Below are 72,089 nucleotides of genomic sequence, written 5' to 3' on the forward strand. Positions count from 1 at the left end.
CGTTCTGAGGTTTGTGGCTTCATGTAATTCTTTCATAGTAATGTTACATATAGGTTAGTAGTATTTTGGCTCTTCTAGGTCTCTTATACGATCCTGCAGTTCTATATGGTTAGTTTCAATAAGCGTCTGCAAGCTTGCTATGTATCTCTTGCATCCTTACATTTCTGCATTTGGCTAATGAGAGAAAATAATAAAGGCTTTCAACAATATGTATATGTTCTGTCCTCTATCTACAGAGGTGTGTAAGCATGGTCTTCATGTTTGCATGTGTGTGTTCATGTATCTTTGTACATGGATGTGAGTTTGGTTCATGGCTAATGTTACTATGTCATGGTGTCTCTAATGATGTCAGCATAGTTTGATATTTATCATTAGTCAATCAAGTCCAGCACGACACCTGGAACCATGACCAGTGTTTGCGCACCTGTATGCTTAATGATGTTAGCTGGATAAGGATTGAATGGCTGCCTGAGAGAATATATGTTTGCATATGTATTTGTCACTGGCTCTCCTGGGGGCTGTCCAAACAGTGACTGGCATCTTGCATCTGTGGCTCATGTCAAGAGGGGCACTCCAGAGACACTTTTTTCAGTAAGCTCCCTAAAATATCCCTGAAACTCATCACCAAAAACCTCTGCTGAACTGTGAGCATCAGAAGCTGTACCGGCAGGAGTAATCAGAGCTTGCAGCCTCCTGCGTGTGATGATCTGATGCAGGGTTAAGTTATGGTCGAATCCGTGCTGATTCCTTAAAGCAAATAAAGCCAAAGTCAAGCAGTGCAGCCAGCTCTTTTGAAGTGTTTCACACATCTCTGCAAGGCATTCTTTTAGTAAGCCATTGAGATGCTCCACAAATCTGTTGGCTTGGGTTTGTAAACTGAACACAATGTATGCTTTATGTTCAATAACGAAGTGCTTTCTTTGAAGAGATTGTTGAACAAATATGGCCTATTATCAAACCTGAACACCTCGCAAATAACCCATCATTGGAACACCTTGCAGATGAGGAATTTAGCTGCTGATTTGGCATTGGGGTTGGTACAAGGTCCTACTTCAAGCCAATGGTAGAATGGGCATGCAGCAACAACCAAGTAGCAGAAATTAATGCATCTGGTAAGCATATCTACAAAATCTATGTTCAGGTGTCGATACGGCCCTGAAGGGCAACGTAATGTTGCCTTAATCATTTTTAACATGTGATCCACATTATAACATTGGCAGGTTACACAATTGGTAATGAACTCTGCCACATGTTCTTACACATTTGGAACAAACCAATCTTCTTGGAAATCGGCTGCAATGTACTCTGGATGTGTGTGCTAGGTAGTGCAATTGGTCTTGGGCAATCTTAAGTAGCTCCTGGGGCCTAACAGGCTCCCCCCAAATATTTTGTCTCCATATTAAATCTGCAGGAGATAAAGAAATCCCTTTGTTTGTCCATAGTGCTTGTTCTTTCTGAGAGGCATGTCCCTCTAACTATAATATTTGAGTCACAATCAGGGCATTATAGGGTTCACTGATTTGTACTTGCTGTCGTGGGCTTCATGGATGTGAGAAACTTTTATGTAACGAGTGAACCTTATATGCTGCTTCTTTTGCAGCTGTGTCTGCCACATCATTGCCCTAAGATATTAAGTCTGTGCTTTTTGTATGGGCTGCATACTTCCCAAATGCTAATTGTGAGAAACCTGAAGGTGTCTACCTGGCTAGTCACCGGGGATATGTCATCCAGGTGGCCAGGACGTGGTCAGTGCTATTGGATCCAGTTCCTGGGGGTGGACCAGTGAGAGATGATCACCTGGACAGGGAGTCCTTAGGGAGTGGGAGTGGGGCAGCGATGGGTGAGGCGCACTATCCCCCTTCCAATACCTTTTCCCATCCTACCACATAGGACATTCGAAAACACTGCCCCCCTTTTCTGACACAAATACTTTTGCACATCATGAAAGACAACAGACTAACAACAGAGTCGTTTACCTGACATGTCCCAATACAAGGGCCAGGCAAAGTCAGGTAATTGACCAGAATCACACACACCTGACAGCCTTTTCCTTTCCCCACAGGGATAAATGATGGATCACGAAAGCAGACGCCGAGCAAGGCGGACAGCACAAGGAGACAGCTATCCAGACCCGCCAGTTTAAGAGAAGGAGAAAGGTGGTGAGAACTGAGAGGGTGATAAGGAGGGAAGCGACCTTGGCCTTTCTGTCCCAGATCTGCAAAGCCTTTGTAAGAGGAAACATAAGGCCGCAACCAATAGCCTGAGTGTTTTGCCACAGATATCAATGGTTCCTGGAACATGCCTATGCCGATAAGCTGGAGTGAGTGCAACTCCTGCTACCATGGTACCGGCCTTGACTACAGAGACAAGGAAAGCCAAAGTCGAATGGGAAACTGATATGAGACCGAACTATGTTAATTGAAACCTGCAAATTGGTATATTGAGAAGAGTTCAAAGAAATGTGAATAGTAAAGGGAAAACCAGCAGCAGAGAGGACTGGCAACAACTGGGTGCTGACTCGAGAAACTCTGGTTGCTCCCATGTTGAAGAACTACTGATACCAGAAGGCTGTAGGAGAGCCGCCAAGACAGGTCTAAGTGTTCATACAGAAGGTTTAGCAAAATTCCTGTACCGTCAAAAATCTTTGACCGACAAACTGTTAAGAAGAAAAGGGAAGTGAATCCCACATCAAAAGAGAAAACAGTCAAGAACGTAAAGAGGAGTAAATCCCACTAAAGTGAAAAGAGGCAAGAGTGGGGTCTGCCCCCGGAAGAGGAGGACCCAGGGTTAAAGCCATCATCCAATGTGAATTTGGAAAATAATTTTTTATTTGAAAGCCATAGTGAACCCGGCAGAGAGAGGCTGATATCCAAGAGGAGTCTGAGTTCAGATGAAGGAGACTCGGAGGTGCTTTTAGTTGTTGTTTTTTTTGGAACTATCAGACCCTCGTAAGCAGGAGACTCAGTCACTGAAGGTCTTGATACCCATAAGAATTGGTTGAAGGGTCTGTGCCCAGAAGAGCGGGTTCCAAGGGTGAAGCCATCACCCAACATATATGTGGAACAAAACCTTTTGTTTGTTTGTTGAATACTTAAGGTCCTCAAAGGAAAGAGACTTTAATTGAAAGAGACTTGACCATGGAAGAACCTGATAGCTGATACCAAACTGTCGGCTCGTGCTGGGGAAACCTCGAGTGTGTGCTTGCTGAAGAGCCCCACCTTTTCCCGGGCTCAAAACATAGGGGAGGGAGACCCCTGGCAATCACATCCTGACATATTATTTGCGAACACTTATTTCTTTTGAAAACCCTATCCCACACTCTATATTTAGTCGTAAGGATTTGGCATTCATTTTTTTTAGTATAGGCCATTTATTTTTACAAGACACCAGAAGGACTGCCTTATTTTCATTTAATTGTTGTTATTGTTGTTGTTGTTATTGTTGTTGTTATTTTGCATTTATATAGCGCCTTATATACCATTGGTATGGTCTGAAGGCGCTGGTAGGTTGAACGCCCTCGGGAACCGAAGTTCAGATCAGTAGAGAGAGTAGAGAGAGTCAAAAGGTGCGTGTGAGCACCAGGTATGTGTGCAGCTCGTGCGGTATCTGTGTAATAGCTGCTTTTAGCGGTAGGTGTGATAGTTGAGAGATCAGGAGTATGTGTTCGTTCTGGCGAGATTTATCCAGACCAGATGTGGCTGCGTTAGGCCTGAGGAGAACGACTGGCTGGGGGTGTGTAACCAGCAGTGATTACTTAGAATGATGTGGAGTGAGCGGCGGATGTTGGTATGAGAACAGTTATACCGAATGGTGTCCTAGTATCTCTGTGTTCTAGTTGAGTGGTGATGTAAGGAGAGAATAAGCATGCTGGTGAGATATGATGGGCTGTATGCTCTTTCCGACGTTCTCTGCATTCCAAACCTTACTGTATACCTCACCAAACCTTACTACATGCACTCCAGTCCATTCCATGCACTCATATCCACTCCATGCATCCCAGTCTGCTCCATACACTGCGGTCCGTTCCACGCGTTCATGCATTCTGGATTGCCGCGTGTGTTCGAGTCCCATTCGCTCGCTCTAGTACATTATGCGTACTCCAGTCAAGATGGGTTATATGCTCTTTCGAGCGTTCGCTGTATTCCAAACCATACTATATACGTCACGCAATTCTATGCACTCCAGTCCGTTCCATGCCCTCCTATCCACTCTTGTCTGCCCCACGCGTGTACTCTTGTCTGCTCCAAGCATGCGTTCTTGTCTGCCCCAAGCATGTACTCCTATCTGGTTGAAGCGTGCTCCCATCTTAAAATTAGGTTTAGATTAGGAGTTTTTCCAACCTGCATACAGCTTAATAAGCACTCTTGAAATGTGATCATTTGTGTCTGTCTTTACTGTTGCCACCATGAGTTCCTTACATAATGCCGATGGAAGGGCCAGTGTTTCTATTAACCTGGAAATTAAATGGGCATGTTGCACGGGAGAGACATCTGATTCATTTAAACCCTTCAATCTGGACATTTCTCAGTGCACTGTTCATGTGACATATTCTGAATCTGAATTAATGGTGGCCCAACATCCTTTTGACATTTGTATTGCTGTTTTTAAGCCACACATTCTACTCTTTGTGTTGAAAAGTGTAGTGAAATTCTCATGTTTGAAACAACCTCAAAATCCCCATCCTCGTTTCATACCACTGCCGCCCCAGTGTGTTTATAGCCAGTGTTTTGATCGATTATTGATGACCATCAATGAAAAGTATCTCTCCTTCCTCTAAGGGATCTTCCTTGACATGGATTAGATTGTCTAATACCTCCTGAAATGTACTACAGTCATGTACATAGTGATCTGGCTGCACAGGTTCTGCAAGAAATGTTGATGGAATAACAATGTGACACTTCACTGTTTTAGTGAAGTGATTTCATAGAATGTCTTAATTCCCAGAAACCTTTTTCGGCAGTAAGGGTAGATTTCAATTTTTCTATGACAGCAAACACATGTTCCACATAGACAGGGTAATTCATGGAATTAATGTGCGCTTAAAAGGGGAGCGCAAGAGTGAAAATCACAGCACACGCGTGCGAAAGTCGCGCATGCAGCCGTTTGTCGATTCATGGAATGCGCTGCGTCTGGCTTACCTGAGATGTGTGCTGAATCCGTGTGTGGCGCACACGTCATTGCGACATCCTGAAGGCTGTGCGCAAGACGGCCAGTGAAGGCGCACACAGGGCAGCGCACACATCTAAAAAGGGGGCGGAACACGCAGAATGGGGAACAACACATGAAAATGTGGGTTTTACGGGAGAAGTACCGCTGCTAAATCCTTGCAACGCCCACACGAGTGCTAACAACACGTATTCATGGAATCGAACAGGGGAAACCTGCACGCCACAAAATATGCGCTAATCCGGAAACACGTACGCCAGCCGGAAGCAGGCGTAAGCTGCCCCGCGCAGCATAAAAGTGCACGCGAACAGCAAACAAGCTCATACGCTACAATGAATATACCGTTCCTTGCAGCAGTGGTCATGGGACACCATAGGAGGAGAAGGATGGCCAGGCCCCATATTTATTTACCCAGGACCAGCCTTTTTGGGATGCCTGATGACCAGGTCTATGGCAGGTACAGGTTTCTACCCCAAATCATCCTAGAACTGGTTGCTGAGTGGGAGGATGACCTCACATCACCCACCCCGTGCTCCGAAGCACTGAGCCCCTTGGAAAAGGTGCTCAATGTACTGCATTTCTTGGCTACTGGGTCATTTCATCGGACGACTGACATAGTTGGGCGCATCTCACAGGCCACGCAGTCACGCTGCCTAAAGCAGGTGTTGGCGATCATGACTGCACGCCCCTAAATCCGCAGGAACATATACATGCCCAGAACACCCACAGAAAGGCAGGCTGTGGTCCAGGACTTTTATGGGGTGGCACACTTCCCCAAAGTGCTAGGGGGATGTCACGACCTTAGCCCCAAGCCAAGGAACTCGGGCTCCCTGGCCCACGCCACAGTATTTTAACAAGGCCTGAAGGGCCCAATGCTGCCCTCTCGGGTGCCTGGAGTCAATCTTTGCGCCGTTGGCATCAGACTCACATGGCAGGTCTGTATTACAATGGGCAATGGACTAACATGGCTGCCACCACTGGGATCAATGGGGAACTGCAACAAGCAGTTTAGCATCCAGGGCGGGACCCGCCCTGAAGGCACCTGGGATACCTGCTGGGTATTTAAACCACGCCCGACCCAAGGCATGCGCTTTGCGTTTTTCTGCTCTTGCAGCGTCACGTTCACCGGGTCCTGCTCAGCATCTTGGCCTGCACAGGTGAGAGAAGAAAAACGTCCTTACCTACCCAGTCTCCAGCTCCCCCATCCATCCGAAGTCTTCCTGGACCTTTGCTACCTATCTCTAGCAACATCCCTGGGAAGAAGGACGAGAATAAGACATTAAGTAGCTTACTTACCAAATTCTCCTGGAAGTCCACTGCTGCTTGAACATCCTCCACCCGGCGTCAGGTTTCTTCGATCACCATCTTCCAGGATTCCTCCCGTAACCTGCAAGGAACAATAGCACAGGTTAACCAACTTTGAAGGACGCTCTTAGCGCCGCGCCTTGTGCGCCTTGCCCGCCTTGCCTTCTCGAGCTCAGCCTCCTGCATCTGCTCAACTTCTCCATCATCCCTTTGGCATCTGCAAGAAAGAAGGTGAAGGTTAAACGTGGATCTTCAAATACAGACATTCATTCTTAATACGAAAGACTTACCTCAAAAGTGGAGTCGCAGCCGGTCTGGACTCCAGGCACATGCCAGTAAAGTAACTCAGCGGTACGGTGCCCAGCAACGACGCGCCCCTGCCCAGCACGGCAGGACGGAGAGCGCACCTTAATGAAAAAAAAGGTGAGGAAAGTCCCAAGGGGAACCACAAGGGGATTACGGGGAGGTGGGCCTCGAGGGAAAGTGTAGTAGCAGAAACCCACCTCCTGTCTGCTAGAACTGTCCCTTGGCAGCACGAATCCCGGAGAAGGTGCAGTGTTTCCAGAAGCGTCCAGACCTGTCGAACGTCATCCCTGTGGATACAAGGTGAGCGTTACAGTGCCATTGATTGCATCCAGGTGGCTCTACGTCCTCCTAGGGCCACTGAGTACATCTTTCAAAACTGCAAGCACTGGCATTCCATCAACATACAGGTTGTATGTGATGCCAAGGGAATCATCACCTCTCTATATACCAACTATCCAGGGTCCATTCATGATAGTTTTATATTCAAAATGTCACCCCTAAACCGGGACCTGGAAGCTGGGAGGCATGGCGACACATGGCCCATTGGTGAATAAAAATGCCTCTGCACGTGCATGCATGTCAGACACTGACAAATGGCAAAACTCAACTAATGACAACCATTATCACCTCCCCAGGGGACAGTGCCTACCCTCTGAGCACCTACATGATGACGCCAATACGGAACCCCACCACACCACCCCAGGTAAGATACAACACAGACCATATTGCGACCCGGGGCATAGTCGAGCGCACATTCGGAGTGCTGAAGTCACGTTTTCGCTCCCTTGACCGCTCTGGTGGCCAGCTGCTTTATGCGCCCGCAGAAGTGTGCAGGATCATAGTGGCAGCATGTGTCCTACACAACGTTGCAACCCTATGGGGCATGTCGGTGGACATGGTGGTGCCCTTACATCCCCAAGCACATGCACGGCTGCTGCGCATGGAAGGGGAAAGGGCACGTGGTGAGCAGCCCGTATACAGCTTGTGACACATTTTTTCACTTAAAATCCCACCCCTGCGGAGTGTACACAGGCCTGGCACATACCAGCTGACAATTGATGATGACCAAAGGGACAGTCAACTGTCACAACCATACCACCCTGAGATTGTTTTCATGGAAGTGCTACATTGTGTGCATCCCTAGCTACTTAAAAAGACCAAATGTTGTGTCGGTAAAAGGCACATATTCACGCTGCATGAAGGACTACCCCCTTGCAAAACAGCACACCCAAATTTTGGTATGTCACCCAACCCCTCCCAAACCCCATCTCAGCCGCCCATGACACCATGGCATGGCATGTATGGTCAAAGCAACCAAATGGATGCACAAAACATCATACAAGTGTCACAAAGTGCACCGTCACAAAAGCAAACAGGCCAGAGACAATTCCCTCTCACCTATGAATCAGAAACAGCACACATGAACAAATACTTACCAGCGAAAGAAAACATGAATACAGGACCAAACAGTGGCAACGAATGACAGTAACCAATCACAATAGTGCACGTGTTACAACCTGACAAAGGCAGCACATCGACTCCTTCCATCTCCAGTTAGTTGCGGGTAGGTAAATGTGGCACGGTACAGCATACAACATGAACTGCATCTGCAATGGAGACAGGCAAGTTAAGACATGAAGACGCTACATGCAAAGATGCATAATGGTCAATATGGAATACAATATACAAATCAACCAGGCAGTGGAGAAATCATCAGCAATACCCACTAGGGGTGTATACACACTTTGGAGTACAGACTGGCCACACAACTGATGGAAGCCCAATGCCTCTGTGTAAGTTACTGTCACACAGTGACACCCTTGGAAAGGGGAAGCAGGAGTGGCATATGTGTCTGGACCAGAAGCTTCAAACACAGGACAAGCCTGCATGGGCCCAGCTGGAACACACAGTGGATGCCTACAGGTGCCACACAAAGCAACACACTGTAACATGAATGTACAATAGGAAAAAAGTTATCAACAAAAAAGGAAAACAAAAACTAAAAATGAAAATAAAATGAAAAAAATAAAAAAAATTAAAATAAAATTAAAATGAAAAAATAAACTTAAAAATTCAAATGGAAAATTAAGATGAAAAATAAAAAAAATAAACTGAAGATGAAAAAATAAACTTAAAAATTCAAATGAAAAAATCAAATCAAAACTGAAAATGAAAATGAAAAATCAAAATCAAAAATCAAAATGGAAAATACAAATGAAAAATAAAAATAAAAGTTAAAAATAAAAATCCAAAATGGCCATGGGTCGACCGGGGGGGGCCCACACAGGAGGGAGGAGGTACAGGGTACACCCCAGCACCCACATGCGTGGATGTTGAGAAAAAAAAAACAAACTCCGTGGTCTCATGGCCTGCATGGCTATCCGATAGTGGGAGAACTGCCGTCGCTGTCGTCGTCCTCTGGTGCTACATTAGAAGGTGTGCGTGGTATGGGAGGCAGACCACACAAAACCCTGGCATGATCCTCCATGGCAGCAAGCATGCGGATGAAAGGTTTGATTCTGCAGGATGATGGTCCGGAGATCCCCATGCAGCACCTCACGGGTAGCACGGACTTCTGCCTGCAAGGCCTCTCATGCCCAGATCTCCTCACGGGTTGCCTGGAGCTCAGCTGAGATTGTGCTTGTTAGCTGCTCCAGCTGCTGTTCTGACCTTGTACTCTGTGACACCTCAAGTGCACCCAGAGTAGGTCTGAGGAAGCTGCTTTCTACCTTCAGGGCATCCCTATGGGTCTGTGCATCTGCAGATATGGCTGTGTGCAGATTCTCTAGTTCAGCCCGTCGGTCCCTGTTGGTGGCCATCATGTCCTCCCTGTGTGAGCGGCACATGGACTCCATTGCCTGCTGCTGGAGCTCCACCTGCCTTTCTGGGGGGAGAATGGAAGTGGCCACCCTTTCCACGGCCTGAGCCATAATCTCACACGATGCCCCTGTTGTGCTGCAATAGCATAAATGGAGTTATCCCACACAGTATTGCCCAGTGGCGAATGGTGCTGGCACTGCCTGATGCTGCAGGACTGCATTCCTCCTTTGATCTGCTGCCCTGTGAACAGGAGCAAATATTGGGGAGTGTGACCCTGCATCTGTAACCACCATAGGCGGACATTCCAACACTGAATGGGACAGGTGAATTGGACAGAACAGCAACCCTCCCAGAAACACTCACCTGCAATGGGACATTTGTCTCAATGTCAGATTCAGCACCTGACCCATAGAGGTCTTCGGAGGTGTACCCAGAGACACCCGTGGACAGGATTGTCTGTAGGACTAATGGATTTTCGTGCACCACCACCCCACGTCCTCCACTAGTGCCTGGATGGGGCTCTGAATACTCCTGCCCCGTGCCATCTCCTCCTCCACAGCATCTAGTGCCTCATCACCTGCACAAAAAGAAAAGAAAAGTAATGAAGATACGCATGAACAGCCTAGCCGACACATATAGGCATCACAATCTACACATCCAATACATTAATGAGACATGTGACGCATGACACAAACTGTGGCATGCATGCAGTGGCAATAAAATGGAAGGGGACCCTGAAAGCAGACCCTGGGGACTCCAAAATGGAAAGCAACACATGTGCTGCATGGTGCCTGCATCACACATTAGCCTGTGAGTGGCATGGACAATCCACAAACCTGACACATGCCAGCACACAGATGGCACGTAGCATAGCCATGGCAAAACTGAGAAGGACACACAGATTGTAGTAAATCAGTACTGTCCCCCATCCATGTGATATGCACATCATCAAAAAGAACATGCAAAAGAGTGTAACAAAACACACATGTGTCACACGCTGCAACAACGCCAGTGTGTTCAAATACAGTCGTGTGAGGCACAAGGATACAACAATGTTAGGTCAATTGGACATGACACAAGTCAATTGGCATGTTTAACATTGAAACAGGGCTCAGAAGTGATCGGGTGCGGTTCATATCTAGGTGCACAGCAGTCAATCAGCCTGATTGATGAAATCATTTCCATAAAAAGTAAACAAATGTGGGGCTTTGTGGGGGGAAATCCCTGTCTGAAGTATGGTGATTTTGGGGCAACCAATCAGGCAGAATGAAGAGAAAAACGGTATTAAGAATGTTGTGGCATGATGCCAGTTGAAGGGCAAGTGCAGTCATAATGTGCAAAGTGTTTTCAGCGGTCAGTAGGGATACTGTGCAACCCAAACCCAAGGGTGGGGGATGGCTTGGAGGGACCACATGGGTCCCATATCGCAGTCATGACTACACAGCCTGATCTGGCCCTCAATCAGAACACATCACCCAAGCAACATACACATGGTCTGGACACACACGCATGGGCACTCACCGGACATTGTCTCAAGATCTGGTAGGTCTCCCACGCCTTGGATCTGATCCTCTGAGATGAACCCTCCAGCAATTGCCTCATGTTCTGTGAGTTCATCCTCCTCTGGTGGAGACCCACTGCCAGTCACTAGAGTAGAGGCATAATTGGAAACCAGCTTGTTTTTTGCTCGGAGTTTGAGGTTATTCAAACGTTTTGAGCAATAATCAGCTGTGCGCTTCACAAATCCAAGGGAACTAATCTGGTCCGCGATGCACTGCCAGTGGGCCCTATGCTGAGCAGTTGTAGTCTTGCACCCTGCAGTCACCAGCATGTCGCGGCCATGTTTCAACACGTAGCCCACAAGTGCGTCTAGTTCCACATCATTGAAACTCCACTTCCTTGACGTGCCGGAGGGGCGAGCCGTGTCTGGGGTCCCAGCCTGTTCCGCAAGAGCACGCTTCTTCCTCTTGAGAGGTGGTGCGGACCCTGAGTGGCTTAAGCTACTCTGGTCTGTAGGGGCTGAAGCGCAGGTGGATTGGCCACTGGAAGCAGGCAATGGCACGATGACCAAAGGTCTCACTGCAGGCATTGGCTGCTGGGTGCTGTTGCCAGGACCAAGTGGCACAACTGCCTTGGTGTGATGGTCTGGGAGCAACACTGTCCCGGCTGGGTAACTCAGAGCTGGTGCGGATTGAGCTGCAGCGGCCCCTGCAGCCTCCTCACCCTGGCTACTTGGGGCAGCAGATGACATTGCTGCCCCAGATCCATGTGGCCTGGTGACAGCAAGTTTCACCGCCACACGTGGCTTTGACTTCGTTACACGGAAGTCGGCATGTGAGTCATCCCGTGCCAGTTCCGTGACCAATTCGGAATGGGTTAACAGGGTCTGAGCTGGGATGGTGTCAGCTGCATCTCCCCGACCCCCTGAATGGTCCTGGACACACTTCCCTCTTAGGCCACCCTGCCCACGTTGCCCACCACTGCCACCTTGGCCACCCTGGCCACACTGCTCAACCTGGACACATCCCTTACTGCAAACACCTCTTGGAGGTCGGCCACCTTTGCCTCCCTTAGCACTTGGTCACCTCCCAACCATGGCACTGATGTTCTGTGCAAATGGGAGGTGCAGTAAACAATTGTCCTGGGCAATTGGGATGAAGGGGGCAGGGTACTAGATGGAATACGTACCCCTGTGCTCTAGCAAGGCTGTCTGTGACACTTGGGGGAAGATGACGGGCCACGCAACGCTCAGGCACCCCAAAAAAAATGTAACGTGCACGCGAACCCTCGGTAGCACACGTGAGTGCAATTAAAGACCTGCAATACGCTGTGGTACCCAGAAACACAAAAAAAGCATACACGTGGTAAACACAGGCTACAATGACCTCTGAATGGGTACATGACACACAGAGCAACCACAGTGGAAAAATACCTGCATGACTCACCATCTGCCTGTAAAAAGAACGTGAAAAAGACGTGCGTGGGCATGTTGGCAACACCCCTGCCAAAAGAAGAATTGAGCTCTGTCTCAGTAAACAAGGAGTACGCACTCCAACCGTTGTGAAGTAATCGCATGTGAACCGACAAGAAGTACTAGAATCACCTGCTCGCTCTCCACAAAAAGCACATACAAGAAAATGGCATCCTACACAGTCCTTTAATCGCTGCCCACAGAAACACCCATGCGTGCCAAGTCACTTATGCGCTAACGCGCTAAGGGCCTTTCCTCAAATTACATGCAGTCACATGCGGACGTGCTGTTTTTTCACATGCGGATTCACTATGCACCCATGCCAAAGGAAATGCCTGCGCGCATTATGTCACTTAGGTGCTTACGCACCAAGGACCTTTCCTCAAATTACACGCTGACGTGCTGTTTTTTTACGTGCCAAATCACTCTGCATCAAGCTGGCCACGCGACAACACAAGGAAGACCACGCTCCTGCCCAGAAGGCCATTTTCCCGCCCCCCAGAGCCCCAAGCCGCCTCCCACGAGCCATCTGCTGCTGCCTGCTTGCCTGGTGGCCACGTGCCCTGCTATTTGTTGCCTGCTCGTCAGCCATCTGCAGGGGTCCAGTTGCTGCAACCACCCCTGCTGGAACAGAAGACTCCTGACTGCAGTTCCATCGCTCCACAGCCCAACACCAGTACCCAGTTGCCCACCCACACCTGCCTCAGGGGTTGCCATGTCGGGCCAAAATCCAACTGGGACCAGTGCCGCCCCCCGGCAGAGAGGCAGAGGGCTGCCAGCTTCACTGCAGGAGATGTTGGCATCCTGGTGGAGCAAGTCCTGGTGCATTATGATGCCCTCTTCGGACGAACACACGCCGACAAGGATGGACAGAAGAGGATCTGGATGGACATCGTGGTTGCCATCAACGCGGAGGGGGTGGCAACCCGCGACCTACCACATGTCCATAAGCGCTGTGAAGACTTCAAGACCAGGACCCTCAGGAAGGCCCGGCGCCTCTTGGACGCAGCGGATGCAGTGGGGTGAAGGGTCAGCCTTAACACCGACCAGATGAGGGTCCTGGAAATCATTCACCCAGCGCTTCACCTCCAGGTCCTCGAGAGGCAGATGCATCCGGAGTCAAGTGGTAAGTGTCCATGCATACTCATTGGACGGAGTGCATGTTGAGGTGTGCCAGGTGTGTGCAGCTTGGACATATGTCTGAAAAGGTCCATGTATGGATGTGTATGTGCAGGGATGTGACCGTGCTGCATGTGAGTCCAATCATGTGTGATGCACATCAATGGTGTATGTGTTCCAAAGCATGATGCACAACTGCATGTGGAGATGCACACATGTTAGCATTTCTGTGTATGTACTATGCCATGGTTGGGGCGTGACACATGGATGCTGGCTCCACCTTCATGTACGTGTACAGTGTACATGTGCGTGTGTGTGTTTGACATGTGTGCAAATGTGATATGCCATGGATGCATGTGATACAGACATGTAGGAACCCGATTGGCAGATGTTACATAGTTGCCGATGATTGCACTGTGACAGGTGGTGGAGATGTACTGATGCATGTCTGTCTGGTGGCGTGTGTGCATGTGTTCGGCACTCCCCATGTTGCTTGCGACGTCATGCCAACCTTCAGATGTTCATGCTGTTGTGTGTGTATGGATACTGCTGCCTGCTGCACGATTCCTGTTAATTTGTGCATATGTGTGGGTTCAAATGATATGAGTGTTGGGGAGTCTGATGCAATCTGTGAAGTTTGACACTGCCACTCATGTGCAACTGTCATGTGTGTGTCAGACCATTGTACAGTGCCCTGATGCCTGTGTTCTGTCTCTCCCTGTCTGCAGCTTTGACTGATGAAGAGGGCAGAGACGGTGCTGTGGAGCACATCGGCAGGGATCACACCCGCCAGCCAGAGATGCAAGGCCCAGCTCCCTTCCCATTTAGTGATATCTTTCGGGAGTGAGGAGTCTGGTGCCGCGTCCATGGCAGCAATAGGGGCAGCTGAGCCCCCACAGGTGCCTATGGAGGAAGATGGCACGGAGTCATCCAGGTTGGTGGGGGGTTTCGTTGAGGAGGAGGCTGTGGAAGCCCCATGCACGGGCCTGGAAGGGGGGATTCCACTGGTGCTAGTGGTGCAGTCCGGGGGCAGGGACAGGAGGCAGCACAGGCCGCTGTGGAGGTGCCTGTGTCTAATCCTGTCCCCGATCCTGTGACTGCTTCATCCAGCACCAGCAGGGATGCCTCCGTCCAGACCCGTTGTCACGGAGGGTATATGCAAACAACAACTGGCCTTCCTCTCCCTGCGGACATTGCAATCCGTGACCGGATTCAGCCTGTCCTAGCTCAGGTGGCTTTGCGCCAACGTGGTATTCAGGATGACGTGCAGGGTTCTCATCTGGACAATTCACATCATTTCAAATACCTCTTTGGCTGCGTCGACCTACTAGGACAGGTCGTCGGCACTGGGTTCATCAATGTGCTGGATCTTCTTGCGTCACCCTCCTCAACTGAACCCGCTATGCGCCAGTCGTCCTCCGTGCCATCTTCCCACCCAAGTACCACCTGGGCTCCCTGTGGCGCTGCCCCTGAGCCAGTGGCCAGGCTGGTAGAGGACACATCCCTGCCACAGTTGGGAGTCAGAGGTCCAGCAGGGGTGAAAAACCCACCAACTGGACCCCAGCAAAAGGATGACGTGCAGGCATCAACAGGCAGGGCATGTGCACGGCAGCAGCAGGCTCAGGGTAGGAGCGATCATGGCTCAGGGCCATCAACATCCCAGCGGCAGGCATCAGCCGGCGGGCAGGAGGACCAGGATTGGGATGTCTTCCGTGTTGAAGCGGTTGGGCCAGTGAATAGATGCGGAGTGGCAGAGGGCGGAGAGCACACGGCTCACAATGGTCAGGCCGGAGAACTCCATGCACCGGGCATTGACGCAGGCTAATTGGCTCGAGGCAACTTGCAGGGAGTTGGAGGAGGCCATGGCTCCATCCCTGCGAGACCTCAAGGCCAGGGAAGAGGCCCTCCTGCGGGACATTGAAGTGGAGTTCGATGATGCCCTGGCCCGGGAAATAAATGAGTGAGCCGTCAGACTAGCCCGCTGCCTTTGTATATAGTTATTTAGCTTTAGGTTTCATTTGGTTTTTATGATTTGGAGTCCACAGACTTTTCTCCACTTTTTTGTAGATAGTTGTATTTTAGATAGGGTTTTAGGTAGGTTTCCTTTTGTTTTGGGATCATGGACCCTTCAGACTTTCATTGTAAATAGTTCCGGACATGTAAATACTTTCTTTTTTTGTCATCCCATGGAGTAATGGTTTTATATGCTTTTCATTTTTGAATTTATTTCAATGGACTTTGGCAATGGACCACTTTTCATTTTTCATGCCTTGGATTTTCATTTTTTCTTGGATTTTACTTTTTTTCATATTGCATTCATTATTTCTTAATTTGCATGTGTGGTTTTCATTTTCTCATTTTGTTTTATTTTTAATACATTTCATTATTCTACATTATTGGTGTGGTGTACTATGATTTATTTTGCGCATGTCTCCATGAGCATTGGCTCAGTCATGTGTTGCCACTGTGTGGCTCTGTAGGACATTTGTTGATCAGCATGTTGGTTCTTTTCAGACTATCATTGAATGGGTAATTTACTAGGGAGTGGGTGTAGTGGATCGTTGGGTGTTTGCACTGGGGCATGGGGATGTGGGATTTGGGTTGGCATTAGGTCCATGGGTCTGTAGAGTTATGACGTGGTGTTTGGGAGGACACGAGTCAGGGCCTGATGGCAGGTGTTGGGGAGAATTCTCATCGTATGGCTAATTTCCCTTACCTATAGAGTCCCCCAGCAGCTTTGCTGGATTTGAAGGTTTTTTTTTCTCCTGCTAAGAGTGAGATTCTTTTTCCCACTCTTAGGCATTTTTGCTATGTGCGTTCTAGGCTATTTTTGTGTTTAATGTCTATGGGGTTTCTCTCACCTCCATAGGAACCTTCTTTACTCACATGTGTTACACAGCACCCTCTGTGCAGTGACACAGGGGTGTCGTAGCGACCCCCAAACATAGACTCCATACCCTGGGACTGACTACTGTCTCCCAGGGCATGTAAAGTCCCCATTGACTTTACTAGTCAATTTTTGTGAACTAAACCAGTACAACCCATCTTACTATGGAGGTACTGGGAAGGGTTAATAGTTTTTCCCTTATGTTCATTTTCGAGAGGCTACCGTACAGTCCCTCTCTCAAAAATTTCTGGCTGGTGGCAGTGGTTACTACCGTAAATATTCGACCGCAAATATTTCCCTATGGGATTTTCCTATTGTTCGAGGCTACCACATTTCCTGGCAGCCTCTAACATACCGCTGGTGTATTACAATATTAACTTTACTCCGGTAGGTTTTATTTGCCAGAACTTTAATATAACTTCTTTCTCGAGTCTTTCTCTAAACTCCTAACCCAGGTCGGGGATCCTTTGTTCGTCCTTTTGGTGGTCTTCTGCCAAGAAGCCCTCCTTTCGGCGCCACTGAGTCTGGGGTGGGTCCATTGTGGGAGGGGAGTAGGACCCCTGAACAGGGTTGCCTCAGCAACCCATGTCGCACTCTATCCTGATAGGCTGGAGGGTCTCCCGCCAAGATGACCACTCCACTGTGTGAGTGACAGCTAGGCTGTATGAATGGGGATCTTTTTGCATAAAAGCAAGGTCGTGAGGACTGGAAGAGCAAGACGTTGCCACTGGAACTAAGAAGCCGAAGAGGAGAGAAGCAAAAGACATCTGCAACGACTGAACCCCCGGTGAAGCCCTGCTGCAGCGTCTCACCACTTCTCCACACGACGAGAGAAGATATTCATCTGCAAGAGCCTTCTTCCCTTGAGCTGGTGGGGCCAACCAGTTTGCCAATTGCCTTGCCAGACCAGCCTTGGTAGAATCGCCAGTGCCCTGTACTCGGAGACCGGTTAGCCAGGCACCAGTCCACCTGGACCGCGATTTAAAGGAGCGTACCTTTTATTTGTTGGGCAGCACCGCGGCTGGTTTCATCCCTGGGTAGTGCAGTAACTCGAACCTTCCTCCTCGATGAGAGCCTCTCTTCCTCTGCTGGATCCCCCGAACTGCAGGAACTACCAGGAACAACCGCCACCGCAGGAGCCACTTCTTCATTTATAAAGTACATTTTTCACCAGGCCGACCTTTCTGCGTGGTAGTGCTAAAGGTGTTTTAAATCCTTTACCTACCTGTTGGGTTGGCTGCCCCTCTCTCTTAAACATCGTCTTTCAACTTCTGCATCCACCTTTTCAAAATCGTTAACCAAAGACTTGACTGCAGCTACAAGAACATTTTGCTCCTGGGCCCTTGCCCTGTACCACTGACTCTGGCACAGGCCTACTGACTCTGGTTAAATGTGTTAGAACTGCCTTCTCTAGATTGCTTCTCAACTAGAAATGTGTTGGTGCACCTACTTCTTATAACCACCCTTTCCTCCCCACTTTTAAACCTTGTGAAATACCATTTTGCTAAGTTTTCATTTAAGTATTTTTTATACTGATGCACTGCCTTGCTTAAACCGGTTCACACACTTGTGGGAAGTGTTGCTAGGGTGGGTAAGAAGGAAGCTCTGTATAACTTGTGCTTTCCCTCCCTTGTGAGAAATTGCTAGAGTGCCATTTGTGTTTGGTTTGCAATGTGCCATTTTGCTCAGTTTTCACTCTTGCTCAAACTTGTCTACAATTTAACTAGGGAGTTGTGTATACTTTCTTTGACCAAATTTAACTTGCCTTAAGAACTGTGATAGATGTGTTTAATTAGAAGTGTATAAAATAAATATATACATTCTTTTACTCCAAAGCTGTGGTCAGTGTTTCCTTGTTCCATAGCACTGAAGGCCTATTGTGTAAACCCTGAATACTGCTCATCTCCCTCTTGAGATAAGTCTGACTGCTCAGCCACAGCTACCATCTAAATCTTTGTGGTGCAGACTGATACCAAAGGGGATTTATTGCTCTCACCTGTAGTCCTCATCTTGTGTAGTGCTCCCTAAGGGAACCGTACAGGATTCTGCCTAACACTGGTGCTGCGGTGGGATAAAAGTATTGGATTTACATTTTAGAGTTCTGCTAGTACCTTGGTTCAAATAACCACCAGGCTAACTATCACAAAAAGTGTATTTTGAACAAAGTCAAACATATGGAAAGTTACAGCCAGGAGACCCTCCTTACTAATACTGCTGATTATTTAAGGGATCTGTGTAGACAGAAAGGTCTTCCTGTCAAAGGCAAGAAATTAGAAATGATTGATAGACTGTTAGAGAAACAAAGTCTGGACAGTGGTGCTGTAGTGCCCACTACCCCAGCAAATGTAGCAAACATTGAGGATGATAATGTTGAAAATGTTATTGTTGAAATAGATGAGGAAGAGGAGGATAACAATGCCACCCCCTCATGGCCTCTACCTGCTCAAAGGCCTCAACCTGTGGCTACTGGACCTTTAACAGGTCCCACATTAAGTCCTGAATTTATCTCCCTAGAAAAACTGAGACTTGAACTAGAATTCAAAAGAATTCATGCCCAATCTGAACAGACATCAAGAACTAAGGCTCAAAGAAATGGAGCTCAATCCTGAGCGTGAGATGAAGAAATTGTCTTTGGAAAATGCTTCTCTCCCCGAATCCTCTAGATCTTTCAGTCCAAAAAGACCCTGGATTCCTAAAGAGATTGTGGGTATGTATGAACCTAAATTGGATGTATTAGATTGGTTAGCTATGTTTGAATATAATCATGGGCTCCAGCATATCACAGGGAATCAGTTGATCCACTGGTTATTCTCAAGGCTCCCCCCCATTGCATCTGATGTGATAATGGAGTTGGGGGAGGTGGATAGGATGGATTATGAATGTGTGAAGCTAGCTTTGATAGCTAGATTTGGGAAGACTCCTTCCCAGTACCTTAAGAGGATTAGGACCCTCAAAAAGCATAATAGTACCCCTTGGGCTACTTGGGTGAATGAGTGTTTGAAGAACTTAGATGGATGGATTAAGGGTTATAGAGTTAACATTTATGAAGGAATGAGAATTCTTGTAGTGTTGGGGTCTATGTATGATGCCTGCTCTCCTGAGCTCAGACAGCACTTGGCTGATTCAAAAGAACTAGATTCTAAGAAACTGGCTAAGGCTGCTGACTTGTGGGTTGCCAACAGGGCTACTCACAAGGATTCAGGGGTCACTCAGAAAAAGGATGAGGGAAAGCAGCCTAAGAAAGACACCAAAGAGAATTCCAATAATTCCAATTCCAAAGAGGGCCCCAAACAAAAGTCTAAGGGTAAGCCACAAGGGAAACCTAACCAGGCTATCACACCTTCTGGTCCCAGACCAGAAGGAGGTCAGAACAAGCCACCATTCATAAAGACATTTGGGAAATGTTATGTTTGTGGCTCTACTGATCATGTGAAAGGAGATCCCAGATGTAAGGGTAAACCTTCAGGGGTCCACACTGTCTCCTTAGCCTTTGCTCCAGAGGAGGATGTACAGATGGCCAGTGGAAACCTTCAACTACTATTTGAAGACCCTATCAGAGTCTCAGCTAGTGTATATTTAGTCTTTCTAGGGTTGTGGGAACAACAGAATTTAGATGTGTATAATTATATCCCTCCTAATACTAAAGAGAATTATAAAGACAGTGTCCTAGTCAATGATCAGGAGACTCCTGTCATTAGAGACACTGGGGCCAGCATAACTGTGGTGGACAAATCTTTTTTCAAGGTGGAGGATGTTGCTAAGGCACCCAAACGCCTCACCAAGTTAGCTGGAGGGCCTGTGCAGATGCTTCCCCAATTACCAGCTCTCATCCAGTGAAATGAAATGACTGTCAGGATACCTGTGAGTGTACAATCTGAAGTACCAGGAAGGGTGTTGTTGGGCAATGATCTGAAAGAACAGGTGGTAGTGTCAAGTACTCCCAGAACTCCTAGCAAGAGATTACAGGAGCTTACCAGACGTGCAAGGGAGAGGACCTTGAGGGCCTCTCCTGAGGAGATTATAGAAAAAGAAATCACTCCTACTCCACTGGAGTTACTAACTGCTATTTCAAAGCAACCAGAAGCAAAGGGGAAACCCAAGCCTTCAAAGAAGAAATCAAAGAAGAAACCAGCAGAGGGCACTCCAGTGTTGCCAACCAGGAAATCTCCTAGGTTGTCAAAAATCACACCTGTGATTCCTTCTTCAGCTGAGGCTGAGAGTGAGGTACCACCCTGTGTGGTTGAACTAGAGCCTGAGGACACAGAACTAGTAGAACGCCAGGAACTCATTGGAGATCTTGACACTGTGGACCATCCTGAGCTGCAGTCGTTACTGGCAGAAGGTGGCACTAACAGGGCAGACTTCAGTAGGGGACAAAGAGAATGTCCAACTCTGGAAGATCTTCACCACCAGGCAGCTTCTCAGCTTGAAGGGCAAGAGTCTGGGAAGTATAGGTTACACTGGGAAGATGGCATCTTCAATAGTGAACCAACAGAGTCAATCCCTGGGGACTACAAAAGACTTGTAGTGCCTCAAGTAAACAGACTCCAATTCTTGCAACTAGCCCATGAGATACCTTTGGCTGGTCACTTGAGTTTCAAGAAGACAAATGAAAGGCTCTCTCTCTACTTTTATTGACCTAAAATGGGGGCTGAGGTAGATAAGTATTGCAAGAGTTGCCACACTTGCCAAACTTCTGGTAAAAGTGGCTCCAAGAATGTGGCACCTTTAGTGCATCTGCCTGTGGTGGGAGTACCATTTGAGAGGGTAGGAATCGACATTGTTGGTCCCTTTGACCCTCCAACCTCTTCAAGCAACAGGTTTATCCTTGTTGTAGTAGACCATGCTACTAGGTACCCTGAAGCAATTCCTATGAGGACTGTTACAGCTCAGGCTGTGGCTAAGGCCCTCCTTGGTATTTTTACCAGGTTTGGGTTTCCTAAGGAGGTAATATCCAACAGGGGGTCAAATTTTATGTCCCACTACATGAAAGCCATGTGGAAAAACTGCAGAGTTACCTACAAGTTCTCAACAGCATACCACCTTCAACCAAATGGATTGGTAGAAAGGTTTAACAGAACCATGAAGAGCATGATAGGAGCTTCAGAGGATCCCCTTAAGAAAGAGCGGGATCTCCTACTGCCATGCCTTCTCTTTGCATATAGATAAGTCCCTCAGGAGGGAGTGGGTAGAGTCCCTTTGACCTTCTCTATGGCCATCCGGTCAAAGGTCCATTGGCCCTGATCAAGGAAGGGTTGGAGAATGCTCCTTCCCACACACCAGTCAGAGTCACTGACTATGTGATAGGACTCTGGAGGTGAATGTCACACATGATGGCTGAAGCAAGTGATAACTTGAAAGCAGGTCAGGCTCTGGTTAAGCATTGGCATGACCAGAAGGCCAACATGGTTGAGTTCGCTCAAGACCAGCTAGTTCTTGTTATTTTACCAACAAGGCAGAGGGCTTTGCAGGAAAAATGGATGGAACCCTTCAAGATTGTGGGAAAACTTGGAGTGGAGAGGTGAACTATCTGGTGGACTTAGGCAATCCTGAGGAGGCTCCTAGAGTCTTTCACACCAACCATCTAAAGGTTTATGTCTCGAGACCAGAACTGGGAGCTTTGCTTCTAGCTTCAGCTCAAGAGGAGGAGGAGGGTGAAACTCTACCTGACCTTCTCAGAGGCAAACCTTTAGATGAGAAAGTAGAAGGAGTTAATCTCTCTTCTAAATTGACACCTGAGCAACAGGAGGAGTGTAAAGTTGTGTTAAATCAATGTGCCCCTCTGTTTTCTCTAGCACCATGCTTGACCCCTTGGGACCAGCATGATATCAATACTGGTGACTGTGTACCTGTCAAAAGCAGAGGCTACAGGATGTCATAAAATGTCAGAACGCACATCAAAGGAGACGTCAACAAGATGCTTGATCTCGGGGTAATAGAACCCTCTACTAGTCCATGGTCTAGCCCAGTTGTGTTAGTACCAAAGGCAGGATCCAAGGAGTTGAGATTCTGTGTGGACTATAGAGCTCTAAATGCAGTCACTAAGACTGATGCCCATCCTTTGCCAAGGACAGATGATCTTGTGGATAGACTTGGTTCAGCCAAGTTCCTCAGCACATCTGATCTCACGTCAGGCTATTGGCAAATAGCCCTGACTGACCATGCCAAGGAGAAAACTGCATTCTCCACCCCAGCAGGCTTATACCAGTTTAAGGTTATGCCTTTTGGATTAAAGAATGCACCTGCTACATTCCAAAGGATGGTTAATCAGGTTCTGAATGGGATGGAGGACTTCTGCATGGCATACTTGGATGACATTGCAGTGTTCAGCCCTACTTGGAAAGAACATATTGACCAGCTAGGATACGTTTTGCAGGCTCTGGAACAGCCCCATCTAACCATAAAGGCAAGCAAATGTCAAATTGGTCAGGGTAAAGTGGTCTACCTTGGGCATGAGGTAGGAGGTGGTGAAATAATGCCTTGCCTCAGCAAGATTGAAGCTGTGCAAAATTGGACAACCCCTTCTACTCAAACCCAGGTGAGAGCCTTCTAGGCCTCACTGGATATTACAGGAATTTCATTGAGAACTATGGATCTTTAGCTTCTCCACTGAATATAATCTCCTCTCCTAAGTTCCCAAAAAAGATCAAATGGAATGAGGAGTGCAATCAGGCCTTTGTAAGCCTGAAGAAAGCCCTTTGTCAAGCTCCAGTTCTCAGAGCTCCTGACTACCACTAAACCTTCATTGTACAAACAGATGCTTCCAATATAGGTATAGGTGCAGTACTCAGTGAACTGGATGAGAAAGGTAGGGAGCACCCCATTTGCTTCATCAGTAGGAAACTGAAGGAACCTGAAACAAGGTGGGCAACAATTGAAAGAGAATGTTTTGTCATTGTGTGGTCTTTGAAGAAGTTTAGACCATACTTGTATGGATCTACTTTCATCATTCAAACAGACCACCAACCCTTGAGATGGTTGATGCAAATGATAGGGGAAAACCCAAAACTGCTAAAATGGTCAATCTGCCTCCAAAGGTTTGATTTTACCATTGAGCACACGTCAGGATGTCACCACCAAAATGCTGATGGTCTCTCTAGGATGTTTTTCACCGACTATAGAGGTAAGAGACTCATCCAGGAGTGGATTAGATCCTCCTGTCCCTTAGTCTGGGGGGGTGCGAGTGTTAGGGAGGATTCTCATCTTATGGTTAATTTCCCTTACCTATAGAGTCCCCCAGCAGCTTTGCTGGATTTGAAGTTTTTTTTTTTCTCCTGCTAAGAGTGAGACTCTTTTTCCCACTCTTAGGCATTTTTGCTACGTGCGTTCTAGGCTATTTTTGTATTTAATGTCTATGGGGTTTCTCTCGCCTCCGTAGGAACCATCTTTACTCACATGTGTTACACAGCACTCTCCGTGCAGTGACACAGGGGTGTCGTAGCGACCCCCAAAAATAGACTCCATTCCCTGGGACTGACTACTGTCTCCCAGGGCATGTAAAGTCCCCATTGATTTTACTACTCAATTTTTGTGAACTAAACCAGTACAACCCATCTTACTATGGAGGTACTGGGAAGGGTTAATAGTTTTTCCCTTATGTTCATTTTCGAGAGGGTACCGTACAGTCCCTCTCTCAAATGTTTCTGGCTGGTGGCAGTGGTTACTACCGTAAATATTGGACCGTGAATATTTTCCTATAGGATTTTCCCATTGTTGGAGGCTACCACATTTTCTGACAGCCTCTACCATACCGCCGATCTGCATTTTAATATTAACTTTACTCCGGTAGGTTTTATTTGCCAGAACTTTAATATAACTTCTTTCTGGAGTCTTTCTCTAAACTCCTAACCCAGGTCGGGGATCCTTTGTTCGTCCTTTTGGCGGGCTTCTGCCGAGAAGACCTCCGCCACTGAGTCTGGGGTGGGTCCATTGTGTGGGTGGGGGAGTAGGACCCCTGGACAGGGTTGCCTCAGCAACCCATGTCACACTCTATCCTGATAGGCTGGAGGGTCTCCCGCCAAGATGACCACTCCACTGTGTGAGTGACAGCTAGGCTGTATGAATGGGGATCTTTTTGCATAAAAGCAGGGTCCTGAGGACTGGAAGAGCAAGACGTCACCACTGGAACTAAGAAGCCGAAGAGGAGAGAAGCCAAAGACATCTGCAACGACTGAACTCCTGGTGAAGCCCTGCTGCAGCGTCTCACCACTTTTCTCCACACAACGAGAGAAGATCTTTATCTGCAAGAGCCTTCTTCCCTTGAGCTGGTGGGGCCAACCAGTTTGCCAATCGCCTTCCCGGACCTGCCTTAGTCGAATCACCAGTACCCTGTACTCGGAGACCGGATAGCCAGGCACCAGTCCACCCGGACCGCAATTTAAAGGAGCACACCTTTTATTCGTTGGGCAGCACCGCGGCTGGTTTCATCCCTGGGTAGTGCAGTAACTCGAACCTTCCTCCACGACGAGAGCCTCTCTTCCTCTGCTGGATCCCCCAAACTGCAGGAACTACCAGGAACAACCGCCACCGCAGGAGCCACTTCTTCATTTATAAGGTACATTGTTCCGCCAGGCCGCCCTTTCTTTGTGGTAGTACCAAAGGTGTTTAAAATCCTTTACCTACCTGATGGGTTGGCCGCCCCTCTCTCTTAAACATTGTCTTTCAACTTCTGCATCCACCTTTTCAAAATCGTTAACCAAAGACTTGACTGCAGCTACAAGAACATTTTGCTCCTGGGTCCTTTGCCCTGTACCACTGACTCTGGCACAGGCCTACTGACTGCCTTCTCTAGATTGCTTCTCAACTAGAACACTGTTGGTGCACCCACTTCTTATAACCAACTTCTTCTTCATACTTTTAAAACTTGTGAAGTGCCATTTTGCTCAGTTTTCATTTAAGTATTATATAAACTAAAGTGCTCCCTTGCCTAAACTTGTTCACAAACTTATGGGAAGTGTTGTTAGGGTGTGTAAGAAGATATTTCTGTATAACTTGTGTTTTCCCTCCCTTGTGAGAAATTGATAGCGTGCCATTTGTGTTTGGTTTTCACTGTACCGTTTTCACTCTTGTTCAAACTTGTCTACAATTTGATTGTTTGTTTGTTTGTTTTATTCACTTTTTATGCGTGCCAGACCCATGGGTAGCAGGGCGCAACAGTATGAAAATGCAAAGCTTACATGGTTACAACATAGAATGATATGCAGTGTGCAATAAGGTCTCTAAATCACAGATAATTACAAAATATACATTGTGCAAGGTATGGTCAATCGGAGTTACAGAAATATACAGTAAAGTTTGACGCAAATGATTACATTGGGAGATAGGTGACACAGGTTAGCTAAGGTCAGTAGAGGTTAGGAGTTGAATGACATTTTTTCTGAAGCGAAGGAAGGGCAGGTCCACTCTCAGGTCTTGTGGCAGTGAATTCCAAGTTTTTGCAGCCTTTACCGGGAAGCTATTTCCACTGATCGTGGTCAGTCTGAAGTTAGGTATTATCAGACAGTTAGAATAGACAGCTCTGGTCAGTCTGAGAGAGGTTCTTCTGTGGAATTTGTCTATCAAGTATCTGGGGGCGGAGTTATTGAGGGCTTTATGGGTCAGAGATAGCATCTTGAGTTGAATTTTGTTGTCAGTGGTCAGCCATTTGTGATGGAATATGGCGGAAGAGATATGGGTTCTTTTGTTTATGCCTAGTGCTGCTCTCAAGGCATTATTTTGTAATGTTTGTAGTCTTTGAGTTATTGTTATATTGGCTCCGGAATATAGTGCATTACAGTAATCAATTCTGGAGAGTATTAAGGCTCTGGCCAGGATTAAGCAACTGTTATTAGAAAGGAATGGTTTACCAGCTCTTTTCTATTTGCAGGTGTAAACCGTAGAGGAGGAAATGGATTTTACCTGTTTGTAAATTGATAAGGTGGAGTCAAGATAGAATCCAAGAGTTTATACATCCTTGGACACTTGGATGATATTCCCATCTATATTGAAGGATGAAAATTCCTGGCCTAGTTTTTTAATATTGGCTTGGGTGCCCAAGATTATCAACTCAGTCTTATCATTGTTCAGACAGAGGCCATGAGTGGCTATCCATGCCTGGATGATAAGATATACCTTGTTCACCAATTCCGTGTCCTTCACGTGATCCCCAGAAAGCTGGAGGAGGATCAGTGTATCATCTGCTTAGTTAGTGTAGGTGATACCTAGAAGGTCCAGATCATCAAACAGGGGCTTGGTGAAGATGTTATATAGAGTTGTGGAGACACACGAGCCCTGGGGGACACCACACGAGATGGGGGTGGGATCTGCCGCTGCTGAGGGAGAGAAGACTCTCATGGTTCTCTCGCTCAGGAATGACTCGATCCATCTGATAGCCTCTGGGGAGAAGTGGGTGGCGGAGTCCAGGGGACTACAGAGGACTTTATGATCCACTAAATCAAAGGCAGCTGAGAGGTCCAGAAGTAGCAGGAGTATGATATGATAAGGTAGGTTATTTATAACGCGCTTAATACCCAGAGGTTTCTAAGCGCGGACCCGGGGATCGAACCTGTGTTGCTCCGTGTCGTCTTGCTTCCAAGGCGAGCACGTTGCCTCTGAGCTATACTCCCAAGACGAGTACTGTCCTCCCTTTGTCTCTCAGCTCATCAATTTGGGATTTCAAATCAATTAGGGCAGTTTCTGTTCCATGTAAAGGACGGAAGCCCGATTGTCTCTCTCCTAAGAGGTTGTGTAGTTCTAGATGCTTTTGAATTTGGTTATATGCAGCTTTGTCGAGTATCTTGAGAAGAAACGGTACTGTAGTAATGGGGCGGAATTAGTGGGGATGAGGGGGTCTAAAGTCTGCTTTTTAAGGAGGGGGAGCTCCCAGGACTGTTTAAGGTTGGCAGGGATGGTGCCTGAGGCAAAGGAGGCGTTAATCAGTTTAGTGATGAAAGGAGATAATTCTCTGGCAGCGTCTTTTATTAGTTGTGCTGGGCAGATGTCACCTTTGCAGTTGGAAGGTTTGAGTGAAAGGATGATTTTTTCTACTTCCAGGGTGGTCATTTTGGAGAAGTGGAGGGTATAGCTGTGCGCTAATAAATTATTAGTGTGAGGCATTTTAGGCGAATCCTGAATTTTCAATGTTTCTTTTTTTTGCTGAATTTTATTTTGGAGTGTGATAATTTTATTTGCTAGGGCTTGTTGGATATCTGTGCACCAGGATTTGTCCTTGGTACTGGTGTCCTGTGTGGCGATTGGAGACTCAAGTTCTTTTAGAATGGAGGAGAGCTCTTTCATGTTAGAACTGGATTTGGCTATACGATCATCGTACGAGTTGCGTTTTGCCTGGAAAACTTCTTTTTTGTATAGTGCAGAGAGAGAAGATAATTTAGCTTTGTTATCAACTTAAGGGCAGAGCCTCCAAGTGGTTTCGTTTTTTCTTTTCAGGATACGTAGGTCTCTTAGCTGTGGTGTAAACCATTTGTTTAGATGAGCTTTAGGTTTGCTTGATCTAAGTTTGAGAGGTGCCAGTTTATCTAGAGTAGAGAGCATAATGTTATTGAATTCATGCACTAAGGTACTAGGATTTAGATTTTCGTTGAGGGTGGGTAATATAGCTCGGATAACTTTCTCTGCAGTAATGCATTTTTTATTTCTAGTTAAACATGGTGGCGCTAGTAGAGGGGCCATATAGTTGGGTCTGGAGGTGGCTAAGTTAAAGGACACCAATGAGTGGTCAGTCCAGGGTAAGGGCATTATGGAAGAAATAGTGGCTGAGCAGTTACAGTCTGCTATCCAATCTAGCGTACTCCCCTTCAAGTGTGCGGGCTTGTCAACTTTTTGAGTTAGGCCTAGTGCGTGAATCATATTGGCTACCACTGAGGCATTAGTATCTGTAATGTCCTGGAAACCTAGGTTAAAGTCCCCAAGAAGGATTAGTTGAGAACATGGTTTAAGGTTGTTAGTGTGTAAGTTATGGAGATCTTCTTCAAAGGTGCCTAAAGGGCTGGAGGTCTATATAATAGGTGAATACGGAGAGATTGATTATTATTTATCTGGAGTTTGGCAGATAAGGTTTCGCAAGATTGAAACAATTGGGTAGGGACTAGTCTGAGGGAGAGGCTCGTTTTGGAAATTATTGCGATACCACCACCTCTTGCACCTTCTTGGTCTTGTCTGACTATCGTGTAACCGTCGGGGATGGCTAGCATAAGGGAAAGTCCTGCGGCTCTATGTAGCCATGTCTCAGTAATCGCGAGAAAATCAAGATTACCTTCTGTGATTAGGTCGGCTATGTCAAGGGCATGGGCGACGAGCGATCTCACATTAAGGAGTGCTCCTGCGATGGGTGGGTCTTAGGCCCTCATTACGACCCAGGCGGTAAGTAATCGAAATTACCGCCATGGCGTAATGAGCGTTAACGCCATGGTCCGATGGCGATAAGAGCGCCATATTACGACCCATCGCGCACGAGCATTACGCCATGGCGGTAACGTAAACTACGCCATGCCGTAAATAGCCCTTACCGGCCTCTTTAACAGCGCAGGGTGACCTACCGCCACCCATCATTGCGCCGACCGTAGTCAGCGGTCACCGTAATTAGCGGTGACCGCAATTAGGCGGAACCGTAAATAGCGTAATCGCGGCGGAACGGGAAACAGCACAGCGGCCATCTTAAAAAACACAATCCATTGCCATCCTACCCAACCACACCACAACCAACCCTCAAACCCTGTCATTCCCATAACCCACCCATTTCCTCAACCAACCATGCCGAAAGTTGTGAAGAAGGCATGTGACAGGCAGCGGCAGGAGCGCTACAGTCGTGAGGAACTGCAAATGCTTGCAGACACGCTCCAGGAGAAGGCCGATGTTGTCTTCTCCACTGAGATGACCCGGCCAGCCATAGGCCGCAAAAAGGAGGTGTGGGAACTTGTGGCACAACGTGTCAGTGCTGTTGGAACCACCCCACGCACCTCCAAACAGTGCTGCAAGAGGTGGGACGACCTGCGGATCAGGGTCCGGGGCATTATGTCTGCCAACCGTAACCTGGCCCTGGGAACTGGCGGGGGAGCACACTCCCCACTGAAGATGCAGCCATGGGAGGAGACATGTGCCTCTCTGATTGGCATTGAGTGCATCGAAGGTGTCGGCGAGATGGAGAGAGGGGCCCCGACATCTGGAGACACAGGTAGGTGCCTCATATCCAGCCTTGCAAGACACCCTGATACACTTGCACATGACAATCACAATGTGGCAGACGCAACACATCAGCAGATGAGCCACACCCTGCGCACATGCAGCATGTACACTGTACAGTAGGCAGACACACACCTGCATGCAAAACCGAACCTAAAGGGAGGCAACCTGTATGTCACGGGCTACTAACTCCACCATCTATCCATTACACTCTTCACAATGCCTGCTCAATGTCCGCTTAACCATCAATACCAGTCACCCTCCTCTGCTCCACCACAGGCTCGCAATCGGACACTGGCAGGGACGACAGCACCAGCACCCCAGCCAAGAAGGCCAGGAAAGTGGGAGAAGGGAACCATGCATCCACCTCTGCTTGACCCAGGCCGAAACCACGCCAGGCTGAAGAGGCCAGGGCAGCAAAGTCCCCCGAGGAAGGGGTCGTGACAGCGCCTGCAGCCCAACAACACCCACTGTTGCCCACTGAGGGCAATGTGTCAGCAGGGAGCAGTACTGTTGGGGAGACTGCAGCCATCGCTGCCTGCTCCGATAGTGATGTGGAGGATGACACTGGACTTGCCCACAACACGCAACTTCACTCACCACACCTATCCCCAATCAGCCATCATGGAGATGACACCCAGGGCCAATCGCCTGCTAATTCATGGCCAGCAACTCCAAGCCCATTGGGAGTTGGGGAAGATGGGAGTAGTCCCATTGGTCCCCCATTGGCACCCTCCATTGGGCCAGATTTCCATTGGGCCAGATGTCGCTGGAGCAGATTGCCAACAGGCAGGAAGTACTGGGCACACTCCTCACGCAGCATGTTGCAGAATGTGGAAGTGCCAGTGCCAGTGCAGCCATGGAGAGGAGTGCTGATGGCATCAGGTCTGCACCGAACTTGCTGCAGTGCGGCAGATGATGAGCCAGCTCATCCAGAAAATTGTGGACACATGCCGTACTGAGCAGCCCGGTACATCCTCAGCTGCAAGTTCAGCACAAGCCTCTCCCGTCCGCAGGTCATCCAGGACCCTGAGGAGCACAGGCAGGGGGGCCCCAGTTTCCGGGAGAGGGGGCAGTCAATAGTGTGCAAAACTATACACACTTCACCACGGGCACTGTCACATGTTTGCAGGGTGTTCAGGGGGAGGGGGAGGGGGAATTGGGTGTGTTGGAGTGTTCAGTGGGGAGGGGGAGGGGGGAATTGGGTGTGTTGGAGTGTTCAGGGGGGAGGGGGGAATTGGGAGTGTTGGAGTGTTCAGGGGGGAGGGGGAGGGGGGAATTGGGTGTGTTGGAGTGTTCAGGGTGGAGGGGGAGGGGGGAATTGGGTGTGTTGGAGTGTTCAGGGGGGAGGGGTTCTGTTATACCTATTCAGAAGAACAATACACTTTTTCATTTCTCACAAACGAAATGTGTGGACATTGCTCATTGCGTATGTGTGCTTTATTGTTTTACAGTCCACAGTGTTGACATACCAGACACACACAGTGCCCCAAGTGCCATCGATATGTTACACACACGCTGTGTGTGCTAGAAGTATCGGTCAATGACATTCTGACGCAATATATATATGCCCCTCCTGTGCATCGCTGCCTCCCTGAGGTGCTGCCCCATCCCCATCATCATCATCCCCATCATCAGGTGGTTGTGGTTCTGCGTCAGGGGGCAGAGGCACGTTTCGTCTGATGCACATATTGTGTAGCATGACGCATGCCATGACGATCTTTGCAACCTTCTCATGGCGGTACAGGAGTGCCCCGCCAGACCTGCTGAGGCAGCGGAAACGTGCCTTCAGTAGGCCAAAAGCCTGCTCTATCACCACTCGGGTACGTGCATGGGCACGGTTGTAGTCCTCCTCATGCTGGTTCGATGGGTTCCGCACTGGTGTGAGGAGCCACCTCTTCAGGGGATAGCCCGCATCACCTGTAAAATGTGAGTAATGAATGTGTCAGGAACGAGATTGATTTGTGAACATGACGCACAACCATGCCTTGATTCCGACTGTTACTGTGCACCAATTAGAGTTGTGCTAATGGATTTACACTGTGCAACCAGTATGTGTTCATGGCTCTCATGTACTGTTTTGCATGCAAAAACACAATGCAGGGGGGACGAGTGCCTTGTGAATGGCCATCCACTGTGTCTGTTCAGGCCGTCATTCATGTGACCTTGCACGTGTCCTGTGAGCTTGAAGCTCACATGATAGCAACATTGATGCCTGGCTCATTATGACCCCAGTGAGCATTACTGGTGTCAATGGGGACAGTTTGTGGGTCTTGTAGTGGTGCATTGATGTTCCTGTCTGTCATGTGCCTCCTTTGTGCGCAGTTGTGGGGGACAGGCCTTTCAGTAGTTGGTGCATGGTGACGTGCATGTTGGTGGTTTTCTTTAGGGTCAATGCGGTCACAATTTGCACAATGCACTTGCAGATGGTTGTGTCGTTTTTGGGATACACTTTCATTCACATGTTGGGATGATTAGGTCAGGCATAATGTGTACACTACTCTGTTGACGTCAGTGCTGCCACAGGGAATGATCTGGCTACTGCTAGTTGCACCCATGTGACGTATGCATCACCCCCCTGTATCTGCCAGATGAAATATGCATTGGTATGTCATTCAACACCCACTTTGCATTTCCATGCTCATGACATTAGACTCACTGAGTAGGTAGGATCTTGGGCCTGCATGTCGCTCCATGTAGCGTGGTATTGTGGAGTTCCGAAGGACCATTGAATCATGGGTTGATCCGGGGTATCTGGCAGAACAATGTGTGATGATCCTGTTGGAGTCACAGACCATTTGCACGTTGATTGAGTGGAAATGTTTACGGTTGCGGTACGGTACCTCCATGGCATGTGGGACCACCAATTCAACATGGGTGCAGTCAATGGCACCAATGCAACCAGGTATGCCGGCCAGTGCATGGAAACCCACTTTGGTGTTGGCAATCTCCTGGGCAGACCGTGGTAATGAGATGTGGTCATCTGTGTGCTTGAGGAGGGCATCAAGCACTTGCATCAGTGTACGCGAGAATAATGGTTGTGATAGGCCATGCAAGTGCCCCACTGTGTGCTGGTAGGTGCCTGTGGCCAGGAAGTGGAGCACGGACACTACCTTCAGTAGGGGGGGGGGTGGCAGTGGGTGTTTCAATCATGCTGACAATGTCGTTGTGTATCATGTCCACAATGGTGGTGATGGTGTCCCGGTCCAGTCGGTACAGGGTGTGGATCTGCTCAGCGGTGAGGTTGAATGGGCTGGCTCTGAGGCGTGGGATTGGGGGCTGCCTGCGTGGTGGCACTGGCTGTGCTGGTGGGGCTTGCTGGGCCTGCCTTGCCCTCCTTCTCCTCCTGCGTCTCCTCTGTGCAGCCTGTTGTTGTTGTTGTTGTTGTTGTTGTAGTTGCTGTTGTAGCACTCGCATTGATATCAGGTCCTCCAGCCCCAACATTGCTAGTCCTATTGGTATCATTGTGGAGTGTGACTGGGTGTGGGAAGGGGTGGGGTGTGCTCTTTTTGTACTTCCTGAGTCTGTATTGCCTTCACCTGTGCTGTTTCTGTGCACCTGTGGCAGCTGCATTCACTTTACATGGCCCTTTACGGTTGGTTCGCGATGGCGTAATTAGCACCATGGCGGTAAGGTACTTAACGGGCTGGGTGATGGCGTTAGGGGCATGTCCGCTTGTTCGGCATTCGCGTACCTTTCCGCCATGGCGCTAAGTACGGTGTGAATGTTCGCGTGCGCGCGCCCTTGGCGCAGTCAGCGGCAGCGTTAGCTACGATGCCGCTAATGACATCGTAGTTTACGGTCACGGGTCGTAATCGGCCCTAGCGGAAGACGATGGCGGTAATCGTTTACCGCCATCGTTTTTCGCTTTGCGCCAGGGTCGTAATGAGGGCCTTAGTGACATCTGTAGCTTGGCTCTTGGTTTAGGCTTGTTATTGTGAATTGGGCAGGCATTGGAATTGGGTGTAGGGAGTGGCAATGGTAGCCTAGTATGGTTCGGTTTACTAACCTGCTGATAGTTAGTTTTGATGTTGATAGGGGGAAGAGACCTACGGAGAGGTTCATGCAATTTGATTAGTCTGGCACGAAGTCTAGGATTTCTGCTAAGTGTAGCACATGGTAGTGATACAAAGGTAACTGTCTCAGGGGGCCTGTAACTAGGATGTAAATATTGGCCAGGAGTGTTACAGTTGCGGTGTGTCGCAGACACCAAGGGAGGCAGGATGTGAGGTAGGTTAACATCTAACATGATGAGCAAGTATAGGGTGGTCCTCAGTAGGACTGTGTAGATAGCTGGCAGATACATAGTTATGTAAAAGTGGACTATCTAGAATACTATACTGGGCAGTAGGTGGGAACAGTTGGCGACAGGGTTTATCTGAGTTCAGGAACGCAGTGTGTGCTAAAAAGCAGTGTGTGAATAGGTGGAACAATTTAGCAGCAAGGTTCACCTAAATACAAAACACAATGTGTACTAGAAATGCAGGGTATCAGCAAGTATGAAATTTAGCAGCAATGTTCACCTGAATACAAAACACAATGTATACTAGAGATGCAGTGTATCGGTGATAAGGCACAAAAGGATAGATGCATAGGTCAAGTAATAAGTCACAATAAGCTAGATGCATAGGTCAAGTGATAAGGCACAATAGGCTAGATGCATAGGTCAAGTGATAAGGCACAATAAACTAGATGCATAGGTCAAGTGATAAGGCACAATAGGCTAGATGCATAGGCCAAGTGATAAGGCACAATAGACTAGATGCATAGGTCAAGTGATGAGGCACAATAGGCTAGATGCATAGGTCAAGTGATAAGGGACAATAGGCTAGATGCATAGGTCAAGTGATAAGGCATAATAGGCTAGATGCGTAAATCAACAGCAATGACAATTTAGGAGTTGGATCAAGTATGCTGATACAATTTGCCAGTAGGACAATAGGCATAGTAGCATTAGCAGTTAGGATCTAGAGAGAGCATGAGGCAAGGACATGGCAATGTAGCATAGGTGGCAGGCACTCGGGCACTGCGGTATATTGCGCATGCTAAAGTGGTGGCTGACAGATGGGTTATAGGCTGCGAGCAGTGGGTCTCAGGCGGGCAGTTAGATACAATGTGGCTGAGGAGTGAACCGCTTCCTCAATAACTGTGTATTAGAGTTTGAGTGGGCGAACAGGTTTACAAGTTGTGAGGTCAAAGTAGGAGTTCATGGGGATGGATACTCACAGCCGCTATGCGGGAGACCAATCTTTGCTGTCGTGCTGTGATAAATGTCTGGTGATGCTGTAGCGGCGGCATGGGCTTTACACAATGACAGTTGCAGCCACTGTGAGCCCTCTGCACCCTGTGGCGAACAGGGGCAAACAGGGCCTTACTCTCGCGGGCCTTGGTGCGAGAGGGCCGGCTTCTATACACAAATAGGGAGTTGTGTATACTTTTCTTGACCGATTTTAACTTGTTCTTATAACTGTGATTAATGTGTTGAACTGGTAGTGTGTAATAAATATATATATATGTATATATATATTCTTTTTAATACAAAGCTTTGGTCAGTGATTCCTTGTACCGTAGTATTGTTGTCCTATTGTGTAAACCCTGAATACTGCTCATCTCCCTCTTGAGATAAGTCTGACTGCTTAGCCACAGCTACCAACTACATCTTTGTGGTACAGACTGATAGCAAAGGGGATGTATTGCTCATACCTGTAGTCTTAATCTTCTGTAGTGCTCCCTAAGGGAACTGCACAGGATTCTTCCTAACACAGACTATTCCCTGCAGGCAGCCCATCACCCCTGGGCATGCCCCGCAGGCAGCCCATCACCCCAGACCATGCCCCGCAGGCAGCCCATCACCCCTGGCCATGCCCCGCTGGCAGCCCATCACCCCAGACCATGACTCGCAGGGAGCCCATCACCCCTGGGAATGCCCCGCAGGCTGCCCATTACCCCAGACCATGACCCACAGCCAGCCTATGACCCCTGACCATGACCCACAGGCAGCCCATCAGCCCACACCATGCCCCGCAGGCAGCCCATCACCCCTGGGCATGCCCCGCAGGCAGCCCATCACCCCAGACCATGACCCACAGGCAGCCCATCACCCCACACCATGCCCTGCAGGCAGCCCATCACCCCTGGCCATGCCCCGCAGGCAGCCCATCAGCCCAGATCATGACCCACAGGCAGCCCATAACCCAACACCATACTCCGCAGGCAGCCCATCACCCCTGGCCATGCCCCGCTGGCAGCCCAACCCCCCAGACCATGACCCTCAGGCAGCCCATCACCCCTGGGTATGCATCACAGGCAGCCCATTCCACAGACCATGCCCCGCAGGCAGCCCATCACCCCTGGCCATGCCCCACATGTAGCTCATCACCCCTGACCATGACCCACAGGCAGCCCACACCACAGTGGGGACATTTTCCAAGCAATTTGTCTGGCGCAGGCAGAGTGCGCGCATTGAAGGTGGTGCGCGAGTTGATTTCCAAACGTGTTGGCTGCCACGAGCGGGGTACACGTATTCAAGGGGGTGCACTAGCGGGGTACGCATAGTTTTTCACGAGATTACAGTGTAGCAGCCCTGTGAGCTGGTCCAGGGTTGCGCCGTGTTGGAGATTTTAATGGCTTTTCCTTGTGTAAGGGGCGTTCTTGGGGGCGTAACTGGTGCTGCGGGATGTTCGCTACACCACGGCTCCAAATGGCTTGGGAAATCTATGAATACGCGGTGCGCCAGAATGCTGTTCAGCACACGAGGCTGGCGCACGCTGGCACACGCTCCCTCTCTGCGCTGCCCGCATACGCTGCTTCTGCGCTGAATTCTATGAATTACCCCCAGAGTGTCACTGGACAGACCATTGTAATGGTGGATGATTTTTGTATGGCAAATGCTGCTTCTGCAAGTACTTGTTCATATGGAAAATGTCCCTGCATGACTGGGTCCAGAAGACCGCTGTGATAGGCCAAAGACTTATGCCCTTGTGAAGTCTTCTAGGTGAGGCAGCCATCATCACCTGACCATTATAATATGAAAAAAGAAAACATTGTTTGTTATAATCTGGAGTTGCTAAAACAGGTGCATTAATTAGTGCATTCTTTAATTTCCATGAATGAGTCGCTCATTTCAGGTGTCAACGTTCAGGGGCCCTTCACTTTCTGTGCTTCCTTCAACCCCTGTAGGAGGGGCTTGTTGTAACTAGCACAGGCCCAGGAATTTATGCATCTTCTTTGCTATGCTCGTTGGGGTGTGTTTTGCATCGTGCTGCCCTTTCTGGGGTAACTCTTCTCCCTTCTGATATTATCTGCCCTAGATACACTACCTCTTTCTGGCAGTATTGCAGCATCTCTTTGTGAACCTTGTACCCCTTTTCTTCCAATATTGTCACTGAATTTTCTCTACACTGTTTTTTTGTGGTGCTACACACCAGGAGGTAATCCTCAGTAGGAGACTCCTCCTATCACCATGCTTTGTGTTTGCAAGTTTAATCCATTTGTAAAAGGATGTTAAAGATGCTTGGGGATCCGAAATACCCTTGTGGTAATTGAGTCTGTTGGAATCTTTGCCCACAATATGTAAATGCGGTAATGTGCTGGGAATCTGGTTGCAATGGAATGGAAAAGAATGAGTTCTTAAGGTGAACTACTGTGAAGTAAACTGCTTCTGTGTTTATGTTACACAAAATGGTGGATGGATTTGGCACCACCAGGAATTCTGCTTCTATAATGTTGTTTAAAAGGCAAATGGCCTGAACTATCCTCCAAGACACCCTTTTCGCTCTTTTCACTGGGCGTATAGCCATGTAACATGGGGATTCTGGTGTCTGTATGATGCCCTGTCTCCACAAAGCTACAATGGTTTCATAAATTCCCTCATCCGCTTCCTGTGACAGGGGGTACTCTTTGACCCAGTGCTGGTTTCAGCTTAATGCAGACGTCCCTTATTCGATTCAAGAGTCACACATCATTGGGACCTCTGGTACATATTTGTTTAGGAACCATTTCCAAGTACTCTTGTAAGTGTACTGATAGTGATTTTATAAGAAGTACTTTCTGAGGAACCACAATGTGTTCTACAGCTACCTGACATGGTATGCATATCTGAAACACCCTTTCCCCTACCGCATCATCATCTGTTAAATGCAGTTTGTCAGTCAAGTCTCTCAAGCACTGTACTGCGTCAATGCATAAGACAGTGTGCCTGTCATTACCCACATCCCGAAACCCCTCTGGCAAGCCCATGGGCCAGGAGGGGTCTTGGCTCGGGTCTCCAACAAAGATAGGCATCCATTGCCTAGGCCCGTTTGTGGCCACTCCTGGCGCCTTTGGCACCAGGCTCATACTTAATAAAGACTTTTTAGTCTTTAAAGTGTTTAGGGAACTTCTTTATTTCAAGTGTCAGCCAACATGGAGGCATCCACATACCTTGGTTCCTTGGAACCAAGGTATGCGGTATAGTGTTTTGGGTGTGGTAGCCTAGGAACTACTTTACCTGGACTACTTTCTTGAAGCTATTTAAACCACACCCGACTTGTATAACACGCTTCGCGTTACTTTGCAATCCTGCAACGTGATGCTCATCCTGTTCAGCTGTAGCCGCGAACCTCGGAAGAACAGCATCTGTAAGGAGACAAAAGGATATCGTTAGCAGCAGAAGCTTACCTGTGATTTTCATCGTAGCTGCCCACAGCTCCTGCAAACAGCTTCCTAGGATCAGCGCGTCTCCCAGACCGACGGATCTGCAAAAAAGGAAGAAACAAGATATTAGAAACTTTACAACATAACGAACTGTGCCGAAAAGCTTACCTCGCAAGTCGCCCCTCAACCAGCATCGCCTCGGGATTCCACACAGCGGGTGAGCACCACGATCTATGGGAAAGAAAAGACAACAAGTTAGCAAAGGCAAGGCATCATAGAGCTGTGCATAGTCCCTACTTACTGCATCATAGCGCTCTTTACACGCCATCATTTACCGGCGAGACCCAATTCAGCCAATGCATCACACTGGACTTCTGCACACCTGAGGAAGAGAAAGAGACATTTATTAAACCAAGAAAGGCATGAAAGAATAACAACAATATACAACAGCAATAAGACCTACCTGAAAGACTCAAAACGGGCCGGCAGCAGTGAAGTAACTAGATCGCATTCGCCCACAAAGGACAACGAGCCCCTGCCAAGAAGGCAGGACAGAGAGCACACCTGAATTAACAACAAGGTGAGGAGAGGCCCAGGGGGGCTGCGGGCATACAGGGTGGTGGGGGGCTGATTGCTCCAGTTGGCCAGTCTTGAACATTCCCACCTGTATTCCAGGCAGAACTCCCCCGCTGGTCACACCTGGGAACCGTAGAGAAGGATACCAGAGTCCCTACGGCTGGGCGGCGTCCCTGTGGATATGAGGTGAGCGTAACAGTGCCATTCAATTCCATCATCATCTACACAATGCAGAATAACTTTGTCTTTCTTTGTTATTACTGTTTCTATGTATTGTTGCCTTCCCACATATCTCCGCAGAATAGCCACATTCTTGTGCATTGCTGCTGTGGTTAATAACTAAGCCTTTCTGCCTACTTTTAGGAAAGTCAAATCTGGTTTGCGTTGTGGTGACTGTAGTACTGTTAACATGTCTCCTTAGGCACTCTCTAGGGAACCTTTCTACCGTTGAGTGTACCAGTCTGCCCCTTCTGTGCGTTCCCAATGTGTGACCCCCCGGTACCCGCTCTGCACATCCTGTGCTGTGCTACGCAGGGCTGTGTTCCCTCCTCTCTCTCGCTCCCTCCTCTGACTTCCCCATGCATCCTCTATGGTGTTCTCCGTCTCCCCCATCTTCAGTAACTGCTACTCTATCTCCTATACTATCCCTCTCACTATGTCGGGAAGAAAGAAGTTCAAAAGCAACATCCTTGTCTCCAACCCAGGCATACCTATCGCTGATACCTACATCAGTGCTTCCTCCGACAGACTCTCACTGAAATCCTCTTCATAGTTCCCTCCCCCGACCTATGGACCCCTCGTACTGTCTCTGTTCTCTCTCCTCCTCTCCCATTAATGTTGGCACTCAGTGGGAGACCCTCCTGGCCTCCAAGATCATCAATAATGTCTATCTGAATGGTACCATCTTGGTCCAGTGTCCTCAGCCAAACTCCTCCTTTTTGATAGACATAGCCCACATTTTATCGACTCCCTTCCTTCTCCTCCTACTTCAAATAGCATCTCTCTGGCTCCTCCACCACTTCCTTCTTCTGCCGCCTGTCTGGAACCCCCCTCCCCCTCTCTTGCTACTATGGCACCTCCTTCCACCAACACCTGCCCACTTTTGGTCCCCTCTACAACTACCGCAGGGCATACCTCAAGCCTGTACCCCACCACAGAAGTCTTTAAAATGTCACAACCTGTTCCACATCACTACTCTCAATTCTCACTCTGCTGTCAAACCCTCCTCTGACATCTGCCACCTCCTCAATGAACTTGACCTGGACATCCTCGCTCTTACCAAGACATGGTTGACGGTGAACTCTGTCATGATTTTTGAAACTCTCCTTCCTGCTGGCTATAAGATCCTCTTCAAACCCAGAACCAGCTGCCTGGAGGGGGAGTAGCATTGATCTCTGCAGAGTGGGTTCCTGCTGCTGTCATTACTACACGGCCTACTCCTCCTTTGAATGCCTGGTCTGCAGGCCCTCTATCTCTCGTGGCCTCTCTTTGACTGTGGCCACCATCTACAGGCCACCTGATCAGGTCACCTTCTTCCACTCAGAGTGGACTGACCTCTCCTTGTCTCTCCTTGCCTCTCAACTTCTCCTTGGAGACCTCAACTTCCACCTGGATGCTTTGAATCCCTCCTCTGGGCTCTTCCGCAACATATGCAACACTTTCTCTCTTTCCATTCTACCCTCTGGTCTGACACACTCTGCCAGGCCTACCATGGTTGTTCTCACCTCCTCAGACTTCCCCATCTCAAACCCTCTCACCACTCCTTTCTTTTGGTTTGACCACTTTCTGCTCTCCTCTGACCTGACACTCTCTGTCCTCCAGGCTAAGCCACAGCTCTCTCTAACCTGCATCTTCTATGTCCAACACTCTGGACATCCTTGCCCCTGTCATGAGAGCCCACATACAAGCCCCCAAAACATGGCCAAACTGTTCCATCTCAAGCCCTCTGTATGGGTATTTCTTCTCACTTCACCACTAAAACTCAGGACATCTTGTCCTCTCTCTCCTCTGCCTCTACCTCTAGCGGTCCCCCTCTGGCCACTTCTCCCTCTCCTCTTTCTCACTGACTAAACCTGACAAGGTTTCTAGACATGTCTGATCTATGAAAGTTGTAACACTCACCTGGTATCCACGGGGACGTCACTCAGCCTGTTCTGACCTCTTACGACCTCGAACCCTTCCCTGGAGTCTACTCGACTAGAGACTGGGCCTGAAACACAGGATTGGTAGAGTTTAACTCCCTGTTGTCTCTGTGTGCTTGAACCCCTTCTTCCCCAGGGTCCAACCCTTCCCTTTGATCCACAGCTCACTTTGTTTTCTTGGAAAGTGTGCTCTCCATCCTGCTTTCAGCGCAGGGGCGCGTGGATTGATGCAGGCTCATTGCTGCCTAGTTACTTCACTGGCAAGAGTCTGACAGGTAAGTATAATGAGTCTTTTGGACAGTTGTCTAACTTCGTTCCTTTCCTTCCTTAGATGATGGCCGGCATCCGGGGATGGCGACGTGTCGCTGAGATGAGTAGCGCTGAAGGTGAGTGAGCGCGCGATGCGCGATGCGACCCTTTCGTATTTGTATTGAACTGAGATCTTTTTCTGTGTCTTTTAGGTGCCGCGACGTTTTCAGCGTGGATGTCGGTTATGAAGAATAAATGCAGTGAGTAAGCGCGGTATGCAGCGCCTCTAGATGTTTCCACGCTAACCTCGAGTGTCTCTTCCCTCTTGCAGATGAATGAGAAGTTCCGGAGACAGAGTTCCCCCAGAGCGGTTGGGATTCAGGTAAGCGTATGAAGCTCGTACTGTCTTTAAAAATAAGCAAAGATTTGCTGAATGCTTACTCATGCCTTTTTTCTGTTCTTTTCCCTTTTCTTTAGGAAACGGCGTGACGGGATGGGAATGATACCGCCGAAGATGCCCGCAGAACAGAAGAAGCGATGAATGATGGGCAGAAGCGCCGCAAGGTAAGGCTGTTCCTAACGGTGTTCTTGTTCTTGCAGGAGCTGAGCGCAGAATAAAGATGCAGGCCTACTGGAGATCGATCCGAACATGGTGAGTGTCACGCTGCAGGTGCAGAAAACACAAAGCATGTTTCTCAGCCTGGGCGTTGCTTAAATAGTCTCTGGGTATCCCAGGTGTCTCTGGGCTGAACCACACCCTAAAGACTAGACTGCACATGCAGTTCTGGGAACCGAAATATGTGGGGGCATCCATCTTGTCCCCATCAAAGCACTACAAGTCCAATCTCCAATGTTATCCTATGGGAGTGAGTGAGTCTGTGGCCACAAGCGCCAAGTCTGATTCCAAGTGGGTCTTTGGAGGGATGGAGAGGCCCTTGAGGGCCATGTAGGTGATCGTGGCCTGGCTCCAGCCTGACATCTTGGAGGGCTGGGGACATGAGGGGCAGGAATCATGACAAAAGTGTAGTCCAAACAGGTTCTCCCCTGCTCCTCCAGAACCATCAAGGACGACATAGACACCCTTGGGCGATTTCTGCAATCTCTCTTTTGCCACTGGAACCTTCTCAGCTGTCAGGATTAAAGGTTTAGCAAGAGGAGAGGGAGGATAAGGGCTTGAACTACATTCCCCAGGAGGCAGTGGTTCATCATGTAGTTCATAAGGGTGTGCGAGCGTCAGACCAGCTGCCAGCAATCAGGTGCCTTCATAACGGCCAACCACCCGGTCCTTGGTGCAGATAATTAATGTTTGGACGGCACAGGCGGCGGTAGCGTTTTGCAGAGTTACGATGGGAGCCGGAGGACTGCCGGAAGAATCATGCTGCTATTTCCCCGCGATGAATCCTGTGGTGGCGTGTAGGAAAGCGTGTGTTCCCGGGCCGCTGGCAGTGAGATTGGGCAGCCGCTCCAGCAGCTTTATGTGCCCGGGCTGCAGCGGTGCAATTAGGCTGCCGTTTTCAGCAGCTCCATGTTCCTCGGGCCGTGGCGGTGAGACAGACAGCCGGGTTGAGCCTCTGTATCTCCTTCAGAGGCTTCCGGACACTATGAAAAGTGGCACTATATGCATTTTGTTTTGTGATATTGAAGTGCATGTGAGACACGGAAACTCACGTACATTTTTGCTTTCGTTTTCAGTCCTGTATGGGAGAGTTCTGAGTTACTGCACTGTGTCATATTGTCATCAAGAGGAAACGTTTAACATCCTGTCAAGGAGAGTTGGCATTAACACAATGTATATGTTATATTATGTGTTGCTTACGCTTGCCCAGGAGGCCATGTGTGTTTCTTTACTCATCTATGGGAATACCCCTTTGTTTTGTGCCATCAAGCTTGCAATTCGTTACTGTCAAAAGCTAAGAAAAGACGGGATCAGTGTTCTGTAACTTCCATGTGCCAGAGATTAACCTATATGTGGCATGTGCATTTACGTGTGAACTAATACATTTTTCTTGGGTATTTAGTTCTTCAGGAGGTCAAGAATTAGTTTGGTTATAGGAGGGCAGGTTGAATAGTATAGTTTTTAAGGTGATACAGTTTTGTATAAAACTTATAAGTAGATATGTGCATGTTTTCTTCCTTTCCTTTTCTGTGTCGTTCCATCCAATTTCGCTAACTCCGTCTTCCCCCCATTGGCTGCCACGTGGTTACCTGTGTAAATACAATTCAGGCGCCCGTGCAAACCACGGTGGGAGGGTCGATCATTTCGGGTTCTGTGGTTCGGGAGAGGGAATTGATACCCCAATCCCTTTGTACTAGTTGAGGTATTTTGACATCCGCTCTCCTTAAGTACTCCCTATTGCACTCCCTCCTTAAAAATCCACCTACCGATCCTTGCTGTTCAGCAAACTTTTATCTGATCTCTATCACTCCTTTCCTGGGCAAACTCCTGAAAAAGCTTCCCATCTCCCAGCTTGCTCTCCACACAGAATCTGTTGGTTGTCTCCATGACCATCAGTTTGGCTTCAGAGCATCCAGAGACACATAAACTGCTCCATTGAACACCAATGAAGCTCTGCTCAGTGATTCCAATTCAATTTCTTCTACACTGCTCCCCATTCCCCTTTTGCTCCCCCCCCCCAGCCTACTTCTGCAGCAGTCTGTCTAGATACATTCTGGTTTCACCATCACCGTCTTGTGGTCAATGCTGGATTTGACTTTTATGGACTTCATTGATTCACGGTGCATCTCCCTTTCTAAACTCTCATGCTGGACTTCCTTTAATCCTGTACACAAGGTGGCCCTGAATCATGCTAGTCCCATCTTAATCTTGTATCCTGGATTGCAACCTTATGTCTTACTACTGACTTCTGCAATTGTATTCACTCTCCCCTCTTGATTCTCCACACTTTTTGACTGTTTACTCTCTGTTATCTCCTCCTCTCCCTTTCTCCTTTTTCCTATCTCCTCCCCTTACTTTCTTCTATGCACTTACTCTATCAGAATTGTCCCTGGACCTAGTGTGATAGCAACCTCGACTGTATCCTCCCACTCCCCTTAATTGTCCACGCCCTCCAGCACTATCTGAAATGTTGTCAGGTCTAGTATGATAGTCACTTGTTTTGTTGCTCCCCTCCCTTTCTGCACCCCTCTCCCTCACCTTATGTTTTTCTCCGGCTCTACCAGAAATGTCATCAGAAATGTCATCAGGCCTAGAACTGTAGTCGCCTGTTTGTCTCAATTTCCTTCCCACTCTCCCCCTCCCTTCCTTATCTCTTATCTATGTCTTAGCACTTGCAGTATCTGAAATGTCGTCAGGCCGAGTACGATAGTTAATTTCACATCCTTACTGTTCATGGCTTGTATGAATGTCATTGTATTTTCCCTTGTTCCCTCCATTGACTTGAAGCGCTTTGAAACACATTGGGCCTCATTGTGACTCTGTTAGTAGCCGTGCCGGAGTCATTTCTTTTTCCGGCGCCTGGAAATGGGGAACTGCTGGGGCATTACAGCCCCGGTGGTCCCTCCGGAAAAAAGAAAATCCTCATTCCCATTGAGTCCATTTGGACTCAATGGGAATGGGGAGAACGGATGCACAGGCACTGTGTGCAGCCGTGCCATTGCATCCGTCAAGGTTGCATCCGTTGCCAGCTGAAAAGTACCCGCACGGAGAACTCGTAGTTTGCCGGTCCAGAAACAAAAGTACAGGCAAGCTTACCGGTATCGTTGTATCCGGACCGGCAAGCTCGTAATGAGGCCCATTTCGTACAAGCGCTATATAAATAAACTATCATATCATATCAAGCCTTCCATCTGCCCTTACCCACCTTGAGCTTTCCTCTGCTTTTGACACAGTCAAACACGCCTTTCTGATCAATTGACTCCGTGAGAACCTGGGCATAACGGATCAGGCCCTGGAATGGTTGTCCTCCTTCCTCCTGGACTGACCCTCCCAGGTCTAACTTGGGGCCTTTGACTCCGCCATCTCTCTCTTGACATGTGGTGTTCTTCAGGGCTCTAACCCTGGCTCTTTAATGTCTAATTGGCCCCTCTGCCCCACCTTAGCTCTACCTTCTCCTCTAACTTTGAGTGTTATGCGGATGACATTCAGCTCTTTTTCAGGCTCCTGTCAGACTTCTCTCCTCTCTAGCTCATTTCTGACTGTGTAGTCGCGAATCAGCATTGGTGCACCTCCAATGATCTCTGCATTAATGCCAGTTAGACCGATATCCTTCTCATTTGGACCCCTGCTCCTGCTTTCCCGCTGTCAGTCTGGCTGCACTCCTTGGGCCCTCTTCCTTAGTCTCCCTGTGAGGCAAAAAAACCTTGGTGTCATCTTTGACTCCACTCTCTCCTTCTCTCCTCACATCACAGACGTTGCCAAGAAGGCCCACTACCAGCTGCACCTCCTCAGAGGTATTCTTCCTTTTCTCAATTTCCTCCTGAAGCGCGCTGTCTCTAGAGCCCTGGTTCTCTCTATGCTGGACTACTTCAACCGCCTCTTTCTCAATCGGCCTTCCATTACTCTCCGCCCTCTGAAACTAATCCACAACAGGACTGCGAGACTTGTCCTTGGCCTCGACCCTCTGCATCACCCACAAGGCTTTCTGGGGATCTATGTGATCACTGCACCTCCCGTATTCAATGACGAAAAATGTCAGGGACAATTACAGAGGGGTGTCGTGATCAGCTAGACCATTGTGGCCTGTATCCACCTGCCTGTATCCACCTACACCATTTCCCCCCTGGCCACTTACCTTCCATGTGTGCCACTGACTTCCCTCGATCCCTGCAGCGTCAGTTCCCACCCACTTACGTGGGTCGGCGCTGGCGCCGCAAGGTCCCTTTTTTGTTCTTTTTTTTCTAGAAATGTTCTTGTCCTGCGCTCTCCATTTAATGGAAGTGGGGACACCTCTGCCCCACTGACTCCAATTGCCATGACTAAGAGGAGCAGGGGTCCCCCCGCAACCCCCACTTCCCTTAGTCTCTTTAATGGGGGTCAGCATTTTTCTTATGTGCAAAGGCACCTTTTTTTGTACCAGGCAACCTTATGTGTTCGCAGTGCTGGTATGATTCCCTTTCTGGGGCCGGGGACTACACTACATCCAACTCTCTATTCCTAAATACCTTCCTTCTCAGACCTTTCGCTCAGCCACCTCAAACACTCTGAGGGTCAGTTGCTACTCCAGGGCGAGAGTGGGGGTAGATCTTTCTCCTCCCCAGATGCATCCCTCTGAAATGGCCTCCCTACCCCTCTCAAACTTGAGTCGGAACACCTGAAGTTCTGGAAGCTGCTTAAGAACTTCCTCTTCTCCTCTGCTTTCTTCCTCCCTCTCCCCTGCTGACCTATAAGTCTGCTACATCGACTGGTTGCTTGGCTACCATTAGAGTCTTACTGGGTACCAGGCTTCTCTGTGTTCAGTGTCCCCTGCACTGCCTTCGGGCCTACTGCACACTGTAACTGGAGCTGTAACTGAACCCAACAGTCCCCTGCCTCTTTGCACTTATCCTGAGCTGTGCTGCTCTGACTGAACTTACCTAGAGCAATGCTGCTCTGATTGCACTTCTCCCTTCCCTCTCCCTGGCCCTTCCCCCTTTCCCTGTGCTTTACATTGTCACACTTGCATGATGTGAAAGACACAAATCCTAGTAAGATAGTTTGTCATGCCCCAACCCTCTTCTTCCCCCTTGTCTTGTTGCACCTGGAAACAGTGGTGTACAGGCACGTTATTAATGACATATCATATCATATCATGTGTATTTTGATAGTGGTGTTTAGTGCCACTTCCTTGTGAACTGCAGGTCCGAACATACATTCTGTGTATCATTGGAATGTGTGGTCCTCAATCCTGGGTACCCATCCTAACAGCATTTGCACCCCGTAAAGGAATAACTCTGGATAAAGTGGTGTGCCTCACAGAGTGCTGTGGGTGCAACATGCTTGTATAATTGCAGCAACCAGTGTGTAATACATGCATGGGATGTAACATACTATGACTTTTTCTTTAAAAAAAATAGTCATGTTTAGTTTACTCACATTGTCTTGGCCCAATATGTTAATTTGCATTTCTCTTGAATACAACACGTGTGCTGCAACTTATTGTGCACCTATGGTAAGGAGTAAAGCTTCAGTGAAAGGAACTGTTAAAACAACCCTAGAGAATGCCTGCATGTCCATCATGTTGTCCGACAAATGAAATCTTCCTTCCCTACTACAAGACTTGGTAGCTACTCCGTCAACCAAAAATGAAAATGTTTTGTGACCTATCGTCACTGCAACCTGTGGTTCCTCTTTAGGGTCTGCAGTTATTGAAAGGACTGGGCACATCAGAGCCCCCTGTGGGCTATCCTAATCAGATTTCCTGTCTGTAGCTGGGAATGTGAAAGGATTTCCTCCCAATACTGCCACCCGTATGTAGTATGGTACTGCGCCTTGGGTAACACATTTTTGTCCAATTGCTGAGCAGGGGCTTGCGCTTGAGCTTGGAGGGGATTTGATGGTGGGCATTTTGCCAACTGCTGCTGTTGGACAGTACTCTGAATAGTTTGGACAACTGGGGGCATCTGGGTAATTGAGGACTTGGGTACTTCTGATGTGTAGCGTTTTGGGCATGTTGGGGAAACAGGAATTACATCGGTTGGGGTTGGATCTGTGGCTGTGTGGGACAGGTTGTAGTCTTGTAAGTGATTTCAATCCGGCACACACCCAAGTCAACGACTAGCATGTAGTGCACAACTGAAATACATATTTATTTTGTCTAAAAGTTCTTTATTCTGAACGATATACCACTCATATCACGCCCTTCTCCTGGAACGCCCCCGGTCTGTCATGCCTGCTGGACATATCTCTGGACCGGGAACAACCTCTCCATACAGAATGAGTTACGCCCATAGAACCGCTAGACCGTTCTATTCAAAATGGAGGTTGTTCAATGCATTGCCAGGAAAACGACGTCTGCATTTTTCACGTCGTTAAATTCACGTGACTTAGTTCCGTCACGTGTGTCACGGCAGTACGTACATAAGCAGCGTGGAAACGTCAATCGCTGCTTCTGATTAAATCATTTTTGGTGTTTTGTAGCTGAACTCTGGACCTGCGTCCTCGCATTCCCTTCAGCAACTTCTTTGGCCTTTTGGTAGCGTGTTTTCCTCCACACGCTAATTCCTGGAGCCGTGTATCCTGTTTGCGTGCCAAATCTCCATGTGGACGCTATCTCCAAGCGCGGCTGTCCTGGGCTCTGTGAATCCTGTTTGCGTACCAAATCTCCACGCGGACGCTGTCTTCAAGCGCAGCTGTCCTGGGCTGCGTGTATCCTGTTTGCGTGCCAAATCTCCACGCGGATGCTGTCTGCAAGCGTGGCTGTCCTGGGCTGCGTGTATCCTGTTCGTGTGCCAAATCTCCACGCGTAAACGCTGTCTGTAAATTGGACTTGCGTGGTGCTTACAATCTGGCTGGCATTCCTGAAGGAGACGAATGGAAGACCGCTTTTAAGACGCGGAACGGCCTTTATGAATATTTAGTGATTCCTTTTGGTCTTTGTAACACTCCCGCCACATTTCAGTTCTTCATGAACGATATCTTCAGAGATATGATGGACTAATTCGTGGTGATTTACTTGGATGACATTTTGATATATTCATCGTCTTTTTCAGAACATGTTAAACACGTGTTAGCTGTCTTACAAAGACTCAAAGAGAACAAGCTTTTTGTTAAAGCCGAGAAATGTGTCTTTCATACACAAGAAGTGGAATTTCTGGTTTACGACATTACCAATCAAGGTGTTCGAATGAGTCGTTCCAAAGTGAAGGCCATATTGAATTGGCCCGTTCCACACAATGTCAAGTCATTACAGTCATTCCTAGGTTTTGCAAATTTTTATCGCAGATTTATTCGTTCTTTCTCCAAAACAGTAGCCCCATTGACAGCTTTAACTAGTTCCAAAGTTCCATTCTGTTGGAACCAGAATGCCCAAGCATCTTTTGAGATGTTAAAGGAAGCATTTACCACTGCACCTGTACTTCAACATCCTGATCCGGATTGTCAGTTTATCGTTGAAGCAGATGATTCCAGTGTCGCTACAGGAGCTGTACTTTCGCAAGTTTGTGCAGAAACCAAGGAGGAGCATCCAGTTGCTTTCTTCTCACGTAAGCTTACCTCATACGAACAGAACTATACTGTCACTGAGCGGGAATTACTTGCAATGAAGGATGCTTTCCGAGAATGGCGACATCATCTTCTTGGGGCCAAACATCAGGTGCTGGTGTACTCGGATCATAGAAATCTTCAGGCATTCAAAACTATGAAATGTCTTACAGCTAGACAGGCCAGATGGCATGTCTTTTTTGCTCAATACAATTTCCAGATTACTTATCGCCCTGCCAGACAACATGTCAAATCGGATGCTTTGTTTCGCATCGGTGAAGAGGTGAAAGAAGAACCATTGGTGCAAAATAAATTGTTGGCAGATCACGTGATATGTAGTTGTTCTGCACAACCTTCCCATAAAAACGAGTTACAGGAGTGGGTGAAACTAAATCCACAATTGATTCAGGGATTGAATCTTGATATATACAATGGTTTGCCTTTCAAACAAGGAGTACTCTATCTACCAACTGGTACCACTCGGAATAAGGCCCTCAGTTGGGGTCATGATTCCTTGATTGCAGCCCATCCTGGACAGAAGAAGACCCTAGAGTTGCTTAAAAGATGGTGTTGGTGGCCGTTCATAACACAAGATGTTATAAATTATGTTTCAACATGTTCTGTATGCATTCAATGCAAGAACACTCCTGGCAAACCAGTGGGTTTACTCCAGACCCTACCTGTTCCTAAAAAACCATGGGACATGATATCAATGGATTTTGTGGTAGAACTTCCAAGAAATAATGGCTACAATACCATATGGGTTGTGGTGGACTACTTTACAAAATTGGCGCTTTTTATCCCCTGTATTGGTTTACCAACAGCTGCTGGTCTGGCTGAGTTATTCATCCGGCATATATTCCGTTTTTTTGGCCTACCTTCAGTGATAATCACTGACAGGGGGTCACAATTTGTGTCACGTTTTTGGAGAGCACTAAATCCGGCATTACTAATTGATGACAGGTTGTCTGGTGCTTATCACCCTCAAATGGATGGAGAGACTGAGAGAGTCAATAGCACTATGGAACAATTTCTGCGATGTTTGTGCCTGCAGTTTCAGTCACATTGGCTCAATGTCCTGCCAGCAGCAGAGTTTGCCTATAATAATTCCTACCATAGTGCCATAGGTACTTCGCCTTTCTATGCTCTGTATGGGCAACACCCCGATCCATTCCTTTGGATTCCAGTTTGTCTTTGGATACTCCTGCAGCAGGACGTAATATTAGAGATCTAAAGAGTTTACAGACGAAAGTTAAGCAGCAATTGGAGCAAGCTAAACAATTAGATAAGACCTATGCCGATGCTCATAGAATCCCTGCACCTGTCTACAAAGCAGGTATGAAGGTATGGCTGTCCACTAAAAACTTGAGGATACCCGGTAAAAAGAAATTGTTGCCTAAATACATCAGGCCATATGAAGTGCTCCACGTTATAAATCCGGCTGCTGTTCGTCTGGCATTGCCACAATGGTGGCGAGTGCATCCTGTATTCCATGTGTCACTCATCAAACCATGCTCTGATGCTACTAGATTGCCTATACGGCCTGTTGCTATTTCTGTGAAATGTTCAGACGAATATGAGGTACAGGACATACTGGACATGAGGCTACAGTCTGGGAAGCCGTATTATCTGGTGGATTGGAAAGGCTATGGTCCCTAGGATAGATCCTGGGAACCTCTGTCTAACATTCATGCTCCTGCTTCATTAAGGCGATTCCACTCGAAAAGGGGAGAGGTTGCTCCTTTGGGGGGTGTCACTGTCATGCCTGCTGGACATATCTCTGGACCGGGAACAACCTCTCCATACAGAATGAGTTGCGCCCATAGAACCGCTAGACCGTTCTATTCGAAATGGAGGTTGTTCGATGCATTGCCAGGAAAACGACGTCTGCATTTTTCACGTTGTTAAATTCACGTGACTTAGTTCCGTCACGTGTTTCATGGCAGTACATACATAAGAAGCGTGGAAACGTCGATCGCTGCTTCTGATTAATTCATTTTTGGCGTTTTGTAGCTGAACTCTGGACCTGCGTCCTCGCATTCCCTTCAGCAACTTCTTTGGACTTTTGTAGCGTATTTTCCTCCACACACTAATTCCTGGAGCCGTGTATCCTGTTCGCATGCCAAATCTCCATGCGGACGCTATCTCCAAGCGTGGCTGTCCTGGCCTGCGTGTATCCTGTTTGCGTACCAAATCTCCACGCGGACGCTGTCTTCAAGCGCAGCTGTCCTGGGCTGCGTGTATCCTGTTCGCGTGCCAAATCTCCACGTGGACGCTGTCTGCAAGCGCGGCGGTCCTGGGCTGCGTGTATCCAGGGCTGGACTGGGCACTTAAAGTGGCCCTGGAATTTTTTTTCGAAAGTGGGCCCATATTTCGCTGAAGAAGTGAGCACAGCGCGCAAGCCCAACCCTTCTATGAGGGGATTGAGATTATCCCCAAAGAAGATGTGGAATCAAATTAGTCCATTTAAACCATATTTTAATCATATATGGATTTTACAGTGGCTCACAGCGGAGTGTGCCTCATTGTACACATAGCACATACAGTGCCAAACTCCACAGAAAGGGCCCCTTAGCAGCTGCCTCAGCAGACAGAGACCTTTCAGTAAAGTCGGTGAGTGACCCTGTGATCCAATGAACAATGAGGAAGGATTACACAAATAATAACAAAATGCTCTTTTATATTGTGCGTCACTGCCCCATCTCATATACAGTACATATTCAGACTACTCAGCATAACGGAGGACTTGTCTGCCGTAAGAGAGCTGATCAGCACAGCACACATGTAGGGCCTCTTAGCACATGCATGACACCTCCACACATACCAGGTACTTTACAGTGGCTCACAGCAGAGTGTGCCCCTTTGTACCCCTACCCCATAGCTTAGAGGAGAACTTCTTCACACACTCATGTTCGAGTTTTGGGGTTTCAATTTGGGGTTTTTTGTGTAGACAAACACAACCCCCCATCACATTTCTGTAACTATTTCAGAGTCTTGGTTTTCCAAATTGGCGATTCATTGTTTTTTTAGTTTTTAAACTGATGACTGGGATGATTTTCTTCTGTCATTGCGGTGTCCTGTCTAGCAAGGAGTCTGTGTGAAAGGGCAGACTGAGCCCAGCTGGGGGATGAAGGGATTACCAAATGCTGCTGCCTCTGAGGAGCCAGTTGGTTTGGGGTCAGGGCCAGATACATTATAGGGTTCTGATATGTCAGACCTACCCCACTGGCCTTAAAGTATTTGACTGTCAGAAAACCAAAAGCAATAACTGGCCGTTAAAAATGTTGCATCCGGTCCTCAAATTTGTGTCCACACTATTTAGCCTACCCACTTTTGCTTAGTTGACAAATAGGCAACACCCTACTTTCATGAAGTTTTTGGACTACCACCCGCTCAGAGAGCCGTCCAAGGGGAAATTTATCTCACAGCAGCAAAATGTGACCAGTATGTTGTATGTTCTGGAGTAACATAACAAAACCATCACAGAGTATCACATGACCGATTTTCACTAAATCACAAGCATTATGTGTGTGGCATCATTCGCAAATGCATCATAAAAAATGAAGTAACGAAACGAGGGAAAACACATGAACTAGAGCGCTGGAGGACACGAGGTCGGAAGCCTGTTAATAGCAACATTTTTCATTTTTAGCTGAGTATATTTCCTTCACAGAAGGTGTCTGTGTGTCAGGGTAGGATGGCAAGAGAAAAGCATTACCAGTGGCGGAGTGCTTGCCCTTTGCTGCCTGACGGGCTGGAGTCTGGACACAAACTTACCCTGCAATGTCAAACTAATTATCTCCCCAAGCAAGGCCCGTAGTGTTAAAAATCACACTTTGCTTTACTTTAGTTTCGATTTGCTACAATTGACCGAATTTAAATGGTCAATTACGATATATATGCGGGGGGAAACACCCCGCAGCCCGCCACCCAATCCAACCCCCACCCCAACCCCCCTCCAAATCCCCTTATATTATTATTACACAAACCCAACACATAAAATATATTAAAATGACCATACGGTTAATTGTGCAGAAGGTCAATTAGGACCCCTATTATTCGAACAATTGTGTTATTCGAACAACTGTAAACGAACAATTTGAGTAATACCTAACTTAAGTAGGCTCCTCATCTGACCAGCACTATGATGAGACCACCACCAACCACCAAAAAAAACACCAGTTGCTTCCAAGGAAGCTAAGGTGAGGGTCGTTTCGTTTGTGCAAACAATGTAAACTCTCTGCTGGAAGCTAGCCCTGTGCTGTAACATTTCAGTGATTGAAGTCCCGAGTCATCTACTCAGTCAGCACTGAGAAACAAAGTGTGTTTCATACTTATCAACGTTGGCAAATTCCCCTCGCTATGGTGAGTGAGGACTTATACACGGAGGCGAGTATTATCGTTAGTCTTCTTTATCTACTCAGCAGCATCAAAGGAAAAATACACTTAACAAGAAAATGTAAGCACATTTAAACAGATTTCAGAGAGCATGAAATGCAGTGAATCAATGACCCGTAATGTCTGTACTCCTTATCCATTGCCCCACAACATGACACATGACCTTGGCAGTCCCCCTACTTTCAGAGAGTGCGTGACTATGGGAATTTAACGGAGGGGCAGGCCAGCCAGGGGAGTTATTTCCGGAGTATGGCATGGTGGCCTGTGCACCCCCAGCTATGAGGCACGCAGGCACAGCATGCCCCTGGGAGGCTTGACATGATAGAGATTTTGCAATTCACCCTCCTGCGGCTTTCAGAGCACGGGTCTAATGGGTTTCACTGGCAGCTGAGAGGGGAGTACAATTGCCAAGCCGTCAGCCCGCAGACACCACATCCAGGGACGTCATTTCACCAAAATGCCAGGGGTAGCGGAAGTGACATCACACGACCCTTGACCCCCTCATGACATCACAGGAAGTGATGTCATTTGACCCCACCCCAAAGTGATATCGCGGGAAGCGATGGAACACGACCTTTCACCCGTTGCCAAAACAGGAAGTGACATCACAGCATTGTACACTATGAAAAATATGGTTATGATATCACTATAATGTGATGTACATTTCATGCAAGAATGGATCACCATATGTAGCGTTAAGATCAGTGTTTATAGGCCCATATTACCAAATTACTGTGAATGCAAGCAGATGTTCCTGGCCAAATGATAATGATGTGTTATTATATAGCACTTACGCTTAAGCGCTTTATATAGAAAAAATATACACCCAATATCACCCAACCTGTCTTGGTACTCATTTATAGACCTCAGAAGGATGAAAGGCTGAGTTGAGGTGTTTAAGAACAGACTAAATCAGTGACTCACCCCCTGAAGTGTGCCTGAAATAAACCTTTAATGAGTCTAGCAATTATTGTACAGAATTCCAGGAAGACACATTATTTGTTTTCCTATTCTTTCTTATTTAGCATCAGTGCTGAAAGTGTTAGCCTTGTGGCACTCCTATTCTTATTTTTCTTTTTTTTCTTTTTTTTTTAAAGGGCCTGTACATGAGAGCCAGCCACTCCAGGACCTTGCATTTCAAAAAACGGAAGAAAAAAACATACATTTTTTTTTTTTTTACAGAGGTCGCAAGGGAGACAGTTTATAGTCAGCAGCAGAGCTTCAAAGCAATGCTAACAAACAAATAAATAAACAAACTTGCATCACGGCTAGGCCTGTCTGACACACACAGGCACAGGGGTGTATCCCATTTTGTGCACTTGCAGCACTTGACTTTTCTATAGTATTAATGCACAGAGCTTGTAGGCTCTGCACACTTGGGGCGCAAACAGCGCAGTGTAGGATCGTGTCTCTACACATAGAGACGGTCACTCATTTATGGGGTCCCGCTCTGATGGGCACACGCAAGTGCAGAGAGGAGCCCTCTGCCAGGGGTGGCCGTGGCCTGGCTTCCCCACAGCAGAGCTTCAGCCAGTGGCCAGGTGTGCAGTGCAGCCCGGCCTTAGCACACAAACAATAAAGGGGCGCTACTGCCCTGTGCCCACCCCACCATCCGCTTCCCTTCCTAGATGGGGCTCCCTCTCAGCCCTGCTGGCAGGCGTCCTGCAAAGCCCAGCTCTACTCCCATGGTCTCTGGACAGCCCCCCTGTCTAAGAGCGTGGAAGGAGCTGAACTGCCTGGCACAGTCTGTGTTGCAACTGTGCCAGCAGGTCGCAGTGTTCCACATCGCATGTGCCCCGAGGGCAGGCCTCAGTCATCCAGCCAGCAAGACTATGCACCGAACTAGCAGAATGCCACCCGCACCCTCCTTAGCAAAGCAAAGCAAAGGAAAGGACTACACAGCAGGGGCATCGCATGTGTGGGTCATTGGCACAGGGATTGGTGTAAATGGGAAAACAGCACACAGACACAGGGCCCACCCCCCAAACAACTGTGCAGTTCATACATCCAAAAAACAAACGTGTATCAACGCTTTCCAAGCACTTCACAAAGCCATCTATCCCCTTCCATGAGGACTCGAACATTACATGTGGTGTAGCGCTGCACATTGCATGTGCTTCCAGGGACAGATTCGAGAAAGGCAAAAGCAAGAAAGAACATTAGACATGTGCTATAAAAACACAAAGCCACTCATATTTACTCAAGGAACAAGATCCTCGAGCAAAAGATCACACGATCTCCAGATAAGCATTTTGCAGCTTACCTTATCGGCATCGGTGATCAATCTTCCTGACTTGCGGCTTGCAAGTTGCCATTAGGCCTCATGAAGCCCGGGCCAGCTCCCTGCAGCCTGACCTGCTGACTGCCTGCACTGCCAGCGCAAATGGGTGCCCAGGAGGCCTTCATGCGCAGGCGTGGGGCAGGCCCAGCCCAGTTGCTGGTAAGAAAAGAAATTGCAGCGCCTGCCTCGGTCGCACTGGTGGCAGCCAATTCACGGCAAACCACCCAGGCGGAGCCAATGCAAAATCGATGCGATCTGTGCTCAATGAGGTGTATCCTTCCGCTCAAAAAGAGGCCCTACAGGCGTGAGGCCTACCGGGGGATGTCCCAGTGGGGCAGTCCAGCCCTGCGTGTATCCTGTTTGTGTGCCAAATCTCCATGCAGACGCTGTCTTCAAGCGCAGCTGTCCTGGGCTGCATGTATCTTGTTCGCGTGCCAAATCTCCACGCGGACGCTGTCTCCAAGCGCGGCTGTCCTGGGCTGCGTGTATCCTGTTCGCGTGCCAAATCTCCACACCTAAACGCTGTCTCCAAGCGCGGCTGTCCTGGCTGCGTGTACTCTGTCGCGTGCAATCCTGCACGTGGTTTTCTGAACTTCTTTGAACCTTTGGTACCTGTGATAGTTAACAGGTGAATTTCTATTTTTTGTTCTTCGTGGGAAAGGAAGTATTTCATGAACTATTGGAAGGTGATTGTGCACAGTACTTTGAACGCTATCCTGTGGTGCACTAACCCGGTATCTAGCTTGAGCCTCGTGCCGTTCGGGATAAGTCTCCCTTACTTATCTTCCCCTCCTTTGTCGTTGGTTCAACTCCTGGTTTTCTTCAAGAGAAGTTCATTGAATACTTCAGTTTTTGCCATAAGGTCAGTGTTTTGAATTAATGCTAATACTGTGCTATCATAGTGAGTTGAGTTTGGGACAGTTTCTTGTGATACTTTATCTATCCTAGGCTGACTTCCGATACAATAACCACGCCCTTTGCAGTGATCCATCTCTCTGCCTGTTTCATCAGTCAGAGAGTTGTATCATTTGGAAGGTCTAATTTGACTTAACTACAATCAAGTCGTGTGAAAAAGGATCCGGAAGAGCCCTACCAATTGTATCCTTTTTTGGTTACCGTATCCTTTTCAATTGATACATTGGTGATTTATGACACGGTCACACTGAACCAGGAATCAGGCTAGTTTGCAAAGGTAAAGGTTTATTTATGTATTTAACATTTTATCACAATAGGTTTTAATAGGTACCCAACAATCACAAATGGGGTGATGTAACACTGAATGCTCTCTTTAATACACAAGGTGTAACAGTGAGCAAACAATTCAGCACAGAAAATAATACTTGTGTGTGGTTTCAGATCGGATAGCACTGTGATTAAAGGTTCCCCCTGCACACCCCTCAACCCCCCCAATAGACAATGTAAAGAGATAGGAGGAGAGAGCAGGTATTCAGGAATGGCGGAATTCAAACAGAATATCAACCCCACTGTCCCCCTTTTAAACACAAGAGGAAACGGAATTGACTGTCAAGCTGTCAAAATGGCTTTTAAAGTTATCTTAAAATGGATTGGGCAAAAACACCAAATATGGTCAAAATTGCTGAAATTGTTTTGGGGGCCACTTTGCATAGTTGCACACAAACACAAGCAATAATTTAATACCAAGAAACAATTTGAAATCTTAAAATTCAAGTCGGAAGCAATCAATAGCTGTTTTACAAGTGTAAGAATTTCCCAAAATGAAAATTCGCAGCAAACTTTTCACTGCACAATTTTTTCGATAACGGGAGAATCGCATGGATTTGGAATGTGATTTAAAGCTGTGGATGTTAGTTAGCTACAAGCAGAAGTTGAAATTGTGTTTCTAGCACAGAAACGGAGGGAGATATAGGCGTTTTAGTAGAGGTCATTTTTTCGAGATAGGCGCACGAATGGAAAACAGGAATGTGCTTTTAAAATGACAAAAGGGTTTCTACACTAGTGGATGACTATGAATAAAACAAATACCACACAGGAATACAACCACCTGATCAGAATGACTGCCTGTGGAGGAAACTCGCCTTCTTCAGATGAGAAAAGATCAGCACAAAGGTAATTAGGCAACACTAGTACAGGAGGAAATAGGATGGTTTGGATAGAGAGTTCAGACAATTCAAAATACTCCTAACAATACAGGTTCTGAATACAAGATAGGATGGGTTTAAGATAGGGATTGACTATGCAAAGTACATATGCTAGTGACACAATTCTTTCTGTTGATACTTACTAGATATGTTTTTAAAGGGAATCGTCAGGATTCTGGACCGTCAAGATTCTGGTCTAGGACAGATGGCTGGGCACATCGGATTGGGTAGGATCAGCAAGCGCTCTGGTCACAGCACGGCACAGGACTGTATTGGATCTGCAAGGTCCTCTGGTCACAGCACGGCACAGGACTGGATTGGATCTGCCCTTCTTGGTTATGATGATATTTATTTTCAACAGGCAAGCAGTACAGCGCAGCACGGATGTCTTTTGATGCTTCCCCTTAGGTTTGTGGGGTTCAGGTTCTGGAATTTGAGGCCTAGCTGAAAATGGTTCAGCTATGCAATGGGTTTCTGCTTTGCCAAGTTTCTGGAGTCTGGAGCAAGAAGATGTAGAGTTCAGCAGCAGGGTGCTCCGCCAGCATCAGGATAGTGAGTGAATCTGTCTGTCTTTTTGTGTGGTGAGCTGTGTCTATTTATGCTATGAGCAGAGTGTGTGTGGGCTGGCTTAGCCTAAGCTTGCCCCTTTTGACAGGTGATTGGGTCAGAGTCTACTCTCTGCCTTGATAGGAGGAGAGAAACAGAGTGTCACCTTTATGGCGTGGTTTTATGAGGCTGAGAATCCACCCCTAGCCCCTGTAACACAAAATCTACTTTTGGCACAATACATGTTTACACATGTGCAACCACTATGACAATCACATATAAAGATAACCTATTTTACACAGTGGCTACTCCTCAAAACCCATAGCTGTGGGATATTGGCCCTCATTACAACCTTGGCGGAGGACCATGGTGCTATTAGCACCATGGCTATTAGCACCATGGCCCATGCCGCTAAGGTTGCAATTCCGCCCTGTGGATGGCAGAATTACTGCCCCATTCCAAGGTGAGTGGGGCGGTAATTCCCCATTCACCAATGGCCCCTTCCCCATTCCCATTTTTGCCCCATAGGGCATAATGGGAATGGGGAAAGGCGATAATTACGGCACCGTAAATTACGGTGCCGTAATTATCGCCAAGGTCCCTTTGCGGCATGGCTTTTAACGGCTGCAAAAAGCAGCCGTTAAACAGCCATCCCGCAAAGGGAACCTTGTAATCAGGCGTTAAGGGTCGGCGCCGTTTACGGCGCCGTAAACCCCTTAATGCCTGAGTCGGAATGAGGCCTATTGTCTCCGCTTTTCACAGAATATTGCCCTTTTCATCAGGAACACAATGTCCAATTTTTAAGCAAATTTCTACAAGTGTTCGTGTTTAACATGGGCATAAGTGTCTAAAGTTTCATACTTCTAGCAGAAATACATATTGCGTAAAATCACATTTCTTGCCATTTCTTTCCAGAACATGTCACACGATTTTGCCGCCTCTTGAATCGTATAGCCAAAATTTAGATTCACAAATCTGTTACTTTTATATTTTTCACAATTTTAACTGGCAAGTTATGCGTCTTTTAAAAAAATGTTCTTTGTTAATTTACAGCCACAGATGGTTGTTTGGTCCGCCTCTTTTTGTCTCCCTGCAGTCCAGGAGCAGTCTCCTTCCTGCTTGCTCTTGGCAGAGGCAATACACGACTGTCTTCACACCTCGCATTTCCTTAGCTGCAGATGGTCATTGTTCCTCATGCCTATGTAGACCAGGTTCTTTCCCAAACCGATAAATAACGCTTCGGTGTGATTTCCTGCTGTTGTATCAAATCACAGCTAAATTCTCATTCAAGGTATCAAACCATGGGATCAAAACAATTACAACATGGGTTACTATTAGAAACAGTCCTCTTAGATTGCAAACATTTGTTTTCAGTTTATACATGTTAAAGTTTAATCAGGCAGGCTCCTGACAGCTGTCATTCAGGCGGCCCAGAGTACTGCACCCAGATTTTTTACATATCCACAGACAAGCCACTTTTGCTGTGGAAATTTCAGGACTTTGTAAGTTCACAATGATTTCTTAAACTAAGTGAATTGTAGCACCCGGTAAGAATTTTTGATGTTTTAGGGTGTTCTGTACCGGCATTCTGCAGTTTCATCAACAAAGAAAAAGGGATTTAAAGCAAGATTTTGGGGTTTCCTTTAGCAAAGCGCTGCCTTTTCCTTCTGTACTCCATTTTCAATTGTTGTGGAGCCCAGTGACATATTTCAGGAGTGAGATCTCTATTCCACCACTGACAACATGCGTGACTTTGCGAGGTTTTGGCGCACACAAGGGTTTTGTGGCCATTTTGCTGTTTCTGGCCCCATCATAAGGCAGTGATGCAGCATAGCAGAGCAAAAGTGGGTCAAAACATCCTACAGAGCCCCCACTCCTGATTTCAGTTTGACCGCCCGTCAAGGGGAAGTTGGGAGATTAGGATGTTCTTTCTTCCTTTGGTCCAGGTGAAGAAAGTCGTCTGCTTCTCCCATCAGTGCTGGATCGACATGCTCTCCTCGCCAGTTCTGGATGGGAGTATGGAGTGATACTCGGGGCTCCTTGGGTCTTTCCTCCCGGTTACCGAGTGGTCCTCCTTGGAAATTAGAAATTCTTGGTTCCAATGCTATGAGATAGAACAAAGCATGGTAATGGACATTTCTCCACTACTACTCGTGTAGTGGGGCAGATGCATACATTGAATGCAATTTACAATATTCCCCGCCTGTATTTGCTAATGGTTTTAACAGGTGGATTCTTCTAGGTGGCCGGAATGTCCCCCTCTGGGTTTCCGGTTGGCTCCTTTATTTGCCGCAATGTATGCCTGGGATGGTAACTCTTCAGCTGGTTTATGTGGACCCACTTGTCTTCCCCTTCTGCCAAACTGCACTTTGGGATGCAGATTCTGTAGGCAACTGGGGAGATTCTGTCTACAATTTCGAAAGGACCCCGTCAAGTTGGGAGGAGTTTGCGCTGTTTGGCTTGGTTCCTTTGGAAATAGTATAAGTAGACCTGGTCTCCTATTTGGTATTCTTTTTTAGTTGTCTTAAGGTCATAGTGGGTCTTCATACTGTCTGCAGCTCTTTCTAGATTCCGCTGAGCATAGGCAAAAGCATGTTGAAGGTGTTTTCTCAGATTCTCAACATTCTCATGAGTTGTGGAGGCATTTATAAAGGTCTGCTCTTGAGTTCTGTAGAGCAGATGCTGGGGTAGCACCATCCTTCGTCCAGTCATCAGCTCAAATGGAGAAATGTTTGTTGCTGGAGAAGGGGTACATCTGATGGCCATCAGGACAAGCGGTAATCAAATGTCCCAACTTAGTCTAGAATCTGCAACAAACTTTTTTAATATGCTCCCAATAGTTTTGTTGTATATCTCAACTCCACCACTAGAGGATAGCCGGTAGGCAATGTGTGGTTTCCTTTTGACCCCAAGTATCTGCCACATCTTTGTCATCACTTCGCTAGTGAAGTGAGTACCTCAGTCTGAATCAATCCTTTGGGGTAATCCAAAATGCGAGAAGATGAGATTGATCATCAGGGCAGCTGCTGTTTCTGCCTTGCAATTTCGTGCTGGGAGACATTTCACACATTTAGTGAACAAGCATGTTACGGTCAACATGTACTTGTTCCCACTAGAGGAGAGAATCATGGGCCCAATAAAATTGACTTGTAAATCTGACTAAGGCAGTGTCATCCCCCTTTTTTGGAGGGGAGCATGGTGTGTGAGTGATGTTGGTTGAAATTGTGCACACACAAGACACCCCTTCAAGTATTGGTCAAGGTCCTGCCCTATGTGTGGCCAGTATGCAACCTCTCGCAAGATTTCTAATGTCGTATGAAACCCCCGATGACCGGCTGTGGCCGCATCATGGGCGTGACTTAGCATCAGGCTTCTGAATGAGGTAGGGACCACCCACTGGTCATGGCCAGCTATGGATCTCCTCACCAACAAACCGTCTTGGATTCAGAACATTTTTGGACATTTCATCAACACTCTGAGGTCCTCTTTCCCAATGTAATCGGTATCTGTCAGCGGAAAGTTCTCAGGGTCCTCAATGTGTTGATAAATCTTACCAATTATTGGATCCCCTTTTTGAGCCATAATCAAATCATCATCTGGGGTCTCCTTACTCCGTTGTAGAGTTGAGAGTTCATTGTGAGCATTTGTCTGGGACATAGTGATAGCAGTGACCTGGATTTCGACCAATAGGGACTAAATCTCAAGTAGATCCCCTTAGATGGCTCCGGTTTTGGCTAGCTGATCAGCTAGGTCATTTCCAGTTTTGTCTGTTCCCTCTACTTTAGAATGACCCTTGATCTTTTTCCAGTAGATGGTCATCCCATTCGAGGTGACCAGATCATCAATATTTTGTATTAATTTTCCATGTTTTAAAGGTTTATTATTAGCCCATAACATGCCTCTGGTTTTCCAGTTAACCAGGTGTTCCACAAAACCATTCCGTACATAATCCGAATCAGTGATTATGACCAGTTCGTGGAGTTGGTGTTGGACAGCAGTGAGGATGGCTTGATGCACAGCCATCAGCTCTGCCACTTGACAACTTCGGGACCGCTTTTGTACCCAGCGGAGGGTTCTGGGGTATCATTCACCCATGCATTCCCTACACTGGCCACAAGTTCCTTTTCCCTGTTGTTGTCAACATGGTAGGAGCACCCATCCACATAGACAGTGGGCATTCCTTCACACCGGTCTTCTTCATGGACTGTGGGGTATTAAGGTATGCCTCCAAGTTGTCCTTGATTTTAAGACTTTCGTCCTCAAGATAGTTTTCTCTGGCACTATCATGCAAGTCAGCCAGACCTTGCGCGAGGGGACTCTTCTTGTTTTGGCCATATTTCACCTCCACAGGAAAGCCCTTCATTGACAGAATCCAGGAAGTAATTTGGGAATTACTCACATTTCCGGACCGGATTCTGTCACTTTGAAGATATTGCAAAGGTTGGTGTGAAGTCTCCACTATGATGTGTTCCCCATGGATGAACGGCAGTAAATCTTCAATGCCCACACCGTTTCCAGGAGTGCCTTCTCACAATTGTTGAATTTTTCCTACACAGAGGATAAAGTCTTACTCGCATAGGAGATTACTTTATTGACCTTGTCATGCTTTTGATATAATATTGCAGTCAAGCATGTATTTGAGAACCCTGTCTCCAAGAAGAACTCCTAGTTTTTGACAGGGTAAGCCAGGCAAGGCGCTTGTGAGAGGCTTATTTTGAGTTTTCTTACTACCTTGGCTTGTTCTGGACCCAACTCCCACTTGAACCCCCCCTTCAAAAAATTGATCAGGGGTCTTGTGATCTCTGCGTAGTCCTCAATGAACTTTCTGCTGCAATTAGTTAGTCCAAGGAGGCTCCTTAGTTCCTGCAGAGTTGTTGGGTCTTTTATTTTCTGGAGGGCTTCTACTTTCTTTTCCTGGGGACAGAGACCCTGAGGAGTTATCTCATGCCCCAAGAAATTGACACGGGTTCTGCACCACTATGCCTTTAGGAAAGAGAGTTTTGCTCCGGCAGCCCTCAACTGTGTCAGAACATAACGGATCTCTGCTATGTGTTCCTCCACAGTTGAGCTTTTGACTAGAACATCATATACATAGGCCAAGTTACCCCTCTCACCCAAGTCGGGCATGGCCTTGTGCAGAAAGATGTTAAATTCATTGCCGCAGTTGATGTATCCGAAGGGAGTTGGGTCCAAGTGTTCTGATGCCCCCTGAAGGTAAAGGCCAGCTTGTATTGGTCCTCCCTACTGACAGGTCCAGTCCAGTACCCATTGGTCAGGTCATTTGCAGTGAATACCTGTGACCCTTGGATCTGGGCCAGTCCTTGGTCAATGTAGGGAAGAGGCCAATGGGAAGTATGGACCCGTTTGTTGTGCTCCCTTAGGTCAGCACAGGGTCTCCACTGGCCATTTGGTTTCAAAATCCCCAGCACTGGATTATTGAAGGTGCTGTGGACTGGCCAAATTATCCCACGGGACTCAAGGTTCTTAATTATTTCAGTAAGGGACTCCATTGATGCGAGAGACAAGCGCTATTGCTTCACAAACACTGGAGTCATGCAAGGGTCCGTGGGAATTGTTGTTGTGTGGATGTCGGTGTGACCACAGTCATATGAGTCCACCATAAAGAGATCTTGAAAATCTAAGAAAACTTGTTTCGATTTTTGCTTTTGCTCCAGAGTCCCTCAGGCATCAGCTAAATTGACTCTCTCTTCAACCATCTGCCTGAAGCCCGGAAAGACTTCTGGTTTGGCTATCTCAGCGGCCTCCTCCAGCTGGGTGGAGAAGTCCCTGTTCAAAGTATTGACTTGGACTTGAAAGATCACCTCATCCCTCCTGAATTTACAGGTCACATCCTCCTTAACATAAGGGCAGGAAGAATACACCAGGAAATTCCCCCCATGCCGGGTGAAGATCCTGTCTGGTGTTGTGTCATCGTCGCTATCACTGTCAAAACAGTCCTTGGGGATTGGTCCTAACTGTTTGTTACCTAAATCTATGGAAAAATGTTGGTCACCAACCGCCATTCCAATAATGGTGCCTGCGCCCAGAGTGATACTCTTTAGGTCGCTGTTAACCACCTCTATTGGAATGGTGTTGTGTTCTATGTTGACTAGTGGTGTTGGGTTTACCCCGAACCCTTGCTGTTGGAAATTAGCATTGAGATGGACATAGGAATCAGGATTTTTCAGCTTCTGTCCTCTCTTAATTTTTACTTCCAGTGAGAATTGTTGGGTCCATTCTGGGATGGTGACTTCCTCTCCAATCTGAATTTCAACTGCATATGGCAGCAGTTGAGCTGACCGAAATGCTTTCTCCGGGTCATCAAAGTCCATGGGATTACCCGTTAATCAGGACCAAGCTTTGAAGTCTATTAGGTCGAAACTAATGACAAAGCGATTGTGAATGTCACTGCCTAAATAAAATGCAGCAGGGACATCTCGCACAACCCAACAATTATGGACTATGCTCTTGTTGCCTATGGACATTTTGAGCATACACCTGCTGGGCAGGAGATGTTTGGAAATGGATTTTTCCAGGTCCATTTTCCATTTGTCTAACAGTATAAATGTGGCAATGGCTGGATCTTTTGGGAGTTTGCAGAACATGGCCTCACTGATGAAGCTCTTACTGTTGTTCACACACACTTGGGCGAGAACATAGTCCTTCCCCCCATTTAACTGAATAGGGATGAACAACTGCTCTCCAAATTTTCTGAATGTCAGCCAAACTTTGAGCTGATTTCCCATCTTTTTGGACTATAGGAATGGGATTTTCTGATTGTGAATGTGTATAGAATTTCAGAGTGTTTCCTTCCAGTATGGAATGTCACCTTACACTGGAAGGAAGGTTGATTTTCAGAAATGGAGAGGACTCCCCATCACCAGTTTGTTGTCCTACTGCAATTACTGTCACGTCTGGGATTTGATTATTCTGGAAGTGGAATTCAACTTGGTCAGGTTTTTGTTCCACCATGTGGCATGTGCCATTTAAACTAACATGGTTGACACTCTGTTTCAATTTTATTGGTCGGTTAGTCTGGGTCCAGAGGACCTTGTTTACACAATCTGTGAGGAGAGACAATCTACGCAGGATGTCATTCCCTAGTAAACATGGTGTGCCCTCTGGAGTCACAACTATGACCGGGTGCTTCACCTTGTGTCGCCCAATTTCAATGTCTAAATCCGCAGTCCTCTCAACAGGAATTTCCCTCCCATCGAAGTTCTGAAGTTGTCCAGGAAGTGGGGTGAGAGGAATTTTGTATTTCTCCCCCTTTCCCGAATTCAGCTGATCAAAGGCCCTTTTTGACAGAAGGGTGGCTTGGGATCCAGTGTCCACCAGTGCCAAAATTGTACATTGCCCCTGTATTTGGACCGGGGCATAAAATCTTCCCTCCTTTTCCTCAAGGGGGCAAAGATAATGCACATTTTTGGACAATTGATGGGTTAATTTCCTTGCTTTTGATACTGACAGAGAGGTGATTTGGGCAGGATTCTGTTTGGGATCTTGGGAACCTGTAAGAAAAAGGTGACAGCCAGATATGGGGGAAGTTTTGGGCTCCCCTGGTTCTGATTGTGGGCTGCCCCCCTCTTTTGGAGGCAGTCACCAGAATAGGTTTGAACAAGGGGATTCTCGTGCTGGTCATTCTGGGGTTTGACGATGGGCGGTTTTAACTCGTTACCCACATCTACCCAGTCTGGATTTGGATCCTTTGGGACCCATTTTTCTTTGGGAGTTCAGGGAAGATCTTTTTTCCCAGGATCCTCTGAGGACTCCTCACCTTCAAACTGGAAGATTTGGACATCCTCCACAAAATGGGCATTTTTAGGTTCTTTATTTCTCCTCCTCACCCTCTGTTCCTTGGGTTACAGACTTTTGGGAGCAGGAGATTTTGGTTCTGGTTCCTGGGTTTCCAGGGGCTTTCTACAAGTGGGGAAGGAAGCTTCCTCTAAGGCTTTACACCCCCCTTCCCCTTGTGCCTCCTCCCTGGGAACCGGATGGTTATCAGGGTGTTTTCCCCTTCATTGTTCTGGAGCACCAGATCCTGGATTTGAGGAGTTCTGAGCCACCATGCTCATCTGAGGCTTCTGTTGAGCCCTCAGCATGCAACCCATATCCTTTGCCATGTTCTGGACCTGGTGCTCCAGTTGGGACACCTGCTCTGGCTTGTAAGTGGTGCTCTGGTCTACCCTGGGGAAATGGTAACTATCCCTGCTCGCATAATACCCCTGTTAGGATAGTTTGGGTACTCCTCCACCCTTGGCTTCCCCTCTCCTGGATTGGGCTGTCTGGGCTCAAGAAGTGGGGAAAGAAAGAAGGGTTGTTTTGGGGGTTGAAGTTTGGTAGGTGTTAGGGAGAATTCTCTGTTTAGGCTGAATTTCCTAACCTAGTGAGTCCCCCAGCAGCTTTGCTGGATTTCTGGAGTTTGTTTTTTTCATTCTGCCAAGAGTGAGACTCTTTTCCTCCCACTCTTGGACATGAATGTGGTTGATTTCTTTGAATGTCAATGTGTTCTATGGGCTATGGGATCTTTTACTCCATAGGGCCTCATTTGTTTTGCTATGTGTGTTACACCGCACCCTCTGTGCCGTAACACTGGGGTGTCCTAGAGGATCCCCACCATAGACTCCATACCCTGGGACTGACTACTGTCTCCCAGGGCATGTAAAGTCACCATTGGCTTTACTAGACCTAAATTTACTAACAGAACTAGTACAAACCATCCTATTGTGGACGTACTGGTAGGGGTAATTCGATTACCCCTGGGTCTGTTGTTCGAGGGGGCACTGTCAAGTCCCCCTCGTCGAGTTTTGGCTGGTGGCAGTGGATACTACTTTTTATATTCGACCGCGAATATATTCCTATGGGATTCTTCCCATTGTTATAGGCTAATACTTTTTCACATTAGTCTCTAACATACCGCCGGTTTATTTATCTTAAATAAATCCACCGGTTGGTATTTTCTGACAGAACTCGGTTTTTAAAATGGCGTATGTGTTCGCCTCGGTAACTCCGAAACCAAAGGTTAAGCCCTTTGTTCCACTTTTGGCGGGCTTCTGCACAGAAGCCCTCCAGAGTGGTGCCATTCTGTCTGGGTACCACATGGGGTGTGGGAGGGGGTTTGGGCACCCTGGACTGAGTTGCCTTGCCAACTCAAGTCGCACTCTTGTGTGATTGGCCCGAGTGGTGCGCCGCCCCGCTCACCACTTAGCATGTTTGATTGACAGCTAGGCTGAATGAATGGGGGTTTACTGCATAAAAGCAAGGCTTTTGGGACTGGATCTTCAGAAGTCGCCACAGGACCTAAGAATCTGACGAGGGTAAAGCTGAGCCGACCTGCAATGACGACACCTCCGGTAGAGCCCTGCTGAACCGACTCACCACTTCCCAACGACAGAGGAGATCTCCCTGCTGGAGAGTCCTCTTCCCCTGACTGGTGGGAACAACCAGTCCCTTGCTTTTTCTTCGCTTCCAGGACGTCTAGTGGTCGAATTGCCTGTGCTGAGCACCCCGGCAACCGGATAGCCACTGGCCACTGTACCGCGACCAAAAGGTGGTGCCTTGTGATTGAGCACTCCGCGGCTGGTCTCTTCCATGGTGGTGCAACGATCTTCAACTTTCCTCGACGACGAGATCCTCTCATCTTCTGGCAAAGCCCCGACTTGCATCCACCACCAGGAACAACTGCCCCCGCCGGAGCTGCCTCTTCACTCTCAAGGTACTGTGTCCGCCTGGCTTCCCTTGAACCGGTTAGTGTGAGGTGTCTTAAATCCTTACCTTCTCATTGGGTCGCCTCCAGACCTTCTTAAATGTTTGTTCTAAACTGGTCCAACCTTTCTGTGACATTTTGCTACAAAGACTTGAAGTGCATTTCCACTGTGATACTTTTGGGACATACAGCCTTGCCTCTCTCCGAGTGGGCCTGGCCTCTGAACTTTGTGATTTACAGTAGACCCTGCCTTGCTCGCCTTGCATTTGTTTCGTAAAAGTGTTGGTACTGAGTTGGTTTCATACCCTGCCTTTTTCTCTCCCTTTCTAACGAATACTAGAGTGCCATCTAGGTTAAAGCATTCACCTCTGTCTGCAAATAAGTGGTGCCGTTGAACCTAGACTTGTCGAAATATTGTTATGGGATTGATATATACTTATGGTAACTGTGATTGAAGTTGTTTGCCATATTAGTGCCAGTGTGTTTTCCATAGATGTGTTTTTAAATAAATAATTATATATCTTTACACCCAAGCTCTGATAAGTGTCTGCTTGTTATACCGTGTAAATTGCCCTATCTTGTATACTCCAAATACGGCCTAACTCTTCTTGAGGGAAGTCTGACTGCTCAGCCACAGCTACCAGGTAAATCTGGGTGGTACAGACTGCTATCAATTGGGTTTACTGCCAAACACCTGTAGTCCTAAATCTTTTGCAGTGGTCCCAGAGGGAACTGCACAGGTTTCTGCCTAACACTGGTGTACAGCGGTGGGATTCGTATCGAGTATACAGTTCAGAGTGCTTTTCAACACTTTAGGATAACTAACCACAAAGCTTAGCACTAAAAAGCAACTTTCTAAAAAAACATGTCTACTATGGAAGTTTACAGTCAGGAGTCCTTGTCAGGAAAAAATACTGAGAGTTTGAGAGCTCTCTGTAGACAAGAGAATCTTTCTGTAAAAGGCAAGAAAATAGAACTGATAGCGAGATTGCTAGAAAACCAAAGTCTGGGTACTGGTTCCGAGGAACCAACTTCTCCAGCAAATGTAGATAACAGTAATGGTGTTGATCTAAATCAAAGTTCTGATGATAGTGATGAAGAGGCTGAAGAGGAAGGAGAGGCTAATGAAACTGTCTCCCCTGCTCCTCTGTCTGCCTTACAAGCTGTACCTACTGGGCCTATAGCTGGTCCCACACTAAGTCCTCAAGTCCTTGAACTAGAAAAAATGAAAATAGACTTGGAATTCAGAAGGATTACTGCTCAAACTGAACAGAAACACCAAGAAATGCAACACATTTTTAGGCTCAGAGAAATGGAGCTCAAGCATGAGTTAGAAATGAAAAAGTTGTCTGTCGAAACTGCTTCTGTCTCTGGCTCCTCTAGAAGTTCCAGTCCCAAAAGACCCCGGATGCCTAAGGAATTAATTGGTATGTATGAACCAAAGTTGGATGTGTTAGATTGGCTGAGTTTGTTTGAGTACAATCATGGGCTCCAGAACATCACAGGTAATGAGCTACTTACCTGGTTGTTCTCTAGGCTCCCACCTGTTGCAAGTGATGTGGTAATGGAGTTGGGGGAGGAGGATAGGAAAGAGTACGAAAGTGTGAAACTAGCTTTGATAGCTAGATTTGGGAAGACCCCTTCCCAGTATCTTAAGAGGTTTAGAACCCTCAAAAAGCATGATGGTACCCCTTGGGCTACCTGGGTAAGTGAAGGGTTGAAAAACTTAGAGGGATGGATTAAGGGTTACAAGGTGAACACTTATGAGGGTATGAATAATCTTTTTATGTTGGAGTCTGTTTATGATGCCTGTTCTCCTGAGCTCAGACAGCACTTGGCTGATTCGAAGGAATTGGATTCCAGGAAGCTAGCTAAGGCTGCTGACGTGTGGGTTGCCAACAGGGCTACTCATAAGGATTCTGGGGCAACTCAGAAAAAGGATGAGGGAAAACAGCCTAAAAAAGACTCAAAAGAGAATTCTAATGACTCAAATTCCAAAGAGGGCCCAAAACAAAATCATAAGGGTAAGCCACACGGAAAACCACAGCAGAATAGTGTACCTTCTGGTGCCAAACCAGAGGGAGGCCAGAACAAGCCACCTTTCCAGAAAACATTCGGAAAATGCTTTGTTTGTGGCTCTACTGACCATGTGAAAGGAGATCCCAGATGCAAGGGTAAACCTTCAGGGGTCCAGCTTGTATCCTTAGCCTTCGCTCCAGAGGAGGAAGTCCAAATGGCAAGTGGAAACTTTCTACTGCTGGCTGATGAACCCATTGGAGTCTCGGCCAGTGTTTCTTTAGTATCTCTGGGTTTGTGGGAACAACAGAATTTAGATATCTATAATTCTATCCCAGATAATACTAAAGAGTATTATAAGGACAGTGTCCAGGTGAATGGTCAGGAGACTCCTGCCATCAGGGACACTGGGGCCAGCATAACTCTGGTGGATAAATCTTTTTTTCAGGCTGAGGATGTTTCTAAGGCACAAAACGCCTCACCAAGTTAGCTGGAGGGCCTGTGCAGATGCTTCCCCAATTACCAGTTCTCATCCAGTGTAACGACATGAATGTTAAGATACCTGTCAGCATACAGAGTGAGGTACCAGGACGAGTTCTGTTGGGTAACGATTTAAAAACTCTCGGAGTTGTGTCTCATACCCCCAGATCTCCTAGTAAACGGTTACAGGAGCTCACCAGACCTGCAAGGGAGAGAACCATGAGAGGTACTCCCGAGGAGATGATGAAGAAGGATATCACTCCTGCTCCACTGGAATTGTCAGCTGCTGTCTCAAAGAAATCAGAAGCGAAAGGGAACCTAAAACTTCTATACCGAAACCAGCAGCCAGCACTTCAGTGCAGCCAACAAGGACTTCCCTCGGTTTTCCAAAGTTACACCAGTAACTCCCCCTCCAGCTGAGGCCGAGAGGGTGGTACATCCCTGTGTGGTAGAATTAGACTCTGAAGAAGAGCTAATGGAAGGCCAGGAACTCATTGGAGATCTGGATCCTGTTGACCATCCTGAGCTTCAGTATTTACTGGCAGAAGGTGGACCCAACAGGGCAGACTTCAGTAAGGGACAGAGAGAATGTCCAACTCTGGAAGGTCTTCTCCACCAGGCAGAAGCTCATGCTGAAGGGCAAGAGCCTGGGAAATACAGGTTGCACTGGGAAGATGGCCTCTTCTACAGTGAACCGACCGAGTCTGAACCTGGAGACTACAAACGACTTGTAGTACCCAAAGAGAACAGACAACAGTTCTTGCAGTTAGCCCACGCGATTCCTTTGGCTGGTCACTTGAGTTTCAAGAAGACTAAGGAACGGCTCTCTCTCTACTTTTATTGGCCAAAGATGGGGGCCGAAGTAGAAAAACACTGCAGGAGCTGCTACACCTGCCAGACCTCTGGTAAGGTTGGCTCCAAGAATGTGGCACCTTTAGTGCCTCTCCCAGTTGTGGGAGTCCCGTTTGAGAGAGTAGGGATTGACATTGTTGGTCCCCTTGATCCTCCAACCTCCTCAGGCAACAGGTTTATACTTGTTGTAGTAGACCATGCTA

Source organism: Ambystoma mexicanum, chromosome 4p (assembly GCF_040938575.1).
Source record: "Ambystoma mexicanum isolate Mex_15411 chromosome 4p, UKY_AmexF1_1, whole genome shotgun sequence".
NCBI classification, from domain to species: domain Eukaryota; kingdom Metazoa; phylum Chordata; class Amphibia; order Caudata; family Ambystomatidae; genus Ambystoma; species Ambystoma mexicanum.